The sequence below is a fragment of the Glandiceps talaboti genome, chromosome 13, assembly GCF_964340395.1.
Source record: "Glandiceps talaboti chromosome 13, keGlaTala1.1, whole genome shotgun sequence".
Classification (NCBI taxonomy): domain Eukaryota; kingdom Metazoa; phylum Hemichordata; class Enteropneusta; family Spengelidae; genus Glandiceps; species Glandiceps talaboti.
The window spans coordinates 19474245-19546333 of NC_135561.1; the positions used below are offsets into that span (position 1 = coordinate 19474245).

The following is a 72089-nucleotide window of genomic DNA, read 5'->3' on the forward strand; positions in this document are numbered from 1 at the left end:
GAAAAGTGTTTTATTCAAAGTACATGTTTCATTTAGTTGTTTGTACATTTTTTATGCAAAATTTAGAACTTTATTTTTGATTCCCAAACATACTACTATGCTTAAATTGTTGACAAATATGGGTTATTGAAGAAGTTATAAAATAAGAAACTTCCAAGCATACCAATCAGAGAGAATTGTGGGCAATATATTGTACAGTGCATCAGCCTCGTTTGAGTTGACCTCACTATCGGTATTTAGACAAACATAGGTAGTGAACGACAACATATTTCGTCAAAATGAGAGAGAGAGAGAGAGAGAGAGAGAGAGAGAGAGAGAGAGAGAGAGAGAGAGAGAGAGAGAGAGAGAGAGAGAGAGAGAGAGAGAGAGAGAGAGAGAGAGAGAGAGAGCGAGAGAGAGAGAGAAATGGAAGCTTTGATGTAATTCTTTTTAGGTGATCACAGGTTACTTTTGATTTGATTATTATTTAATTTGACAAATGGATATTTAGTTGTGTTGATAGTGATTTATTGTTACATAGATAGAAAGTTGAATTATTCTAGGACAGGTAGGCCATATACATATAAATTACAAGTAACTTGATCACTTGTCTGATGAAGGTGAAATTATCTATTTTGTAACTGAAAAGGCTTATATGTACATGTATATGTAAGTCTGTATTAATTTTAATCTGTCTGGCTGAGATATGACCCTCACTTCATTTACTACGTGTGTATTTGCCTACAAAGAAAAAGGAGTCTCATCATTACCTGAATATTCTCAGTGTACAAGTTGCATTGGCCCACCCACGGATTTCAGATGAGTTTGCAAGGAGTGTAAGAGAGTCTGTCTGTGTGTGTATGAGAGAGAGAGAAAGAGAGAGAAAGAAAGAGAGAGAGAGAGAGAGAGAAAGGGGAGAGAGAGAGAGGGGAGAGAGAGAGGGAGAGAGGGGGGAGGGGGAGCAAGGGAGAGAGGGGGGAGAAAGGGGGAGGGGGTATGGGGTGTGAATGTGTGTATGTGGGTGGGTATGCATGTGGGTGTGTGTATGTATGTGTACATTGTATTAATGTGTTTGTTTCATTTGTAAATTGTATGTCTACATGTATATTTTTGTACTACATGTACATGTATTTTGGAAATATACTGTTTATAGATATAAAGCTACACAGAATATTACAAAAACTACATGTACAGTTACTGTTATTCCTGAAAAGTGACTCTTAGTCTTACTAACTAGTTTTGTCTGCCCTGTTATTTATCCACCCTTTCATTTTGTTTTGAAACATGGTCCTGGGACTTCACTTGGCCATACATTATTGACAAAAAAATGAGACATTTGTAAATTAATATGTCTACTATATTGTATATGGTTTGTGATAAATGGATGAAATATTATACAATCCCAGTACAGACTTTTTATCATACAAGTTATACATGATGTGCATGTATAAATGTACATATGTAGGTGTACATGTACAGCCCAGAGGCTTGTCTATCTGGCATGTGACATAATGGCATGTATATAATTCTGGCAAATAGCAGTGTCAAGCCCAAAAGCTGAGTCTTTATGGGCTGAACTAGTACATGTATGCATACGTGTAGCCCCAGAGCCTTGGCTGACTGGCTTGACAATGATGTCAGTCAATCCAGATTGTACGTCGCAAACCACGGCCTGTTTTACGGCAACGTCCTTGTTGTTAATAACAAGCCTCTCACAGAAATAATAAACCTGGCTTGCGAGAATGGATTGTAAAATCTCTTGGATAGTGGGGATGTAGACCAAATAAAACATGAACACAGTCATTACCATAAATGATAGTTTGGAACTATTTATAATACCAATACCCATGATGCAATAGTCAAATATTTAGTCTATTCAAAATCTCATGTAGCTGTTTACAAGATGTATGTGTTATATATACCTTGCATGTTATTCTGGTTAGAAAGTCCTACATGTAGTACAATGTACATGTACATGTAAAGTGACTAGACAACACTACTAGATTCTCCCCTATCCATGTATGTACATGTATTCCCTTTGCAAAATGCTGAAACATTGACTTGTCACAATTTGCTAGAGAATGTCGATAGATTTTCCTCTACATATGTACATGTATACCCTTTACAAAATGTTGAAACATAGCCTTGTCAAGGTGACTCTGCATAGCAATGTGTAATAGGCATTATATGTATGTCATATACATGTACATGTATGTGTGATACTAGCTACAGGTAGTATCTAGGCAATCATGTCATACAACATAGATACATGTGTGATGTATGTGTGACAAAAGTATATGGCCTTGTTGTAAAGTGACAAGAATTTTGGTAGATTTTTACCTTCATGCATACATCTGTTTCTAAAAATCTGAGTTTAAGTAGCCAACATTAGATATTAATTGCAATGTGGAGGGACTAATAGATGTACAATGTATATGTTGTTTTTAGCTAATATAGGGCAGGCATGTCGACTCGCATAGCATAGACATAGAGACATGTACATGTATGACAAAGTATAAGGCCTTGGAAAGTGATTTGAGAATTTCAGTAGATTTTCACTGACTCACTAAATATGTACATGTATCACTGTTACATAAACTCAAAAGCCAAGATTTTATATTTATTACAATACTACATTTTGATTGGATGTAGATATTGCCATGTAAGGAAATTACGTCATGTGATGATCATGTAGATTAAGTGTGACAAAGTTAGAAGGCCTTGCCTACGTCAGTCCGACATCCAAATTACCAGCAATCATGAGTGCATGTACGTCAGGATTACCTTGAATTATTCACCTATCTCAATACAAAGGAATAAACCTGAGGTGACATTGTTTGGTAGTCACTGTGGTTTTCTACATGCTCTTTGGATGTGTACCGTACTTGTTGTTGTACAGGGGTCTAAATCATACTGGAAAACGGTTTCTAGTTATTAATGGTATCATAACACATGACATTGTATTGGATTTGGTGATATACAAATTCTTTTCATTGATTGATTGATTGATAGATTGATTGATTGATTGATTGATTGATTGATTGATATCAAAAAATCCCTTGAACAAAAAATCAGGAAATTGTGAACTTGTAGTATGTACGTTCAGCTGTTGATGTAGTACACAGTACATTGCACAGTACTGGTATTGGTTTCTACATAACACCGTACAGTGACAACAGATGTTATTGATGTCGATGTTGATCATGGTACATGGGCCAACTTCAGACACTGTCTTTATTGAGTAAGTACATATATGTACTTGTTTACATGTTGTCTAGTGTCGTATATATTGTCATTTGTGCCTTAAAATGATAATAAAATCTCCATACGTACAGCATTGACAGGTTTCTGTACATGTAACTATGTACATTTTGTTGACAAACTTGATGTCTGTGGTAATTTTAACATTGAGCCAGTATGTGCACATGCATAGCTGGTATATGTATTTGCACATGTACTGCAATACCGAAAACATTTCATACCTGTATGCAAATGATAGGAAAATAATAGCAATACGGTGATGAACTAATTACTGACAATTTATTGAGAAGTGTGCTGTTCTTCAAAGAACTCGTAAGTAAAATTAAAAACTTCATCAGTGTGTGTTTGTTTAATAATTGTATGTACTATTGTTATCCTCAAGAGCAATACTAAATTATTCATGGAAACGAGGACATGTTATCATTTTGATTATCGATTCCTTTATTAAAGTGAGTAATTCAAGACACACAATGTGAATGTGACTAGATATGTATATATATACAATGAGTAGCTAATTTAGCTAATGAATACTGCTACAATGTAGTAAAGTCATTGACAACAATAGCAGTGCAGTCATGTATGATGTGTTTATCAGATACTTATTTGTACACCTGTAATATGATACACCACCAATTTATAATTATCTGTACATACATCACAAAAATGGAACTGAGCAAATTAATAGTGATATATTCATTCATTTTTTTATTTAAAATATTTATGTATGTGTCCTAGAAATTCATTTATATTTATTCACTCATCTGCTAATGTGTCCTTCCCAGTCAGTCAGTCAGTCAGTCAGTTATTTGTTTGTTTGTTCGTTCGTTTGTTCATTCGTCCATCCGTTCATCCATCCATCCATCCATCTACCATTCCATCCATCCATTCATCCATCCATCCATCCATCCAACTATCCATCCATCCATCCGAATGGTAAAAATACGTAAAAAAAAAAAAAAAAAAAGTTTAGGGTCAGCAGTGAAAAACTAGGTTGGGTCGGGTAACCAGACCAAACAATTATTTTTTAGGCCTAATATCACTGATCTCATGTCTCATAAACTAGCTACTGGCCCAAAAATGTTCCATATCATTTAGTTACAATGTCCACATGAACATTAGCAGACTATGTACAATGTAGTCAGTTAGCATTTGAAATACATGTGTACATCATTGACCATAAAAAATATTATACATATTATTGATGTAACGTCCACATTTATATAAACAATAATACATTATAATGTTGTTAGCATAAACTAGGGATCATTAATTTAAATAAGCCATATAAACTATAAGCCTTAAACCCACATGTAATTTTGAATAGGTTTGAAATTGAATGGAAGTTAGTTTTCATGACCTCATATGCACTAAAACCCATTTGCTTGAATTGGTTCGAAACTACAAAATCTATCTTAGGATGATTTCAAACCAATTAAAAGTAAATCGGTTCGAAACAACACAAAAAAGAAACAATTCAAACCCATTGCTCAGTTTTGTAGTGAAGAAAGAAAACTGTGTCAAACCAATTTATCTTAATCAATTCAGTTTCAAATTAATTCAGGAATGGATGGAGCTATTAAAACTATTGGCTAGTCATCCGGAGGACAGGTCCCGTAGAAGTTGTTCACAATATGTCTCCATTGATGTCTGTCCTGCATACATGTATCTTTTTCAAGTTCAGCCATAGTTATCTCAAGTTCAGGGGCAACAATGTCGGGTACGTCAGATTTGGTCTTCCTGGCTTCCTCCTTCCGTGCTTTGGTTGCCAAGTAACCGGCTAGATCCTTGACTACTTCTTTGCTTCTACATGTATAACAGTGACTTAGCAAATTGGGCCTGCATCCGATTAATTGTCTCAGAGCTCTTTGGTGTTTCCATGTACAAGTCTATTGGCCATAAAAAATAGTGACATCAATTCATTGATATGAAATATAAATGATAATATCCATATTGAGATAAATAGACAAGTTTGTCTAGATTACAACATACTATACACAAACTATGAACATGTTGATATATGTAATGCCTGTATCGACATACACATGTAGTCTAGATAAACTACACTGGCCTGAAAATGAGCCATGTTATGGACATGCAATGACATCTACTGCATACAGTGATTGTACTCAAATATCCTTTTACTGTGGGCCCTCATCGACTACATAGGGCCAATCATTCAGTGACATGTTGTTACTGCGATGCCCCGAGGACTGTTAACACTTGAGGCATTGCAGTAACACGGAAAAGTAGCGTCACAGTAACACATCAACAAATTATTTAACCCTATGTAGTCCATGAGGGCACACACAGTACAAGGATCTTCGAGTACAATTATGTGGTAGATATTGGTACATACAAAACAGTTAATAGTGATGCTGTGAGGACTGTGAGGGAGAGTCTAGCAGAGATATGCAATGATCGACAGCTGATATTTTGTAAAGAAGCGAGCACCCACTGCTGGTATGTCATGCCACCCATATACAAATGTATACTATTACCATCCACATCAGGGTATGATATTAAAAGAAATAGGTGTAGGAATCTCAGTATATTGTATTATGTTGATTACTTTCTATTGTTTTCAAGCCATCACTAGATGGAATCATGCATACATGTACATGTAACATGGTATACAACAAGTACTTGATGTTACTCATGAGAAATGTTAAAAACATGTGTACTGTAGTAGGTTTCACCAGTGTAATGTATCAGAGTTGTCACCCAAAAATGAGAGGGACTGTGACAAGAACTATTTTACAGAGATTACAAACCTGTCAACTATGGTAAAATGCCAGCCACAAGTAGTATAAAAAAAAACACTCAAATTATTCAATATTTGTTCATAAAATTTAGATACGCATGTATGAGTAGGATATATATACATAAAATGATTGATGGGCCACCATGCTGAAATAAATACAAAAAATGATATTGCATCAGTGTCAAGTAAAGTATACAAGCTTTTATCAGTGATTCTCCATCTCTGAAAATGTGAACCAGCCAGCTGTGAATACTTTGTAACTTGTCTATCATTATGTGCACAATAGCCATACAATGTACGTGTTAAATAGAGAAAAATGGCAATTATTTCAATAAGCAATTATTATGAATGACAGTAAGAGTGGTAAACATTGGTATTTTATATCACAAAGCGAAGATTAATAGTAGTAAAATTGTTGACTGTCTCTGGAAGCAATTACAGTGAACTACAGAACAGTATGTGAATTTTGAGGTCTTGTATAATTGTACATGTACATGGATAAGGTTACTTTACTTGTAGTAAATTAAAGCTACAGAATTATATACAGGTATATGATTGTACATGTAGACAGTGATACAAATGTATAAATATTTAGGAGCAGTCTGAATCAAATGAAAAATGCCACAAATTACTAAACAACAAACTTTATTTGATTTTGTATTCACCACTTATATTACTGTACACAGCCCTTTCCATGGAAGCTGAATCAGTTCAAAATCCGTTTCAAGTCAGTTCACCTCCTTTCCCCACATGCAGTTAGACTGGCACCAGTCCCTTGGGAGACTTGTTTTATCTCGTCAAGGAGGTTTCCCTATATGGTTTCATAATCTTTAAATGTTTTAAATTTGTTGTTCATTTCAAATTTTGGGAAGGAAAATGTAGTCAACTCTTTTTTTTATTTTTCCCAGTTACTACATGTACATGTAGTAGCCTCCCAAGGGACTGGTGTCAGTTGCCAGGGCTCAAATGTTATCGACCTGAAATGTGGTCACTAAACAGTGAACAGAGAGAGAATGATAGACAGGTGCACAAACTACTCTAGCCAATCAAATGAGAGGGTAAAGACTAAAATTATGAGACAGAAAAAATTTGCCAAGGGACTGTTTCAGGCAGTCTAGTTCCTATACAGTATCGTTATGATTTATACCTTCACTCACAGTATAGTCAAAGTTGTTACTCTAGAACTGGAAGTCCTGAGATGCATGAGATGTAATTTAAAATTCATCCACAGCCACCCACAGTCATTAACATGTCTTTGTCAATCAATCACACAATTGTAACCAATAACACAGTCCCCGTATATGAACTAGATTTAAATGTATTTATTAAATTTGGTTGGGAACTCATTTAAGTTTTAACTACTTACCGCCCTTAAAAAAAATGCTGACAATATTCCCATAAGTCACTGTATATTACAAACCTGCAGTTTTAAAAAAAAAGTATTCCAGGTGCAGTTTTAAAGGCCAATGTTTGAATCCCAGGTTAGTGTTATTTTATCAGTGGAGCCATAAGGAATAAAATGATGTATTTGTTTGTTTTTTACCAACTTATCATATAGCAATGCCAGACAACTATTTTGCACACCTAAATTGTCATACTAATGTGATGTGAACAAGGTTGTTCAGACCTATATGTGTGAAAGGCTGTATTGAGTACCAAAAATCCAGCCAGCACATGAAAGTGATATAGTTGATGTAGGAGGAATGAGAGCTCTGTGAAACGAACATCTGATACAATGTAATCAGATTTATTTCCACATTGTAAAAAAAAGAAAGGAAAATGGCTCAGTTGCATGGAAATGAATGACAACCAGTTGCTAGGCAACCAAAGATGATGAGTTTGAATTTTCATTGATGTCATGGTGAATAATGTCAGGTTTCTTGTGGAGGACATATATTCTGCTAAATGGAAATAAAAAGTCCATTATGACAAGACCTGGCATAAAACAAGCATCTTTTGTGTCTTTATCGGGTGAATCTTCCAAGATTGTACAAACAGTGTAAAACAATGGTAGGTACAAAACCATGGTATACATACAGTTAGTCTAGTAAATCAGATATTTGAGAAGGATTTAGACATGTACCCTCAGTAACAGGAATGAGGGATGTGATCAAATATTTGCTGTGTTCATGTTTTAATCTTAAGTTTAATAATGGGACTTCACTGACACTATGAGATAGTAAGGGGTACAATGTAGTATCATAATGAAATTTTACATCCACACCACCCTTAGTTGCATGCTACATACATGGTATGTATATGTACAGTAAGTGAATGTTTTCCCTTCGGTGTAACAACCACAACAGAGAAAGAGGAGATGAACATTGGTCAAGCTAGTGTGTTTTCTCAATAGTTGTATCATATAATGTTATCAGGGAAGGGGACTCTGGTCAACTCAAGCTATAGCACATGTACATGTAATTTCAATATCAATATCAGAAAACAAACATATTTTGATGTACATGTACTGGTAACTGATTTTCAAAACATACAATGTACATGTACATGTATAATGTACTTTGTGGGTATTGAACCAAAGTTGTAATATCAGAATAAGCGATACATGTAAGTAGGTGAAATCTACCAATGTAAATTATTGCTATTTGGTAGTCCTCTAGCATTGGCTTGTTACAAGATCCATTTCTTTAACATTTAGCACACATACATTTATATACATGTACATGTATGCTGTTGTCCAATTATTCAGTGCTACAGTGTATTGAACAAAACAATGCTCTGGACTTTGGTGTTTTATGCATTACTTTCTTGATTGGTCGGTCGGTTGTTTAATCAGTTTGTTTGTTAATTGGTCGGGCAATCAATTGATCGGTTCAAGTATACTTGGTTAAATCAGACTACTGTAATCATTGACCTTAAAATTTGACTCCTGGTTAAAGTTCCTGAATGGTTGTGAATGTGTTTTACCAAGAAGTACCATTATCAAGAACTTATACTAACCTTGAGTAGTTATAGAGTACAGAAGTGCTTGTAGATGTATGTAGGTATTGTAAAACCTGATTTATTCAGTGCAATAAGTGTTACAGAAGTTTATGGTGGACTCTTCATGAATTTTAAACTTTACTTTATGAAGTGAAAATTCAGGAATGTCAAATCAAGAAGAAGTTAAAAAACAAACAAGTTAAACATACAATACGGCGTATTCCGGTTATCGAACTTCCGGTTGTTTCGCAGGAAAGTATCGCGAGAGGGCGCACCATATCTGACAAAGTGAGGGCCAGAATTTTCGTCATGGCATCTAATAGTATGGCGATGTATGAAGCTGTCAACAAAATGGGCGTAAAAGAACTCTGTGCATTCATAAAAGAGTGGAAAATTACTACTTCTAAATCTACTAGATATCGCCAGAAATGCTGTCAACCTTGGTCTTGAAACACTAGAAAATGATAATTTTCTGAGAGAACGGAAGAGGAGACGAATAGTGGATGTCAAGCATCAAAAGATAGAACTAATCGACAGCGGAAACATTGAAAGTTGGACGGAGGACCTTCGAAATATACCCGATGTAGACATGATAAACATATTTCTTTACCTTACTGGTGTCTGTTGCTTGACAAAAGAACGATTAGAAAATTACAAATCTGACAACAGCTTCCAATCTGATTAAAATCCGATGTAGATGTTGGCTGATCGTTCATTGCTATTTTACCTTCGTTATTTTGCCTGAATTGACCTTCTTGGTACATGTTTACATTTTTTAGCTTGCCTGATCGCCTCCTCTACGATCAGGCTAAAAAATGTAAACATGTACCAAGAAAAATAATATCAGGCAAAATAACGAAGGTAAAATAGCAATGAACGATTAGCCGACATCTACATCGGATTTTAATCAGATTGAACAGCTTCCAGCTACAGTCATTGCAATATTGAGAGTTCGGTCGACAATTACCAAGCCACATGTTTATATTGTAACTGATGTCGCCGCATACTTAGGCCTTTCTTGTTTATTAGAACAGTGGTGTAGTACCACGGGTGAAATCATAAAACTTTGTCCGGAAAAAAACATTTCATGTACTGGTTATAAGTTGGCATAAACATATTTGTATTGATATACTCATCTTTACTATCACACTTTGATTAGCTTGCTATTCTTTATTCAGGACCATCAGTGTATAAAAAAACCCATTGAAGTCGGCAACGAATCATAAATATTGTTATTATGATTGATGTACCACACCGCCCACCCCTTCAATGAATCGGCCTTCCATGTAACGTTTACGTGGTTCACTCATCATACCATGTCTTATACCGATCTGATTAAAATCCGATGTACATGTCGGCTGATCGTTCATTGCTATTTTACCTTCGTTATTTTGCCTGAATTGACCTTCGTGGTACATGTTTACGTTTTTGTCCTGATCGGTAGAGGAGGCGATCAAACATGTACCACGAAGGTCAATTCAGGCACAATAACGAAAGTAAAATAGCAATGAACGATTAGCCGACATCTACATCGGATTTTAATCAGATTGGTTTTATACAAGCTGCAATAACTGTAGCGTATATTGTGATTTTGAGGGTTCTTTCCTCTGTTTTTGTACCTTTTTCCGTTCCGATGTTTGACTGGAAGCAATCGCTACAATTTCTCCAACGGTAACGCAAATGGACGAGGTCACACTGAAAACGTGAGTGAGATGTCAGTGTACTACCCGTTTCAAAATGTTGCTACTTTTGGGTTTTCCTCACGGTCGAATTGTAGAGCCAAACTTACGCGAAATATTAGGAGAACAAGAGGTTAATTTGCTATTTCGTTATTTGATGGGCGATAATGCAATATTATAGCGTAATGTTACGGGGAATGACAGAAAATCTTTAGTCAGTGGTTACGATGCCTATAGACTCTATGCTCTACAATTCTGGCCCTCACTTCCGGTTCTAAAACAGCGCCCCTAGTGGCCAAACAATCATATCTTTTATCTTTTCGGGGCTTCTTCGATAACCGGAATACGGCGTATTGGATACAACAAGTCGGCATGCAACACACAAGTAGAATCTTGGAAAGGGTGCGTGTAATTAGATGTGATTTCCCAATACATGTACATTGTAGTTTTCCTCATTCAGCCAAGGAAAATACGAGTGACCTAAGGGGCTTTGTTACTACCAGTCACTAGACGAGTAGTGACAACCCTTAGGTCACCAGTATTTTCTGGCTGAATGAAGAAAAATATTGGAGAATAACAGTGTACCAGCGCCAGTAATAGCAAAGAACAATTGGGGAAAGTAATGGCAATTTTGAATGTTTTGATTCATATTTTGAACACAGCAGAACCAGTGAAATACAAACATGTAGGCATGTGTTGTCATGACATAGAATAGATATACACTGTATTATTCCATATTTTTTATTCAATTTGTCTGTGCATGGTATAAGTATTGCCTTTGTCATGTAGTCACCACACTACCGGTATTATTTTTAAAGGCCAATATCAGATAAGCATTCAAAATTAGGAAACAGTGATCTGGTAGACGTACATGTATAGAATTACTCTCATAATTGTCTGACTGCCAAGGTTATTGTGAAATTGTGATGTTTGGAAGTAAAAACTGTTATTTTGAGTTTATTATGCATATATAGTAAGTTTTTGGGTTCAACTTGTTCTGATTTGCTGCCATCTAAGAGCTCATAAGCCTTACCATGCATTTGCATGTGGAGTGCTCTGTGCAGTAGTCATCCAATTGATAGGTATGCCTTCAGGTTAACTGTATTGAAAATCTCGCCAGGTATTACTGTAAGGATGCTCAAACAAAACTTTGTTTTTGAGCGAAATTTACATGGTTTACAAAAGACTTTTTCCTCTGGCTTCATGCAAATAAGCCGAATTCAACAAAACTTGGGATGTGTACAACAATGTAAGAACTTGCTATGATGCGATACATCAAATCACATCCTGTTGTTAAAGCTACACTAGCTGTAACTCAGGTATCATTTTTTTCAGTCAGACAACCAACAATCGTGTATGTATACTTCATTCACAATAATTAGACATTATATCAATTAGAGGTCTGTTTTATCTATAATTAGATATTATTCTGCAGATCCTACACAACCCCTCCTGGTGTGACTTCACTAGCTGCCAATCACATCTCGCATACATGACAAAATTTCAACAATTTGTTATAATTCGATTACTGGTTCCGGACCTAAATATCTCAGTGAACTTCTTCCCCAGTATCGCCCTACAAGAAATCTCAGGTCCTCATCTGATACTCTTCATCTTAGAATACCCTGTGCAACCACAAAACTCTTTGGTGAAAGATCATTCTCATTCACCGGTCCATCCACTTGGAACAAACTCTCATCCAACCTCCGGTACTCCAACTCCTTATTACATGTATCTTTTCGCTCAACTCTCATCTCTTCAAGCAGTAAATCACTTTGTCATCATTACTTACTTCCTTTCTGCTTCTGTCCTTTGTGCCTAGAGCTTGGCGAGGTTAGGCGCACTACAAATCGTCTTTATTATTATTATTATTATTATGATTATTATTATTATTATGATTATTATTATTATTATTATTATTATTATTATTATTATTATGATTATTATTATTGTGATTATTATTATTATGATTATTATTATTATTATGATTATTATTATTATTATTATTATTATTATTATTATTATTATGATTATTATTATTATGATTATTATTATTATTATGATTATTATTATTGTGATTATTATTATTCCCCAATATTACAACCATGTATGTGTAAATTAATTCTACTTGAGATCAGTGAATATAAATAAGTATGGAACTAACTACCCAGGACTACATGTACCTTCTAAGATTAGAATTATCATCTTCAAAAACTCATTTTTACATTACCATGATCAATAAAACAAATGTAGACCTGAACAAGCTGGAAGATAGCATAGTTAAAACTGGAACTGTTGATGCCTGTAAGGTATCCATCCGGCACGACTCAGTGCTTTCTCTCTCCATTAAGCATACATGTATAATCAGTGATCAGGTCATTCAACATATTTATACAGATACAGTAGAGATCACTAAATTTTGTATGCATTTACCAAAAGGTTAATTAACCCCATATGAGATTTATTGTGGTTTTAGCATATATTATACCATTGGAAAAAAGTACATCAGAAGAAGGAATCATGTCCATACATTTGTATGTACATGTAGACACTGCTATCTTTATATAATGTATATATACGTGTATGATTGTATGTAATGATGGCGGCCCTATAATACAATTGTATATTTGGAACTCTTGTTGAAATCTGCTGTGTATCTTCTCTGAACTTTAAATATAAGAAGTCGTTGACAAGCAGTAACCTCACATTAGACAGGGAATGTACTTTGTCTGTGAATAGATATACACAAACAACGGGAGGACCAGATAGGAAGTCTTATCGTAAATGTACATGTACATTATTCATATATTGTTAAGTCCAAGCGACTTGTGTTTCTGTACCAATCGAATACAAATTATCATGAAAATAATAAGACAGAATATATAGGTTATAGAGTCCTAGCCAATCACCATCAACCTTGTATGTACTAGGTTTGTAGTGTCCTAACCAATCAACATCAACCTTACAGTGTATCTTGGCATTCTGATGCTGACATAAACTGATTCCTCCCTCTTCTTTCTGCCAAATAGACATGGATATAGATAGCCGGTATGTCTGAAATGTTTTTTGTTTCCTCACACAAGCTGACAAGGGTACATGTTGCGAACCACAGGTGTGTGTGTGTGTGTGTGTGTGTAATGTTTTCTACCTCCACATACACACTGACATAATTAATTTACATGTTGTTTGCAGCTCCAGATGTGTTTGTAATATTTTCTGCAGGCCACATTCACATTTATTGATTGACATCTTCTGAATGCATCTGTAATGTTTTCTGCCACCACATACTCATACTGACTTACTGCACACACACACACACACACACACACACACACACACACACACACACACACACACACACATACACACACATACTCAACTCACTCAAATCACTCACTGACACTCAGATATTCTCTCTCTCACATATGTCACCAGAAATTTAACACAAAAAGGCTAAGCAACCAGTGACACTTGTTTTTGCCTGTTGTAGATCAGGAATGGATAATCTTCTACATGTACAAATGTAGGTGTTCTGATACCATTGTACAAAATGAAATGATTTTTGGGCATGACTGTCATATCAATAGAACAGTGAAAAATTGCACAAAGACTTCAAACCATGTTACTTTTTTTTGTCAGAAGGAACACTCCATTATTCAACTCCTATTTATCAGATTATTTTGTTTTTATTTATTGCAGAAGGCTGACATACAAGCCAGTGGACATTAGTGACTGATCTATAGAAAAAAAAGAAGCTGGTACGCAGTAACCTTGTACATTTGCTAGGGCAATGAATACCGGCAATCAACAGTTAGCCAGGAGTAATACAAAGTCTGATAGTGATAAACTTCATAGGTAAGAATATTTACATCGAAATACTAAGTGTTACAAGCACTAACACTATCCAAGCCCACCCAGCAGCCATGCTTCAGAGGTTTCTGCCTTGTTTCAGAGGTGTTTACCATCCTTGAAGATTAGTTTTCTGTGAATGACACATGAGAATGGCTGAGCCAAATTTTCATGTGTATATGAATGAGTGTATAATCATCTCAGTGAATATTTCAGTATGAAAGACATGAATATATGTATATGTTATGTCAATACTTATGCAAATTTATATGTAAAATATTATGCAAATTGGCCTTATCCTTGTACCATGGGGAGAACAAGGATTTCTCCAATAGTCTTTTAGAATTGATTCACAACTTACAGACAGCAGTTTCTTGTGACACACTAAAATTTAGTGTTCTCCTATTCTTTGCAATGCAGAGATGCACTCGAAACCCCACTTTAATTGTTGACCCTCAGCAAAGAAATTTGTCTTTCACGAGAGGGCATAGTGTGCGATACTGTCAAAATATACTGTACATGTATGTGAGACCGTTCAACCAAATACTACCCTTAGTCTAGCACCATCGTAATGCTACAAATTCATTTCTTAAAATGAAAATTCACTGTACGAACTTCATAAACAATTATGTCAAAGTAAACTTTTGTTCTATTAAAACACCAACTTGAGAATAATTTGTTACCTGAAATTCTCAACTGTGCACTTCAGTCTTTGTCAACAGATTTCATGTCTTTTTTTATTTACAGTAATAAATCATTGAACGAGAAAAGACGTAGAGAGCAGGAGAACATTTACATTGAGGAACTAGCTGAACTAATTTCAGCTAGTATCACCAACATGGACAGTTGTAATGTCAAGCCCGACAAGTGTGCTATTCTACAAGAAACAGTCAATCAGATCAAGTCAATAAAGCAGCAACAAGGTCAGTCTTTATTGCTTCAGATATATAAGCAAGGGTATGGGATAATATAAACGTATTGAAACAGTAAATGGTGTGGAACAAGCCAGCTTGTAATCCTACATGTTTATTTTCTTAGCAACTTTGTCTCCTGTCTTCTATTTCTTAGCAACTTTGTCTCCAGTGTTCTATTTCTTTGCAACTTTGTCTCCAGTGTTCTATTTCTTTGCAACTTTGTCTCCAGTGTTCTATTTCTTTGCAACTTTGTCTCCAGTGTTCTATTTCTTAGCAACTTTGTCTCCAGTGTTCTATTTCTTTGCAACTTTGTCTCCAGTGTTCTGTTTCTTTGTGACTTAGTCTCCTGTCTTCTATTTCTTTGCAACTTTGTCTCCTGTCTTCTATTTCTTTGCAACTTTGTCTCCTGTCTTCTATTTCTTTGCAACTTTGTCTCCAGTGTTCTATTTCTTTGCAACTTTGTCTCCAGTGTTCTATTTCTTTGCAACTTTGTCTCCTGTCTTCTATTTCTTTGCAACTTTGTCTCTTGTCTTCTATTTCTTTGCAACTTTGTGGTGTTCACCTGAATAATGAGTGCTCATTTACATAATGACTTCATTTAAATCAAATAGTCTGATATAATGCTATCACTTCTCGTTGCAACCAATCATTTTGAGAATAGGTTTTCAAATCATGTTGATAGTATTACAAGCAGTTAGGTGTGAAGGTAGACAAAATCACAGATCATAATATAGACAGGTTAGGTTGGCATATAGCCACTACATATGAAGGCATGTATTTTTCATTTCATAGCTATCAACATGTTGACTAACCATAAATAAAACAAATTTTTCTTGAAAATGTCAATGACTGTAAGATAATTTATTGACAGAGTTGTACTATAAAAATTGTTTACCCTTCACAGAAGCAGAATCCAATGGTGCAGTGCAGCAGTGTCAAGTGTCATCCAGTAAACCGGCTCTTCTGGCAAATGATGTACTGGGACCATTGCTTCTTGAGGTAATTCATATGTATATTGTACAGATTACAGAGACAACCACAGACAGACAAGAGACTGTCACATAGCACACAGACTGTCACATACTACACAGGCGATTGCCATGTAAGATACACTGATATGTAAATTCTATACAAGTTTAATGCGCAAACCACAGTGATCCTAGTTGCTGACACGAATTCTTCAATGTTGTTATTTGCCCCTCCAAAGATCTCTGGTATATTCTGGTAGTGCACCCCAATAGTTTTCTTGATTCTTGTCTTTGACACCAAAAGAACATACTTCTTAGGTCACTCATATTTTCCTTGGCTTAACAAAGAAAAATGATTAGACATTATTCCCCAAGTAACCTGAGGGGGCTTTGTCACTAACCATCTAGCAACTCATAGTGACAAACCCATTAGGTCACAAATATTTGCTGGCTGAATGAAAAAAATATATCTATACTTCCTCAAACATGATTTATGAAAAACCAGGAAAGATAATGAAAATTGGGGGAATATAATGGCAATTTGGAGATTGGAATGTTTTGACTCGTATTTCAAGCGCCACACAAACAATTATGTAGGCACAAGTTGTCATGATGTACAACTACCAGTATACCAGGATATATAATCCATATTTTCTGTTCAATTCAATAAATTGGCATTGAAGATGGTATAGTACGTAATTGTGGATCACTATATTCTATTTCTTAATCTCAGACTTCAGCTTTTGAAAGACATCGTTTTATCTGTCTGACGTCACCAGTCACCCAGACATCATTTTATCTGACTGTCGTCATCAGTCACCAATCGTTCCCAGTCACTTAATACTTTGTCTAATTCCCAGATTTACAAATTGTCAAAAGTCACATGAATAATTTATATTTGTCAGATATCAAAATCATTCAAAAATTAATCTTGATATTGTTATTATTAAATGCACAACATATGTCTACAACTGCTAGTGTTTTAGCCAACACTTATCTGTGTCTACAAAACTCTCACCTACTAGTATTCTATGGAAAACCAAATTGATACGTGTCATTTTTCTTAGAAATAAAACTATGAAACCATAGGATGCCTTACCTGAAGGTCTTGCTAAATCTGCGGTATCTGAGGTGTTATCTTTGTAACTACACATAGGAACCCTGACTACAGTATATTATGTCTTTATCCATTTTTGTGCTTGAAAACCAAGTATACGCATAGAGCAGCTACTAGTATTTTGCCCTCAAGCAAACAATGACATGTACAGTGTAGGTCTTTTGTTGAGCTTCAGTAAAACGCATAAAATTCAAGAAAAGACATGCAGAGATAGTCTTTCTTACTCTCTATCACTGCGTGTATGTGTAAGTGGGATTTGAAACTCCATAATCTGGCTTCAGAATCAAACATTGTAAAGCAGGGCATTTTCACTAAAATTTATTTTCACTTTTTTTGCTGGAAAACATAAACGCAAAAATGAGTAGTGACTATAACATACCTTCTTGTATATAAACACAATGTACCAGTCTGGTAATTTGTAAGAATCCGTCTTTGAGAACTAGCTGGAGACTGCAATTAGGCAAACATTTCTAGTGGTGAAAAATATCTGGGTTTAGTGGGTATTAAATATGATGTCTAAATGTGTCTTTTTCTTTGACCGAGTAATCCCTCCAGTTCCTGTCACATACAACACCTACATGTACATTTTTTGTATAAGATGGGTTTCTACATTCACTGGGTAATGAAGATCTACAGTGACATGGAAAAACTGATTTTGTAGTTCTTCTGTCTTTTTTCAGGCTCTAGGTGGGTTCCTGTTTGTTGTAAACAGTCATGGAAGAATTGAATTTGTGACTAAAAATGTCTATTTCTGTCTTTTTTCAGGCTAGGTTCATGTTTGTTGTAAACAGTCAGGGAAAATTGAATTTGTGACTGAAAATGTCTACTTCTTTTGTCTCTTTTTTCAGGCTCTAGATGGGTTCCTGTTTGTTGTAAACAGTCAGGGAAGAATTGAATTTGTGACTGAAAATGTCACAACGTATTTGAAATATGGCAAGGTAAGTTGAAGAATGTTACAAGCTGCAATAAAGAATTATTATTGTGAAAAAAATAATAACATGCCCTCAGACATGCATGGACTGATTTCAACCAAACCTGGCACAGTTGCTACAGTCAGCATATGCACATTGCTTTGTTTATGACCTTTGTGATAATGGTGAAATATCAGCCATATTATTAGTTGTAATAATTCACAGTTTGACCACTAATTTTGAAAGCTTAAAAGATGGAGACCTCATTAGAGTGTCTACACCCACCTTATCTATTCAGTACACCTCTGAAATGCATGGACTGGTTTCAACCAAACCTGGCACAACTGTCATACTGTATAGTACAATATATGTGCATCACTTTGTTTCATGACGTTCATGATAGTTCAACCGTAAAAGCAGCCATAGTTTTCACAAAATTCAGAATATGACTTGGTAATTTTAGACATAGAGAGTATGTGTTTGACGAAGACTTATTCACATCACCTAGGTACAATATATCAACATATGGAACTGTCAGGCATGTTACTTATACTTTACTATCATTACAGCATAAGGTAGAGTTCCCTTTCATGATTTAGAAACATACTTAACAGGGGATTAAAGTCTTAGGTATCGCTTCAATATTTTTCTATGGGTATTTGTAAAAACCTGTGTAAGTCTCAATATGGGTTCTTTGATTTCACTCTCCAGTCTCATACAAAAGGACTGTATCTGAATGAGAAATACCTAAATATGAGTAATTTTTCCTCTGAAAATTACCTAAAAAAGGGATGATAAAAATGTGTACTTTTTTTTCAATGCAAGTAAATGTCTCAGTCTTTGTGTAAAAAGTCAATTTACCTTTAAAGAATGCAAGCTTTTTTCTCTTTTGTTAATTTTTTTTTTTTTTTTTTTTTTTTTTTTTTTTTTTTTTTTTTTTTTTTTTTTTTTGAGGGGGGATATGTCTGTGATAGTTTGGTGAGGTGTAAAACAAGTAAATGAAAAAGACACTCATATGTGAAGTAGACAAACACAATGTGCAGACTGTATTGTTTGAATTCAACCTACATTTCTGAAAGATTCGGTTACTCTGGAATGGGATTTTTTTTAAAGAATTGACTGAAGATACTTAAAGAAAGATTAAAACAAGAAAATTAAAACAGAAATTGAAGTAAATTCTCCATTTACCTTATTTGGACTGTAAAAAATGTTTTGAGCTGGCAGCTTAAACAAGGGTTGGTCGGATTACCGGAAACACAATTCTTTTATTTGGCCATATCATGGCCATAATAAGATACCCAAGTATATGGTTTGAACCAGGATGACACACCTCTGTCTGTGCACTACATCTTTTAAATACACAAGGAGAAACTTTATAACCAATTGACTATCTCCAGGCTGCCATGCCATAATAATAAATGGTTTTGACCTTGTTGAAAGGTAAGCAATTGCCAGTTTGCAGACTTAGTATCAGTGATTGCTTGTTTATCTAAAGCTATTACTGAACTCAATCTGTGGCTGTGAGACTAACCAACACTCATTTATTCTGACACTTGACTGGCACCAAGAGTTGGAGGTGTTTTCTCAAAACCAGAAAGATATATACTATAGTCTACAATGAAGGTTGTGATAATGTTTTGATTTTTTCTTTTTGTTTATCTCTTTCCAGGAGGAGTTGGTCGGAAGCAGTATTTACACATTGATTCATGTTGGTGATCATGCACAACTTGTTGAATGTTTGTTACCACTCAGTAAGTAGCACTCTGAAATCTATTGTTAGAAATCCTAACTGAAAGCCCATTGGTTAGTTCATGACTGTATTTGAGTTTCATTGGGAGCGGCATGTCATTACCAGGTGTTCAACTCTTGGATTCTAATTCATGTTGTGAGCATGCACAGTGTGTTGATAATGTTTGTTGCCACTCCGTAAGTAGCAGTTTGAAATATCTTGCTGGTCATTGGTTGGTTCATGACTCTGTTTGATTTTGATTGGGAGGGGCATCACATCGCCAGGTGTTTAACACTTGTATTCTAATTCATGTTGGTGACCATGCATATATTTGTTTGTTAAGTAGCAATTTGAAATCTATTAGACTGAAAGCCCATTGGTCAGTTCATGACTGTATTTCAGTTTCATTGGGTGGGTCATGTCATTACCAGGTGTTCATCTCTTGGACTATAATTCTTGTTGTGACCAGAGTGCCCTCTAATGATAGCCAAATTTTGTTGCGAGTCAAATGAGAAAAAAACAGGCATTTCTTGTGAATCACCACACAGTAAGAGATAGGAGAACACCAAATTTTGGTGTGTCACTAGAAATTGTCTGCATCAAATTGGTTTAGAGGGCAAACTGTTTGTGACCATGCATAGCTTGTTCAATGTTTGTTGCCACTCAGTAAGTAGAACTTTGAATATTTTGCTGGTCATTGGTTGATAAAAGCACATAATTCATGATAAAGAGAAAGTTTAAAGATAACTAAAAGCCGACTTAGTGGTCAGCTAGTTGTTGGATTCAATCTGTTACCTTCGTTTTTTGCTTGTTTAGTTTCATATCTTCACATTTTCATATCGGTCACACCTATATATAAACCTGAATCTCTTTACCAGTAATGTTCAAACAAGACCACATTATGCTCCCTGTAACCAATGAGAATGCAAGGCACCAGTGTTAACTGTTTTGATTGGCTATGCACACGGGTAGGATGTGAACATTACCAGTAATGAGAAATCAGTCAGATGTACAAATAAGACCAAAATCATAACATGACTTTGTAATACAATGCAACAAAAATATGAATGGATAGCCAACCACTACATCACATTTTAGAAGTCCACAAACTAGAAATAATATGCTACTAGCTTCTATTTCTTCAATCTGTGAAGGTCATTGTCAACATTAGAATCTTTCCAGCTTGCCCTTCACTGTGTACATGTACTTGCTATCAGCTTACAAGAATTTCGTTTTATAGACTTGGCCTTCTTTTCAATATTTACTCTTTTCTGTCTCATGGTCAGTCACTTCAAACAATACAGAATGACTAAAAGGCCCATAGGGGGTTTGTAGGGATGCCGAGTGAGTTGTTGTATAGTTATGAAAAGACAAGACTTGAGCAATACATAAACATATAGTAATTGGCATATCTGTCTGTCTGTCTGTCTGTCTGTCTGTCTGTCTGTCTGTCTGTCTAGTGTAAACAAAAAGTCTGAGGTACATTTGTATGTAGACTACTGAAAATCTTGAGACAAAAATTCATATCGACAATCTGAGTATATACTTCTGTTGTAAAATAGTAAATGATATAATTCAGTAGGCTTTAGATAAAGTTGATTATGTAAATAATTAGGGTATGCCATAGTTTCCACATCTTAACCAAGTATGCTTCTCAGAAATATAATTCTTAATTCTTTGTTCAGGACACATTTTTGGTCAGAAAGTCTCAGTTAGATTTCCATCGGCCCTGAGATAGTCTGGGGAATACAGTGCTGATGATTGGAATGTACATTGGCAATTGTCACTAGACTTGAACAGTTTGTCATTGGATGAAAATGATAGATAATTTTCATTTTCATTAACTCTGACAGAAATCATGGTTTACAATGTAAATGTTTCAAAACTCATCTTTGTTTCGGAGATTAAATAAAAAATTCTTAGCAAGAGATGCAACTGTATGATTTTTACTACAGAGGTCATGTTTTGGATCAACATCTCCACACAGCCCTCTTGTAACTCAGTCTGAGGCTGTATTCCCCAGACTGTCTGCTGGGGGTGGCTGCAATCAGGGGAGTCTGGGTAAACAAGACTAGTCGAAAAAATGCTTTCAAATAGTGCCCCTGATGGCCAAATTATATCATTCCTTTGTCTTAATAATATCTGAAATTTTGTGTATTTAGATCACACCTTGAAAACTTACTGAGATCGCCATATATGTATTTGTGTTCAAAAGTCCTGAATGTCCGAGTTGAACATTCACATGTACATGTAAGGTTCAAATTTAACTTTTAGGCTTAGGCTTAGTAGAAAGATTTAGTTAAAGGCTCTTTTCGGATTAGGATTAAAATCTAAGAATGATGCCATGTAATCCTTATTAAGGTATTACCATGCAGTGACCCAGGATTGCAACATAACCCTTCAAATGAACTGCTTAATCTAGCTACAAATTTTCTGTTGATTTCCATTGGTCTAACAGACAACCACCTTATAAATCTGGTAGTCTAGATACAATGTTTAGTCTTCTATGTGTTCTGGACTACTGCTAATCTGGTAGTCTAGATACAATGTTTAGTAGTCTCTATGTCCTGGACTACTGCTAATTGGGTAGTCTAGATACAATGTTTAGTAGTCTATGTGTCCTGGACTACTGCTAATTTGGTAGTCTAGATATGATGTGTAGTAGTCTATGTGTCCTGGACTACTTCTACCGGGGGTAGTTAGATTTATGTTGGTTGGACACTAGTAGAGGTGCTTGGCACCTGTTTATCCATTCCCTTCACAGGCTGTCTTTTGTAATTGTTTATTTGTCGCTAGTGTTTTGGGTATATCCATGGTCTCTCTGTCCTGTTGTTGTCTATTGATCATGTTGTCGCTAGTGTTTTGGGTATATCCATGGTCTCTCTGTCCTGTTGTTGTCTATTGATCATGTTACTTTAATTTTTATTATTGTTTAATCTTGACTTGCCTGATGAAGTGTAATAAATAAATAAATAAATAAATAAATAAAAATTAGCCAAGTGAAGTTTCAGCTACAGTTTTATATAGATTTCCATTGGTCTAACAGACTACCATCGTATAAATCTGATAGTCTAGATATTATGTTTGGTAGTGGATGCTCTGTGCTACTGCTAAATACCAAGCCTGAATTGTCAGTCTCATTGTTAATATACTTGTTTTGTTGTAACCACAGCAAATGGTATAGCCTGGCGGAGTGATAACACAAGTAAAATTACAAAGAGTAGAACATTCAACTGTCGAATGTACGTCAAACAGGCCAATGATGATGAGAATGGTGATGACGATGACTTACAAGAACATATACTAGAACACATGCAGTGTTCAGCTGTTTTACAACCTTACCCAGATGGCAAACAGTCCAAGACTGATGGATCCCACCAAGGTCAGTTTCCTGTCATTCCATGTGGAAAAAATAGACCTATAAACTGGGAAAGGGTACAGTGTGAAAGGAAAAAGCCAGCATTACTTATTTTTATTAAGGAAAGATGGACCTAATAAAGTGGGAAAGGGCCAGTGGTGAGAGGGAAATTCCAGAATCACCAGGCATAACCCCTTCGATCTGTAGTTTAATAGAATTGGTTTCAGTTGGGAAAGATGGCCCTATTAACTGAAAGGAAAATGCCAAACGATTTCTGTGAAACTTTTTATAGATGAAGATGAAAGGGAAATACCAACATTTAAGTCAATTCATTGAATTGAATTTTACACATTTGCTTTCAATGGCAAGAACGAACATGTGGGTAGAAAATCTATCTGCACATTTTCGCAAAAAATCTCCTCAACAATAATACTACATATTGAATTATTACTTGATTTATCAAAAATTATTTGGCATCCAAGAGAATGACACATTTCAGCTGTTTTGTCCTTACCACTTTCTTGAATGAAATAATAATGATATTCCAAAGCACCTCATTTCGTGCAAAAATGATACTAAAACATCCAACAGGCTCAAAATTTTCTATGCTGGTCTCGCTAACTGCCACACATACAACATGTTAGCAGTCTCAGAGCCTTCTTGTGAAAAGATTGTAGAGAGATAAGGGACAATCGTACAATGTCACACCAGCTCAATAAACAAAGCTAAAAACCCTTCCCCTCCCTCTCAGTGAAGTTTCACAAGTGTGACATCAACACATTTATATATACAATGTAAGTACTGTAATACCTGAAATCCAGCACTGTATATCACATTTATATTTACAATGTAAGTAATACCTGAAATCCAGCACTGTATATCACATTTATATATACAATGTAAGTAATACCTGAAATCCAGCACTGTATATCACATTTATATTTACAATGTAAGTAATACCTGAAATCCAGCACTGTATTAATCACATTAATTTCTAATCCAACATCTCAGTAGACGAAGTAAATACAAAACTTGTTATCATTGAAGGGGTGAAAGTTGTCAAAAATTTTGTTTGAAGTGTGAAAATGAAGTTCAGCAATCACATTGGTACCAGACTCCCTCCCCCTAAATCAACAAAGTTCATTTATTGAGTTTGTGTGATATCGTGCAATCGTCCTATACAGTAAGTAGCACTGTACTGCGATTTGAAAGCCTTCAGTTAATCTCTCTGTAAAATTGCCTACATGCACATTTTTATCAAAATACCACAGATGGCTTTGCGTATGCCCTCCTTTTAAAATTATAACCCTCAATCCTAATAAATACATGCTGGAAACTTCAAAACTATGATTGTTTGCCTGGAAGCTACCTGCCAAGCTGAGTTTATACGTTTCAGGACATAATTTTTGCTGCATATGTAAAAGATGTTGACAGTATTGTACTTACTGAAGCATACTTAACCATCACTTGCAACTGACTGAACTCATCCATGGTATTAAGGTAACACCTTAGGAATGATCCATTGAAGTAATTTATTATAACTATAAAAAAAAATGTGAAGGAAATCCCTACGTACAAATGCAACCAACTGTTCTAACAATGGCAGAAGACAATTGTAATGTCATCAAAAGGCAATTATCATTAAGAATAGTTTAATCAAAGTTTCGGAAGTATTTTCTTCCACTTAAATTTATTCATGCGTGTTGTTTTCTTTGTAGTTGAAGGACCTGCTTACTTGGTATGTGTTGCAAGACGAATGCCTCAGGAAGACAAGTCAGCCATCGAACAGTATATCACCAAACAAGACCTCAATGGTAAAATCATCTCAGCAGATACATCTTCACTGACGATGCCTTTTCACTCTCAGTCAGACCTGGTTGGACACACACTACAAGAATACTGCCATTCTACAGATATACAACACCTAGTTAAACATCATCAAGAAGGTATGTTGGTGTTACAGTGTATTTCAGTACAGCAGTGTTTTTGATAAATAGTGGACACTCTGTAACAGAGGGGGATATCAGGTAAAACTTGTGTACCAGTAGTTTGGCATGTCAGCTGTTTTTATACCATGTATATCAGTGCAGCTAGCTAGAAAAAGAATATTTTTGATGAAGTGTGGAACCCGTAAAGTAAAATTTGCATAGTTTCTCACACTACAGTGTAGGTAATCGAAAATCATGAAAATACTCTCCAAACCCATAGTTTACATAAATGTCTTTATTTCCTACTTTGGCATTCCCTTTAAATCACTTTTGTCACAGATAATATGCAATATTTTATTTGATATGGTTTCTCAAATATAATGAACACAACATCATGACTATGTCTCTGTCGAGGACAAAACACAATCTGTCATTTAGAAGTCTCTTAGTGATAGAAGATACTTGAAATGTTAATAACCATTAAAGCCCCAGGGCATGTTCTCCACTGTCAGTGAAATTTACCTTTTCTCATAAAAAAACAAAACAGTATCTGTATTTTTTAACTGGGGAAGGGTACAGTGACACCAAACAAGTATTGCTAAACAAAATAGGAATGCATTCTGAAAGATTACAGAACAGTTGGCCCAATATAGCAACATAGACAAACAGATCTAAATGGGAGAACGAGATACGAGTGTGTTTTTATAGCCAAGGTGATTCTGTAAACTGAGTTATTTTCTGATAGAAGAACACTTAGTGATGATTTCAACTAGTTCCCATAAAGACTAAATTTGCCATGTTATTGAGCCTTGTATATTATTGATAACAGAAAACATTTCAGAAACTACATATATTCATTCATGTAAACAAAATGTGTTGTTTTTAATTAGACTAGTTAAATAGTAGACAGATTGTAGCGTGTATACTCAGAACATGAATCAAACAAGTAGGAGCCCAGTTGTTGATTATTATACCATGCATAAACCATAAATATGGAATTTATACCCTTGTTGTTCTATGTCACGACAATGTGTGTCTCTATCACTTGTTCTGCTGTGTTCAAATTACAAGTTAAAACATTCAATATTGCTATTACTTTCCCCAATTTTTCTTTGATATTACTGGCACTGGTATAATTATGTTATTCTCCAATATTTTTCTTCATTCAGCCATAAAACACTTGTGACCTAAGGGTTTTGTCACTACGAGTTGCTAGACGAGTTGTGACAAAGGCCCTTTATGTCACTTGTATTTCCCTTAGCTGAACAAAGAAATGTGTTGGGAATAACGTCTAATGACATGATGTCATCTGTATTACTTGGTATAATCATGACCTCAAGCCAGTTATTCTAAATCTAAATGTCACTTCTCCTTCATTTTACTGGTCAGGAGTGTTTCACACACTTGGATAAATAATGTCTGTATTCTCAACTGTGTAAAGGAACAGTCCAAGTGCAGTGAAAACAAACTACTGTGGTCATGAAGTGTAGAAAATGATGTAAAACAGTCTTCAAAGATGTAAAAATTCACTTAAACACATCAAGCAATAACCCTTTATCAAAAACAGAGGTTTACTACTACTGTGGTGAAGTCCATAAAATTCCAAATCTACATTTTATTATAATTTGTATGCAGCAGTGCTCACAGAACATTGATCTTAAATTTGTCAAGACTGACCAATGGTACAGTCAACATTCAAACTTGTCGTTTCACAGGAGTCAATTATTGCTAGGTAATTGGCAAATGTATGTTTTATACTGAAGGCAATGAGCACCCAGGAGTCATGAATATTCATTGTATAACCCTATATTGTTTCTGCTGACTCCCATCAAGCAATAGCCATAGCAAAGACACCCTACAAAGACGCAAGATCAACTTCATGTTTCCCTGAAATTGCAAGTAATTGTAGGTGATGTAAAATCATGAAATCACTCTCTAGAACCCCAAGTTGATGAAAATGCCTTTATATCCTGGAGAGTCATTCTCCCTTTAACTTTTCAGCTGACTAATGACTTTTTCTTTTCTCTCCTTCAGTCCTAAGCAAAGGCTCAGGTACAAGTGGAATGTACAAGTTTCACACAAATGATCAGAAGTGGTACTCTGTACAAACCAGAAGTAAATTGTTTACTAATCCTTGCTCTGGACAGCCAGAATTTATCATGTCAACTCACAGTATATACAGGTGAGATATACCAAATACTTCTCTGGAGTGTCAGAATTTATCGTGTCAACTCACAGTATATACAGATGAGATATACCAAATACTTCTCTATATAAAAGGGAGAAGATACATTGTGCATTCATGATGTTGATTTTGAGAGCAATTTCTTGTCAAACAAGATAGATGTGTTGGATTCATTCATTTCATTTTCAGTATGAAGCTGGCATTGATCAGAATTTAGGTAGAAATGACATAGGGCCTTGGAGACAACTCCCGTTGTTGTTGTTGTTGTTGTTGTTGTTGTTGTTGTGTGTTTTTTTGGGGGGGGTTTGTTGTATTTTGGGGGGGGGAGGGGGTTGTTTGTTTGTTTGTTTTTTTGGGGGAGTTATGTTTTTTTAGTGCTAAAGTAGTGCTAAAGCCATGGTGAAATGTCGGTATGTGTATGTGTGTATATGTGTGTATGTATGTATGGATGGATGGATGGATGGATGTATGTATGTATGTATGTATGTATGTATGTATGTATGTATGTATGTATGTATGTATGTATGTATGTAGTTATGTATGTATGTATGTATGTATGTGTGTATGGATGTATGTATGTGTGTATGGATGTATGTATGTATGTATGTATGTGTGTATGTATGTATGTATGTGTGTATGTGTGTATGGATGTATGTATGTATGGATGGATGTATGTATATGTATGGATGGATGATGGATGTATGTATGTATGTATGTATGTATGTATGTATGTATATGTGGGTGTGGGTGGATGTGAATCACTTCATCAAAAATTACCAGACCGATTGTTTTGGTATTTGGAGACTTTATTTAGGACATGTAGATGGAAAATTGTTCAAGTGAAGGCGATCAGATCATTCAGTGGTTTTAAAGTTATATCCATATATAAGACCACGCCCATAGCAACAACCAAATAATCACGTATATTGCAAAGATAACAATAGGAATTGATAGACAAATGAATAACCATTCAAAAAATGTATGCAAATATGCCTAGCAACATGACCATGCCCATAGCAACAGCCAAATGATCACACATATTTTGCAAAGATAACACAGACAAATGAATGTATGGATAATCATTCAACAAATGAACACCTATACCTAGCATGGATCAGCATATGAGAAAACTTTTTTTAAAAACTGTACAGTTGTGCTACAACACCATTGGCGCTATTTCATTTTTTATTAACATCTGTTTTCAATTGATATCATTCCAGGGAAAGGCCGAGTAATGTTCCACAGGAACCTAGTACCAGTGTCTCACAGGTGTCCTTACCCAAGATAGCTAGTAATACAGTTAGTTATACAGCCACATCGGAGTCACCATCAGAGTCAGGGCCTGTACCATCACTTGGTACATTGCTACGATCTAACGCAGCAATGCTTACATCAGGGAATGAACTCTCCACTGTATCACCCATTGAAATGCTGCAGAACTCGTCTTTATCCTCGCTTCTCAAATCCACAAATCTTGTATCATATACCAGTATCCTACAGAGTAAGCTCCCCGTCACATTTGCAAACCCTGTCGGTGATACAGACAGGACGGCAACTGCTACAATGGGGAATCCACAACCAGGAGAAAAACCTTTTCCCAGCTTGAAACTAAACTTGCCTTTCCAAAACACGGTGACAAGTTCGGATCCAACATTAGCAGCCCTGAAAATGTCCCTTTCGGCACGACTCTCATCATCACCAGATTCAGCTCAGGGATCCAAGGATAACCCAAGTGGTAGTGGTAGTGGTAGTGGTGGTGGTGGCGGTGGTGGAGGTGGTGGTGGTAAGAAACGACTGTCTGAAGATGATAGCGAAGACCCCAAGTCAAAGAAGAATAAACTACTTCAGAAATTATTGATGGAAGATGGTAATGATCGTTCAGGTGACTTAATATTTATACCATGTTATGTATAGGCTTCATGGACTTAGCAAACCATATCATGCAAGCTTCTACATCATGGAACTAATAGGGAACTTGCAATCCAGACTGAGCATGCTCAGACGCAATGAACTATGGGATTATCTATGGTTATTGTAATACCTAATCTGGAGCTACCGATAAAATAAACCTCACACAATGGTCAGGGTGACTATGAATTGATTATTATTTGTGGTTACAAACAATGTAACATTATTGTGTACAATACCGTTTGATTAGGATTTATTATCACATTTCCCATAATGCAACATTCAACATGGCAAGTTTGCAAGTTCCCTATTGGTCAGACAGTACCCTCAACAACAGGTTGTGTACAATTCTTTGCTTCCATGCTTTCATTTATCATACAAAAAACAATAAACAAAACAAATTTAAAATAACATTGATTCGACTGAGCTTCGTTTGACGGGGAAAAGGCAAGACTTCCTTTTTAACCGTAGCTGCATTTCATTTATAATTAAAGTGGCCATACGGATAAGAATTTGGTATTTAGTTTGGATTTTTAATTCATAAAGCAATTTTGTCATGGCAATGTGACACACCATATGCTAAATACCATGTTTTATAACTCTATCAATTGCAAAAGATTAATAGATTTGTAAAGTTGGTATTTTACAATGTATTGGGTTAAAAACACAGACTTAGTCTATGTTGTTTCACATTCATTTTTCAAGTAGGACACTATGTGTTATAAATTAAAAAATCCAAAATAAATAGCCAATCCTCATCCATATGGCTGCTTTAAGCTTAGAGGACCAATAGAATAATCGCTGTCACTAATTGTACTTGGAGTAAATCATTAAAAACAAAATAAGCCTTGCCTTTTTCCCCTTTAAGGCACTCAGGATCTGAGAGTTTCATTTCTTCGTTCAGTGTATTAGGCTACTGACCAATTGTACGATATGTAAATCAAGATACTGAGATTTGGTTATTTTAACTACATATGAAAAACTGCCTAAATCATTTCCATCACCGTCATCAAGCATGTCTAATTTCGAACTCTTACTAATACAATGCACAATCTTAGGACTGCTAATATCCCATGTTATAATGAGATTATCATTAAATTTGAATGTCAAAACTAGTCTTGAGAGACACTGTGATTACTGAGTGTCAATGAACACTGTATTGTGTACATTTCATGATATCAGACACACTGTGATTACTGAGGTCTAATCTTGTCAGTGGATCCATTACATAGTATTATTCTTTTCTATATCTCTACCAGATTAAACTGTTTTTCACATCTGAATTTTAATCCTAGTTCGGCCTCAAAACCCAGCTTTGTTGTCCTGTAGGAGTATGTTAAATGTCTGTTATTTCTCCGTAATAACTGTTGTCTGTAATATTTCACTTTTCTAGATGACTCTGAGCTTAGTCCATGTTCTAGTATGGATATTGATGACCCTCATCCTGGTGATCAAGCAGCATCTATTGACCAAAGCCAGAACCAGACATTGTCTGCCTCGTCTCAAATGAAAGAAACCTTACAGAGAATGCTGCAGCAAAATCAAGAGAAACAAGAACACCAACTACAACTACAACAACAACAACAACAACAACAACAACAACAACAATGTGAGGACAAGGATGATGACAATAATAACGGTTGCGACTCAAAGGACCAGAACCAAGATGATGACAAGGGGGACAAAAAGGAGAAAATTCTTGACAAATTGTTAGATGGAGATCGCGGTGCCAGATTTGGTAGTGGTTTAGACCCACTAGAACAGTTAAAGTTAATGCAGGGAACACCTGAGGGTGAACTTCCCTATCCACCCAATGATGGTGGTAAAAAGATGATTGACCACAACAGGACACTGATTCCTACTCAGACTAGACGACCGTCTAAGAATGTCCTGCTACAGAAGTTATTGATGGAAGACGACCCTGTAGTTCCGGAGAGTTCAGCATTTAATAGACTTAGAAGACTGGAGTCATTGCAAAGCATGAGAGAAAGTGATAACAGTGTCAGCAGCACCAGTGTTACTTCATCACCGAACACTACTGCAGGCACACAGCAACAAGTTCAGTCAATATTCACCCAAATTCAGCAGCAGCAGCAGCAACAACAGCAACAACAGCAACAGGCATCAGTAGTAGTACCATCACCACAGCAACAACAACAAGTTCAGATTCCATTACTGCAAGAACAGCTGCTCCAACAACAACAACAACAACAACAACAACAACAACAACAACAACAACAGCAGCAGCAACAACAACAGCAGCAGCAACCACAACAACAACAACCACCTCAACAGCAGCTCCCACAAGGACTACCCACCCTTGACAATGTTAATCTTGACAATCTGAGTGAGGAGGAAACAAACACCCTTATTCAACAGTTATTTCAGGTGGCGTACAACTTGCCAGAGGAAATGCTAACAGGTAATGAGAACAGCCAAGACGTTGTTCAGGATATATTACAAGGTATGGATAACAATCAACTCACTTTAATGGACACCTCACAGCACACTCAAAGCGGTGACGGAGCTGGTAACAAGGGGGGAACCCCTGAAAATCCTCTATTACAGCAGTTACTGCTGCAGGGCAACCAAGCTGAAAAGCCTAACCAGGTACAAATGCCACCTGATAGCACTGTACAGAGTCCACCATTTGTATCAGGTACACCAAGTACAACTCCAAGATTTAATGCTGCGATGCGACAAGCAGGAAACATTCAACAAATGACACATCTCAGACGACTCAACAATACCTCCTTTGGAAGTATGCAGCAACCTTCACAGATTCCTGGTAGTTCAGGTTTGGCAAGGCTTGGAGGATTGCAGCGAAGGACAAACATTACTTCTGTTCCATCCATAACCAACCAAGTAATGGGTATGGCTGCAATCTCAAATGCCTCACAGTATAGCCTCCCATTGCAACAACTGCAGCAGTCAACATTACAACTGCAGCAACTGCAGCAGCAACAACAGCAGCAGCAACAACAACAACAACAGCAGCAGCAACAACAACAACAACAGCAGCAGCAGCAAAGGCAACAACAACAACAGCAACCTCCTCCTCCTCCTCAAAGGCAACAGTTGCAGCAAAGTGTATTTGTTGGAAGTGCCACTGGTCCATCAATTGGCCAATCGCAGGTAAGCAAGAATTACAACTTAAAAGTAACAATCAATTTCTAACCTTGAGTGTAAAGCTTTGTCTGACTTTGTTTGTTGAAGACCCATGATTTAATCCTAGGTTCTCGCAGTAGAAAATTATTTATCAGTCAATCCATAATGATTAGATAGGAAGAGTGACATACTAAACAGATTGAGATGTCAACATCACAACTATAGCCCTGTCCAGAACTCAACTGAATAGTTCAGAATTAGTTTCTGTCCCCTTGAGAGAACTGAACTGATAAACCGATTTCAAACTTATTTCCTTGAATTGGTTCAAAACCACACCCCTGAGGTGGTTTAAAACCAATTCAGGTAAATTGATTTGAAACCACTTTACTATAATGTGAGGTCAGGAAAACCGATATTGATTCAATTTTGAACTGATTTCACTACTACTTTATTTACCAGATTGATTGCATTAATAGCCACCACCACCAATCACTGTGCTCAAAATAAAACGCATTGGAAGAGTAAACTTTGATAGCTCATATGAACACTACAAATGATTGTGATACAGTGTAGAAATCACATAATGTATATAGTTTTATGATGATAGTATGTGATATAGAAGCCTTGAAATTTGTCTTCATTGCCTGATTTTCTTTAATCTGACAGGGTCCTACTAACCTGCCAAATATGAACACTGAAACACAGCAGCCTAACAGAGAACCACCATCTAATATCGTAGATGATTCTGCTACTGCACTGACTGATGACGCTATACTTCAACAATTGGAACAAGTACTCAACAACAGTAATTTATCTCTGAATGAAATTGACAATGCGTTGGGTATAGAACAGCTTCTAAGTACACCACACTCAGACGAACAGTTGGCATGTGATTTGCTGAATGCATCCCTGTCAGCAGACGTACCGACATCTGCCACTCCTGCCGCAGTGGCTCAGAGTTTATCAGCTTCAGCCGTAACTACTATGAACAGCTCTCTCTCATCTGCCGTGAAAAGCGGAAATACTAATAGTATGTCACAGTCACAGTCTATGGTTAACACCTTGACAAATACAATGGTTAGCTCTGCTTCAAGTCCAGTTACTGTATCTGTGCCAACATCCTTGCCAAATTCCATATCAGGTACTTTATCAAACACCCGTGGTAACTACACTCTGAGTAACAGTGTAAACACTCCAGCTGGTAATACTGTCAGTAATCCTGACCTGGCAAGTGCCAATAGCATGGCACGTTCTTTCATGGATTCAACACTTGCCCAGGCACGCCAACAGCAGCAGCAACAGCAGCAGCAGCAGCAACAACAGCAGCCACAACAACAACAGCAACAACAACAAAGCATGTTTCCAATGCAGCAAGATATGACAAGTATACTAGGCCAACGTTTAGCTGGAGGAGCAGGTGCCAAAGGATTTGGTATGAATGCTGGTCCTCGCTTTCCTTTGGGAACACAGATGTCCCCCTCACTTCAACAACAACAGATGCAGGCACGACTGCAACAGCAGCAGCAGTTACAAAAACAATTAGTACGTCAACAGAGGTCCCAACTCCGTCAGACTTTGCTATTGCGACAGCAACAGCAGGTTCAGAGACAACAACAACAACAGTTTCAACAACAGCAGCAGCAGCAGCAACAACAACAACAACAACAACAGCAGCAGCAACAACAACAACAACAGCTCCAAGAGATGCAGCAACAGAAACAAATACAACAGATGCTACAACAACAAATGCTTCAACATCAACAACAACAACAACAGCAAGCACCAAATAGCCAAATGCTGCAGAAGGATCTCATGATGCTGCAACAACAACAGCAACACCAGAGCTTCACTGGATCACAAGTTAAAGCACCGGTATATTTTTATAATTTTCATATATATAAATAGATCTATATAAATAGATCTACTTTTATCATGATAGTAGTGAAGTACCAGTACATGGGACATATTACAGTGGCAAATAAGGTTTTGGTGTACTAAGATAGACACAAACTAAAAGTATTGTTGTGCCATGTTGATGTAAGCTATTGAAAAACCATTCGTCTACCCAGTAATTATACTCATACATGTAGTAGGGTAACCTTTCTGATAACTTCCATAACCTTGCAGTGTTCAATTCAGGGCTTCCAGTGTTTACACACTATTTGGATTACTATGTGAATATATATGTATCTGCACAACAGATGTGCTGCTATCACCAACTTGTGTAACTTACCACATCAATAGCAATAGTTTTAGTTTCATGCTCACCTTAGTAAGTCAAAACACACCTAGATTGCTGCTGTAATGACAACTTGTAATGTTCTGGAGCGTAGACACATACATTTCAAGTACACCGAATGCAAGTAATTTCATTCTTCACTGCATCTGTAATTTAGAGTGACACTTTCATGCAGTACATTTTTAGGTTCAGTGTCACAAGCTAAGGTTATGTGAAGAATTTCAAAAGGTTAAGTCCAGTCAGAAAACTGTTAAAGTGACACCTGTTGTCTCTATTGGCAATGTTTATGATTTTAAAAAGTGTAGTTGCATGTGTTTAATGTCATAGGAACTGTTCCGAGGCCTTGCTATTGGCCCCTAAATCAGTAAATGTCAAAGATTTTCTCAAAATCTGTATGCATCCTAGATGTACAGATGATAACAATACAAAGCAAAGAACTTAACAGGTCTAATACAATTAGCTAGGGCAAAATAAAAAAAATTACCAATCCTAGTTTAAGCTGCTAACCCTAAATGTTTTTTAACATTTACAAAAAAAAATAATTTGTGTTCTTGACCTTCCCTTTTCGTCTACTTTCTTTCCACAGTGCTGTCTGTACATATTTCATTAAACTATCACAAAAGGGGTATTCTGACATTTCATTTGGTTTTGGGGCGAAGCAAAAATTTTCAAAAATAAAAACAATTAAAAAGATAAAATAAAATAAAGTCCCGACCTACCTACCCTATGCTCTGAGGTCATGTTATCGGAAGCCATTGATTTTATTTCGCCTGTTGTAAAGTCGTCACTGTTTATGTCTTCACAAACAAAGAAACAACAGTCATGTCAATGAAAATTGTTGATTGTATCAAGCACCTGTTGAGTTTAGTTTGTCTTTGATGTATTTCTATATGCAAGCACAGACTAGTCTTCTTACTTGTCTGTGATACAAGGCAAGTATTAAGAACTCTGTATTGATAGCATATCGGCGTAGGGTTTACATACTTTTACAATTTCTTAGGAATAAATGCACCAACATCAGTATGCCCTCTATGCCAATTTGATGCATCACTGATGCACACAATTTCTAGTGATTTGGTGTTCCCTTATCTCTTACTATGTGGTGACTCACAAGAAGTGCCAGTTGTCATCATACTGACCCACAACAAGAAAATTTGGCTATCATTAGAGGGCACACTGACCAACATCATATTATGCGTCAAGTGAATATTTCCAACCATTTCCTTTTCATCTTTGTCAATATCAGGTGAATACTCAACTGATGAGTTTACTAGAGCAGTCCTATCCAACCGACAGTATTGCTGATATGCTTGCCCAAACGTCTAGTATTACAGCACCCAATGTAGCTATACAGGTATGTATGCAGACCTATCAAATTAAACTGACCATATGGATGAGGATTGGCTATTCATTTTGGATTTTTAATTTATAAAACAATTTTATCATGGCTTTCTATTTGAAAAAAAAAATCAATATGAAACAAGATTGACCCAAGTCTGTGTTTGTAACTCAATACATTGCAAAAAGCTAAAGAAGTGTGTTAAAATGTTTGTTATTGTACATACAATAACAAACAATCTTTTACACATTTAGTAATCTTTTGCAAGTTATTGAGTTGCAAACAAAGACTTGCTATATGTTGTTTCACATTGATTTTTCAAGTAGGAAGCCATGATAAAATTGTTTTATTAATTAAATAACCAAAATAAATAGCCATTCCTCATCCATATGACCACTTTACAACTGAAAGTTGCAATCAGTTAAAACAGTTTTCAAGATTTTTGAACTATGACATTTTCACGTGAAGTTAAAAAAAAGGTCAAGGTGGTGGTGAGGTATTGTAACAAAATCAAACAAGATTATGGGAATACACTGTAGCAAATTTAAACAAAGGGTCAAAGTGGTGGGGATACATTGTAGCAAATTTACGCAAAGGGTCGGTAGGGATACATTGTAGCAAATCTAAGCAAATGGTCTGGGGTGGTTGGGATACATTGTAGCAAATCTAAACAATGGTCAGTGTGGTTGGGATACATTGTAGCAAATTTAAATGAAGGGTCAGGGTGGTTGGGATACATTGTAGCAAATTTAAACAAAGGATCAGGGTGGTTGGGATACATTGTAGCAAATCTAAACAAATGGTCAGGGTGGTTGGAATACATTGTAGCAAATTTAAACAGGATCAGGGTGGTTGGGATACATTGTAGCAAATCTAAACAAATGGTCAGGGTGGTTGGAATACATTGTAGCAAATTTAAACAAATGGTCAGTGTGGTTGGGATACATTGTAGCAAATTTAAACGAAGGGTCAGGGTGGTTGGGATACATTGTAGCAAATTTAAACAAAGGATCAGGGTGGTTGGGATACATTGTAGCAAATCTAAACAAATGGTCAGGGTGGTTGGAATACATTGTAGCAAATTTAAACAAAGGGTCAGTGTGGTTGGAATACATTGTAGCAAATCTAAACAAATGGTCAGGGTGGTTGGAATACATTGTAGCAAGTTTAAACAAATGGTCAGGGTGTTTGGGATACATTGTAGCAAATTTAAACAAATGGTCAGGGTGGTTGGGATACATTGTAGCAAATCTAAACAAATGGTCAGGGTGGTTGGAATACATTGTAGCAAATTTAAACAAATGGTCAGGGTGGTTGGGATACATTGTAGCAAATCTAAACAAATGGTCAGGGTGGTTGGAATACATTGTAGCAAATCTAAACAAATGGTCAGGGTGGTTGGAATACATTGTAGCAAATCTAAACAAATGGTCAGGGTGGTTGGAATACATTGTAGCAAATTTAAACAAAGGGTCAGTGTGGTTGGAATACATTGTAGCAAATCTAAACAAATGGTCAGGGTGGTTGGAATACATTGTAGCAAATTTAAACAAAGGGTCAGGGTGGTTGGGATACATTGTAGCAAATTTAAACAAAGGGTCAGGGTGGTTGGGATACATTGTAGCAAATCAAATAAAGTCAAGGTGTGATGGTGATTCATTGTAACAAATCAAAAAAATTGCCAAGATGGTGATATACAGTTTAGCAAATAAAGTAAAGGGCTGCGGTGGTGGTGGGGATACATTTTGGCAAATCAAAGTAAGGGTTGCTAACTTAAAGGTGATGGTGATACATTTTGGCTAAACAATCATTTCATCAACATGAGAACTCAGATGGCATGATTTTCAATGGTTTCTCCACAGAAGTCACCGTCACCATTCAGTACACAAATGTCTCCAAGGGCAGGACGACCTTTGACACCGGGTGGCATGATGGGTCCACGTGGATCGCAAACAAGCCCTCGGTCTATGACTGGTGCCAACAGAAGTAGTAGTGGACTAGACTTCAGGATGTCACCTACGTTTGGTCAACGACCACCTCAACACACGCCACCAACATCTCAATATTCCCAAACCCAAAACATATTTCAATTTCCTGACCCCAATACCACAATGCCGCCAAACAATACCGTCACTAGCTCTATGCGACAGGGTAACTTTTTAATTCAGAACAACAACAACTCTGGAAACAATCAAATGATGTCACAAAATACCATGAGACCTTTCACTCAGTCGCCGTCGCCATCTATAATGTCGCCCACTATGTCTACTAATCGTCAAACGATATCATGGGGACGTCAGCTGAGTGAGCCCACCCCAACTAGTAGTCAGGGTCAGAATTCTCTACTGATGGCACAACTGAATGCTAAAAGTAGTCTGGTGACTGATAGTGGACAGGATCTGTTTTCAAGCAGTAGTAGTCAACTTCAAAGTAGGAGTGGTGATTTACAACAGCAACTACTAGGACAGAAGAGACCCAACAGTAGAGACACAATAGTTCATACACCACAGGTAAGCTAGACTCAGTCTTAGTCTGTCAGCGCAGCTTCATAGCCTAGATGTTACCCGTGGTGTTGAATCATCTCTTCACCCTGTCCAGCTCAATGAGAACTCATGAACCAATAGTTGTGCATGTAAATGAGTAAACCTCCAACTGTTACAATGATGTAAACAATGTATAAGTAACATTCTGAGGTGACAAATGTACCATATATGGACATTATGTAAATGAGTAAACCAGAAACTGTTAGAACAATGTAAACAATGTATAAGTAGCATTCTGAGGTGAAAAATATACCATATTTAGACATAACTACCCCCAATAAACACTAACTTATCATTGGGTAGAATTCTGTGATTGATTAACAAAGACATGATGTTAATGACTGTCTGGGTGGGTTCGGTTGAATTTGAAATTACATATCAGGACCTCATTGACCTAGATGTAGAGAGAGGTGTTGAGACTCAGTGCCATGAATAGCACTAGTCTACTAGCTTGACTGAACTGTCATCATTTCACATTAATTTGGACCAAGTACATGTAGCTATATGAGTTCAGAATGAACACTAAGGTAGTTCAGTAGTGTTATAGGCATCAAAAACGTCTGTGTGTATGTGCGCAAAGATGACAACAGGGCTGGACAGGCGAATGGATACACATTTGGGAAACGAACACATATGCCTAGCAACTAGCCCATGCCCATAGCAACAGTGAAATGGTGATATATATTCCAAAAATAACAGCATCGATGGTTAGGCAAGTGGATAATAAACATTTTTTTAAAACAATTACACAAACTATACAGTTGTGCTACAGTGCCATTGGTGCTATTTTTATGATGTATGATTACATCATAAGACTAACTTATTTTATTGTGAAAGAGAGGAGGACAAATAACAAGGACACTGTCTGAAGACTTACTAGCTATAAAGCTAATTGACCCAAGTTAAGTGTCAAATAATGACAATTGAGCATAGCCAGTAGACAGATAGTGAATCTACAGTTGAGTCTAAGAAAACAGAATGAAGGCTATGGCTTTAATATTTGTGACATTTTTTTCGATGTTGGAGTCAAGAAAAATTGATGTTTCAATAACCTGGAAATAATGGGTACTGAAGATCATCCACTTATGTATTAAAATGCTCTATATTGCATATACCTTGTCACTCCTGCTGAAAAGATAATGTGCTACCATGCCAAACCATTGGTCACCATGTTAAATAAGGTGTTACCATGACAACCTGTTAGTCACGAATGTGTGTTTCCATGTATGAAAAGATAATGGTACCATAGCAAGCTGATAAATTGCACTCTCACAGTTTCCATTCTAAAGAGAGCATCATCAGCATAAAGTTTTCCACACCAAAACACAAACACATCTAACGCCATTGTGTACAGTGATTGACAATACATATTACTTTCATTTATCTATACTCTAGATGCTTGCAACAAAACAAGCTCCTCCACCACCTCCTCCTCTTCCTCCACCTCCTCCTGTGAGCTCATCAGCGATCGTCTCCTCTACGCCTGCAGTCAGCTCGCCTAGTACCATGCTGACTACCACTGCGACCAGCTCAGTAGTGACACCCAAGAAGGAACCGGACAAAAGCATGAAAGCACTGCCATGTACACAACAGAACAACACTGAAGCAGAGAATTACAGAGTCCGTGTGGATGTAGTAGACCAAGGTAATGTAAAGCCTCCTACCACCTACCACCAGTCATTCGTTGATGCCAGTAACTTATCACTGCAGTTTAATTTAGACGATAACGATGACAATGATGACAATCTAATGACAGGTAGGTGGCATTAAAGATGTATACCAGTCAGTCGTCAAAGGTCCCGTATGACTTGAGTCTGTCACTCTCACAATTCATGTGTATGTGTGTATGTTGTGTGATTTGTACACTACACACTACATACACTGCTTCACTTAAAGTTAAAACCAGCTTTATACAGGTAAGACTATAACCTTGCAACATAATCAAGCTAGCATGTTAACTTTTTGGTAAGCGGAAAGCCTGCAGTGTAACACCTAATGTGTGCTGGGAGGACTTTTGTGTATAATCTACTGGTCTTTTCTTTGTCCATATCTGTTTAGCTTAATTTCGTTTCTTCTTCCAACCATCCCTACTCACAAAACCAACCCACCTACCCCTACCTCCCACCTTGTAGTTTTTCGGGTATTCTCTGGTACAATGAAATGTAGCTATCTTTGCACGTAAGATAAAATACTCTGTAAGAATAAAGGTAAGCCATAAAGCTACATGCATAAACAGTAACTGTGTATGTACACACTGTGTAGCTATATATCCCAATCTCTTTATATAAGGGTTTATACATTGGGTTCCGTCCATGCACCTGTCCATTCGTTCATTCATTGGTGTGTGCGAGCATGCGTGTGAGCATGCATGCATGCATTCATCCATATATCTGGCATGCACAACTGATTTCAACCAAACCTTACACAAAGGTAACATACTATGTGAGACATATGCATGTAACTTTGTTTTGTGACTGAATCAAATATGGCCGAATGGCAGCCATGTTTGTTGGTACATTTCACAATATACATCATAACTTTTGGAGGTATAATGTGTGCTAATGACTCCATTCACGTGCATACACACATATTATCAAATATGAGCTTTCTTTTAAGACCCTGACCTCAAATAGTCAAATTTGCATTATTTTCCTAAGTTTTTTAATCAAACATTTCATAGGATATTATTTTAGTCATGACTTGGGTTACACTACCTTGACCTTTATTGCAAAATAGCAGCTACATTTGTGATTTTAAAAAAAGGACATTTTGATCATTAAAAAACGCACACATCGACACCATTCATATGTCTACCCTAACATTATCAATGATGAGCTTTCTAGTGAAACATTGAGCTTTGACCTTGACAAACATTTTCATGGTGAAATTACAAAAAAAATTCTTTCCTTGTTAACTCAAGAAGTCATTACACAAAGACTCCATTTAAATGTCTATAGTGCAAAGATAAAGCTTTTGTATTTATACTTTGACCTTTGACTTTGACCTCCATAATCAGGGTCAAATAGGAAATATGTCAATAAATTATGAATTTTTGTATCTAGAGACACCATTCAAATTTGCACAATAACTTTGCCATACAACACACCATTAGGGGGACTATGTCTTCAATGAAGGTTTGTTACATAATACATAATACTGGGCTATTAAAAGAACAATGAACTATAAAAGATAAACATGTTAAAAGATGAAGTGTAGTCTGTTGACATTCCTTGAAAATCCTCTGACAATGGACAGTGTCAGAAAACAATGTTACACCAGACAAAAATGACAACTTGTTACAGGCAGTCGAGTAGTTAATTTCCAGAACAAAAATGTTTGCACAGAAGTTGATAGATTACCAGTATTGGTAGCCCACAATCCAGTCATGTGGACATTTCTTGGCTCTTGCCTTCCCTTACTGTATCAGTCTTAATTAGCCTTAATGAACAGACAAAGAGTTTTCTGCTTTTCCCTGGCTTTGTTTTTTCATACACCCCTGTTTTGCATTTATATGTGTCCATGTTAATATATGCAAATTTTTGGTATGACCGACTGCACATGTACAAGTAGAACTACTATTATAGCAGCCATATTATTCAAAGATATAAATATTCTGGACTACTATGTCCACACAATGTAGTTTCTAAATGTATACAACTTGGTTTTAACATCATCGTAAACTGCAGCCTCTTTTACAGCACTGTCCGAGACACACCATCAAGAGGTTATTTTGCAATGTCGCGGAAGAAATAACAGCTCAGGTTTGCAAGAACAGATGTTTATAGCTGACAAAGTTGTATAGAATCTGAACATATCAACCTGTACATTGGTACTTTCTGTATTCTGACATTGTATGCCGTTCTTTTTCATTTCTACTTCTCAGTAGGTGAACCGCTACCTGGTAGTAAAGAAAACCCAGGAAAGCAACAGTATTCTAGTGATAATGAATCAAGTAATGATGATGACGATAATGGTGACGAAGCGATGGTACCTGGTCAGTTGTCAACGGTTGTTGAAAGTCAGACACGTCAGGAAGCACACAAACGATATCAAGACTTTTGTAGTGTGGCTGCCGTGCCACAGATGATGGAGCCGGCACTCAAAGCTACAAGTTTGTTTCGTAATCAGCTGTTAAGGAAACAGCAAGAAGGTCAATCTGGTGACGGTGATTTAGCTGCACTTCAGAATAACCCACCTTGTGTTGTGATGAGTAATTCAACCCAAGATGAGGTAAGTCAAATGTGATCATGATGTTGTTGGGGGGTGGGGGGTGTATGTGGGGGCAAGTCTGATGGAGTCATGGTGGTGTTTTAGATTGGGGGCTGGAGGTAAGTTTAAGTGGAATTGTGATGTTTTTAGATGGGGGGAGGATGCCTGAGATGTTAAGTCTAATGGAATTATGGTATTTTGTAGTCAGGGTAGTGGATCTTGTCAAATGTAATCAAGATGTTTGTAGGTTCGGAGGGGGGAATCTGGAGGTAAATCTAATGGAATTATGGTGGTTTACAGCAGGCAGGAGACAAAATGTGTGTTTTTTTTGTGCACGTTTGTATTTAAACATTGACTGCCTTGCTCCACCTCGAGTGAAATAGTCATTGTTGTTGGTGCTCCTGTTCACCAGCAGCTAAATCTGTTAATTTACTGGTCATGTTACAACCAGCCAGATTTAAGTTTATTGACAGCTAGGTCATGTATGAATAAAGTTAACACCCACACTGTCTGAGAAGTGTGTGTGATTCAATTGACCATACAACTCCACCTATAGTCTGTAAGGTATGCCATGACGAGGCGCCCTCACACATCGGTCAACCCCTCTCTGAGAGAGGAGGCCAGTGAGGGCGGAACGACATGACAGTCTACTCCACCTACTGTTTATAGTTATACTAGTATAGAAACAATGACTGGATTTGTATAAAACTGCATACCTAATGATTTACATTTGTCTACGCTATGTACATGTGTATTCATAAATTGCCACAGGGACAAGAATTCTCATGTTCCTCACATCAATATACAGCACATAAATTGCCACAGCGCCAAGAATTTGCATGTACCCTCATATCAATATACAGCACTGCATTGAGTCATTTAAAAGAATGTACATAGCGTTTCAAAACTTAAGGTTAGCTCATAATCTCCAGGTTCCTTTAAGGAATGTCCTGCACTCCCCTGGGTTTGGATAGCTATCAAGATCTTTCCATTATGTTGGAAAAGATGGGTGGTTGTCAAGGAAATATGGGAATAACTGATTTTACCACCACAGTCAAATGAGAAATTGTGTCACATGACTCACTAAGTAAGCTAGGAGAAAAAAAAATATATACCCTTCAGTAAATAAAGTATGATCTGTGTGCCTCGAATAAGCCAAGCAAGTGAAACTATTCCCCTAGAAGTCCAAGTATCCTCTGTATTAAAACACTCTCTGTCTTCTTTTTTTCAGGCACCCCCTCCTAATGATAAGAAGCAACAAAAGAAGACAACCCAGAGTCTACTTCAAAAGTTGTTACTTGAATAGAAACTGACAATACAGAGTAGGGACTACAAGTTACAGTAGAAACTGAATCAGGGCAATACGGGTAAAATTGGATGATCATTTTTTTGTGTTTTGTTATTCAGAATTGTATACCTTTGTACTTTTGCATCCCCTTATCCCTGCAAAAGCTGGACGTGCATATCACTCAGTTGTCAATATTGGGGAATTACAGGTCCTCAAATGCAGGGAAGATGGGACGGAAAAGGAGAAAAAGACAGGGTGTGTTGATTCATTAACTGTTTGTGATCATTTATACACAAAACACTTGAAACCTTTGACAGCCAAAATATGTATAGTTGAAAAAAACATAATGAACTGAAATTATCACAGGTTTTGTACAGAATGTGTTTATAGCATAAACTCTTGTAATATCGATAATGTAGTCATTTTGTTAGAGTATTTTTTTGTCAATACTGAATGATTCTTGAAACGTTTTTTTCTCTCAAGAACACAAATTTTCAACATGAAGTAAATTTTGACTAGGGTTTAGCATAGCTACTCCAAGTAGCAACGAGACATGGGAGTTTGAGTTTGTTGGGATTTTTTTTGTACAGATTGCGTCATTTGTTCTATAGTTGTACTGATTTTGAAAGGGGGTGCATATTTTGATGCGTGTTTTGTTGGCAAACAACAGACACTTACTAAGGTTCAACACATGGTCAAGTGTAGCCGGGATGCTTGTTAAACTATTTCCCCTCCCTAGAAAGAAAAAAAGAAAATAATGAAAAAAAAGTATAGGAAAAGTATGTGGAAAATGAAGAAGTCAGCTCTCTAAATTTGTGAAAGGACTTATTACTGATGAGTTTTATCAGTAAAAAAAAATATGATGAAACTAATATATATTATTTTGAGATTCTCCTAAGCAATTCTAAATTGTAAAGGTCATAATATTACTTTAGACTGGAAAAAAAAGACATTTTCTTTATGTTTTGTCTGCTGCAAATGTTATTTTGTTGATCTTTTCTGACTTGTAGCTGATTGTATCATATAAGGCTTTGTCATCGTATCATTTTTTATGTAAGTTGGTCTGTGTCTGTGTGTGTGTCTGTGTATGTGTGTGTGTGTCAAGCTTACAAATTGTTATTTCACAAGAGACAACTAAATATTGGTTTCAAAGGTCAATTTTGGCATGTTGTGTAACTGTGGATGTGTGTTGTAGTGTATCTGTCAAGTGAATTTGTACTGGTGTGTGAGGCCCAAAGGTTGGATAGCTGTCATCAATATTCTGTGTACACTGTGGTTTGGGATAGCTGTCATCAATATTCTGTGTACACTGGTTTGGGATAGCTGTCATCAATATTCTGTGTACACTGTGGTTTGGGATGAAATTCTGTTGATTTTGATAGCTAGAGGTGGATCTGCAACATTTGAGTTTATCAGCTACAGAGAAGAGCCTTATACAGTAGTTAACCTCAATGGCTGTCCACACTTTCTGTGCCCATGTAAATGATTCAAACAATACACCATATTCCAGTTGTCCACCAATCAGACATTTTTGAAAGATATGTGCCACAAGAGGGCACTATTCATGAGAAGAACTGAAGGTTAAAACACATGGTAGTACATGAAGGAGTCAACAAAATGCAGCTAAAAGAACTCCTTGAGTTCCTTAAGAGTATGTCATCTGAAACAAAGCTAGCAGGGTGTTTTTGACTTGCGTAAAATACCACCATGTTGTTATGAAATACTGGGAAATGATTTATTTTTCAAGGGAGGTCACAACTATCATGGCTCTCACTTCTGGTCCAAAAGCTGCTCCTGAGCAGTGCCCCCTAGTGGTCATTTTATACAATCTTTTGTCTTTCTGATGATTGGAATATGGCATATTGCCTTTACTTTTACTGAGTAACAACAAAGACAGTGGTTAAGAAATGAAAATGTCAGTATTGAGATTATATAACTGGTTGTGTATACCATGTTTGATTTGTTGTAATCACAGACTTGTAATTTCAGTTATACAGACCTCTTCCATTTCGTTGCTGAGCCAGGGGTAGTAAAATAATGTGAAGTACTTTGAGCACCACTTTGAAAACCACTCCATATATACAGTGTGTGTAATTGGCATCGTCACCATTATTGTATTATGCCAACTTTCACTCAAAAAAGATTAGGTTTCTCGCAGTTATAATTACATGCGTATGTGTGAAAGAGGCAAATGTTTAAAGCAAAGAAGTTGCCCAAGAAGAAGTTGTAGTTTATTTAGCTGTAAATATGGTAATAGGTAATGTGACGATCAATCTTTTTTAGACACAACAAAAGCATAGCGTATGAAGTATTTCTGACAATAAAACCCACAAAAATCCTCTTTTTCCAAAAAATGAAAGATGCATTAAGAAAGATTCCTGATTAGTGTTTCATTTGAGATTTACTCTTTAAAGTTGAACACAACTCCAGAAAATAAAAGGATTTTCTGAAACTAAGGATCGTGGAGGTGTTCATTTTATGATTTCACATCACCTGCAATTATATCCGATTTCGGAGAAACATAAAAGTTAATCTTGTGCCTTTATAGGGTATCTTTGCTGTGGGCCACACTGCATCACGGGAGTCAGCAGAAATTATTGTTCATGGATAAACACTGAATATTCATGACTTACTGCTCATTCCCATCAGTGTAAAATATCTCTCATGAAGCCATAGTTTATGAAATGTCTCTATTTCCTGGAGTGTTGTTCCCCTTTAACCTGAAGGCATTGTTGGCAGATGGGCTTGAAGAAAGAGATGTTTTTATTCGTCAATTCTGAAAAAAGCACCTGAATCAGCTGGTTAACCAGCCAATCAGCAGCTGTCATTTAGTCCCAGGACATTTCTACCAGCAGACTCAATCTGTCTGTCTCTCTGTTTGTATGCTTGTGATAATATATGCTGCAACTCTTGATAATGTAATGTTCCAGTGATAAACTGTCTTCCTAAATAAGTGTATGTGATGTTCTTCTCGCCATGATTCAGCTGAAGCCCTGTGAAAACCATTCTCAAAAGCCAGCGCATATTTTTCTGCTGATGTGAACGATGCCATAATGAGACATATTGTTTTACAAAATGATGGTAAAAACATGCATCTTGACCAGTGTTGTACACTGGAGAACAATGTCTTGTTTTCTTCTCGTCTTTTTTTGTACGTGCTTATTTCTTATTTCAGTTATAGTCTTGTAGTTTTGTATATAGTAGCCATTTGGAAGGTATGGCGGTGTGTGTGTGTGTGTGGCTTTCTTGGGTAGCCGTCACACACTTTTACTGTCAGTTTCTTATAAAATTGCTCCACTAGTTGGTCGTTTTTTGGCATAATTATATAATGCACATGATGTACAGTATTCATTAATACAGGTTGCACCTTCCATTCCTTAATACCCAAAAAAAATGGATATTAGATATACAAAAACATATCCATGGAAATTGAAAGCAGTTATGAGTATATACTTGTTGATGTATTAAGTATCTGTGTCACTGTATTAAATCTACAGTGATGTGGTTATGAAAAGAGACTGTCAATGACATGCTTATACTTCAGTCTGCATGTATTGAACCAATTGCAGTAGTTGTACAAGTGAAAATACACTTGTTACACGTTTTGAAATCACTTTAATATGAAGAGCTTGTGGAGATCTCAGTACATGATATCTCATTCGCTATAACCATGCCACATGAATAGAAGTGATCACACTACAGCCAATAAAAGCTTTTGTTAGTGAAATCACCCAAATATTGTAGAGCATGTGAAGATTTCAGTACATGATATCTGATTCGCTATACCATGCTGCCTGAATAGAAATGACCATACTACAGCCAATCAAGGCTATTGTTGTCAAGCAAATTAGGATGAATCTTGTGAGAACCCCATTGCTATACAGACCATGATATTGGGTGTTTGTTTTTCAAATGACATTTGGTTAAATGTGTGATCCAAATCATTGTTGTCAGAGATGTATAAGAACAGAGTGTAAGACAAATGGAAATTTCTACAAGGAAATAAACCTGACCAAGACAAGCTATTATCTTTAAATTCAAATTTAATCTGATATTTTGTGTTCTTTTTGTGTATTTAGTCAGTCCTATGTTTGTTTGTTTTTATGATATTCCCCTGGTCTCAAACATTCTTCCTGGGAAATATACCCCTCTTGATATCTTTTGTAACAAAATTTGATCAAATATGTGTGTCATTTTAAATAAAATGTATACGATTATGAACCAACAGTATTCTTGCAGTGAACCAGAATCAGTCTGTACGTGTGACCTTTCACCTTTTATTGTGACCTTTGACCTCATGTGAAATATTTTACTTAATTAGTATAATAGTTTCAGTGCAAAATAACTAGAAATGTCAATTTTGTCCTATTATACCTGTCATTGTCAAAGATTTAGACAGAATGTGTATAAATACATCAAATGTTCTAATTTGTGCTGCTTTTTCTAACATATTGATTCTTTGTAGTCATAAAATGATCAAATTTCAAGCTTTTAATATACAACATGATTTTCTTAGTTCAAAAATATATAGCTTAATTTCACATACACATGGATGTAAAAATGGTTTCAAGTGATATATGTCTGTGTCTTTGCATACAGTCTGCTTTACATAATGTAATTTTTCAAGCAAGTTAAGAACATACGGCTGAAATTTTCACAATTTTTTCTTCAAAAAAGTTCATGCATAACCTAAGATACTACTCAAGTAAATTTTGAGTAATGTCCATTAAATAGAGTGACATGACAATCATGGAGCCATCCAAGTGATAAAATTTGGGGTTATAAATTGAAAACTTGCTCAAAATAGTGTATTCACAGTGTGCTCCAAAAACGCTGCAAATAGTGTTATTGATTTTTCTGATGGAGCATCACGTAGTCAGGGATAGAAGAATACCAAAGTTTGGTGCATCAAAAGAAATTGCTGTGCCTCGGTGGTAGTCAAATTGGTGCAGAGATCACGCTGGTAGTTGTGCCACATACGTCAACCCAGCCAACCAACAAAAGCAAACTGAAAAGGTAACAAGCCTTATTGCCCTACACAGATATGCTCCATCTGGAAATGATGTGAGCAGGATCGAGATCTATTTAGTATTCACTAATTGATTTAGCTAATTATGAGAACAGGCATGACCTGATTACACATTTGTCCTGCCTGCTTTTATTTGCCCCATTCAGCTTGCCCTTTCATACCACAAAAGTGCTGAAAATCTGTTAAGAAAAATATTGCAGATTCTATTAATACTGAAATGTTAATTTGATGTATATGTTATAAGTTGCCTTTCCAAACAGAATTTACTGCATTTCAGTCAGTGCAGTGGATAGTTTTAGTTGAAATAATAGATAATTATATGAATTGATAGAATTATTACAATTCCTATTCCTGTTTTATAGCTATAATAACAAAAAATTAACCAGTAATGGGCTTAAAATTTTTCAAAATACTGACAAGAAGCAAGTGAAAAAAAATCAGGCTACTTTCACAAAAAATTTATGGGGGGGGGGATATTTTACGTTTTGACCCCATATTTTTTTCAAATATCTGCCTGTATTTCATTACACATCAACTGTTATACTATGTATTCATGGTTTCAAGTCAGCACCATCAAAGAACATCTCAAAAGCCAGCTACCAATAAACTTGTACAGATAAAAGCAGACCGAAATTAAAAACTTTAATAGTTTTAAAAGGACACTTTATACAAGCATATGATGATCAATTTTATAGTTGAAATGGAATTCCAATCTTGTTAATTTGTCAGATGTTTGTGATTCAACCAAGAATATTTCACAGCAGTGGGTCAATTTTACATTCTTTTCTTTGCAAATAATACTTGGTAAAAATGAACAATTAACAGGAAGCCTGTATATGGTTTCAGAGACTACACTGAATCCAATCAAATAGGATTTTGATTTTTGTGATGGGTGAAATAATGAATTCAAAACCTCCATTTGCATGAAATCCAAGCTAATGGCTTCGTAACGTCATGCACAAAGGCAGTATTGCAAATAGATTATTGCCTCGCTATAATTTCTGTGGTTTGTATACTTGCTATAAGAAATAGCAAGTTAGTTATTTTTGTGGGTGATGTAGAACATGTTATTCCAAGAAAAGCAATGTTCAACATGAAATGGACTGAATATAACAAGCTGTGTGATATACAAGATTGTTCGTGTGATGACGATACATATGGAATGATTTCTGAAAAAAAAAGTTTCTTGGAGAGTAGAAAGAATCTCGTTCAAAATAAATGTATGGGGAAAAAATAGGAATGTGTATTTTGATTTTTTGTGGCATAATTATTAGACTTTCTGTGTACATTCATGTTAGAAATATACTCTTCATTATTTTCCGTGAGAGAGAGAGCTCACTTGTGTATTTTACTTCTTTTTCAGTCTGTAATCTTTAAACAAGACAAAAAAAAACCTTGTTTTATGTACTCGATTCCGAATTCCGTGTATCAGGTTAAATCTTGTTGTAATACTGGTTGGGTTAAACATTGATCCAGTTTAAAAAAGTCTATTTTTACCCTTGAATGTATCAATGTATGTACATTCAGTGTTCAAATAAATTTGTGAACAGAGATATATAGCATTCTCGTCTTGATGGTATGAGTGTATTCATTGACAAGGAAAATATCTAAACCTTATCTTTGATATAGTGGATGATGTGAAGTGTGTCTGCATACTAAAAATTTGGTATAGTGGATTCTGTAAGGTGTTATTTTTACTTGACAATACCGACAGTATTTTCATGAATTTAGAAGACAAACATGCAGACCTTTGGCCTAAGTACCCTTGGCTATTACTTTAGCAGGAATAGTCACAAAACTATACCAACCAAGATAACTATATTGTGATATGACACAATAACAGACATCTTGTTGACTATTCCTGCTAAAGCAATAGCCACGGGTATTTAGGCCAGAGGTCTACGTGTTTGTCTTCTAAATCTATGAACATACTGTTGGTATTGATGTATAAGTTAGTCACCTGTATTTTGGACTGGGCACAGACATTTAATGCTGTACGTCATCACCATGCATGCTATGAGCATTTGGCGCAGCGTTCATTGAACATGGTGAGGAATTTGCCACAAGCTCAGACCAGTAGATTCATTTTGAATTCGTTTAGTGGTCTGAACCACAAGTAAAAAATTACCAAAAATGGTAGATGTTTGGCTCACGGCCACAAATAACAAAAATCTTCCTAAAGTTACCCCGCATACAAGAGGAATAGGTGTGAGGAAATTGTCACAAGTGAAATTTTATTCAGCTGATGATTCTTGTGATGTCAGGCTGTAGACAAGTGGATGTGTTTTCTACCTCATTATCATGCACTTCCTGATCACGTGAGATAGTGTTGTGGTGACGCAATCTTCTTCAGTGTGTTGCGAATTTTCGACGCGTGAACACGTAAGCGTGTTGGGCTCTGTAAGACTGATAATTCATCTTCGGAGCCGTCTCAGCATGGCGGAAGACAAAGACGAATTTGACCTACTTGAGTTGAGTGGTCCTAACCCTCTTCCCGAAAAAAGGACAAACTCGGGTAAACAGCACAAGGTTAAGACCTCGTCGTCTTCAAAATCTACGGACAAGAACTCAAACCCTAACCCGACTCCAAGTACAAGTTCAGGCAAACAGACACAGCGGGTAAGTCAGCGTTCAAGCGAAACCGTAGAAATGCCTATGCTCAAAGAAATGAGAACTCTAACTGACCTCATGACACAGTCAATGATGAGTATGCAAGAGACAATGGCAAACTCATTTGCTCAAATTAACGATACAATTACGAACGTAACATGTGGTCAATATGGGGGCTTTGAGGATAACCCTAATGGGTATACACCTCCTGATGAGCCAAGACGAAAACATTCCAAGACGTCTAATAGTAATGACACTGATACAGCAGTTGAACAACTGCTTGCCCCGGCAGATGTCCAAGTTTCCGATAATTCGGAGGACATTGACAAAGATGGTTTATTAACTGGTATCGCTCAAGACTTGCAACTGCAAGACCAATGCGCGGGTGCAATAAATTCACAGCTTGCGGACATTGTTAATACAGTGTTCAAGGAAGGAATCACAAATGACGATAAACTGGCGGAGAAATACGAAGCAAACGTAAGGCCAGAGAACTGTGAAATACTTCAAACCACCAGAGTTAATCAGCTGATATGGGACCAGTTGACTTCAGAAACTCGGTCTGGTGACATACGTCTACAAAAAATACAAACGGCAATAGTGAAGTCCATAATTGGGACTTTGTCGATAGTGAACACTGTGTTAGAAGCAAGAAATGCTGGCACAATTGACGGCATCAACACATCTGAGCTAATAACAAAAGGTATTGACAGTATTGCATTGTCAGCTCATGCAAATTTCATGCTGAATATGAGAAGGAGAGACTATATCAAGCCAGAACTGAATGACAGTTACAGGCACCTGTGTTCACCAACTGTTAGCTTTACCACACATTTGTTTGGAGATGACATCTCTAAACATTTAAAGGACATTTCAGAAGCCAACAAAGTTGGTAAAAGAATTGCTAACTTCAGAGGACGTAGCAGAGGAAATTACAGAGGTGGTGGAAGATACACAAGTAGAGGAAGGGGCTATGGAAACAGAGGTTTCAAGCCTTTTTCCCAGTGGCGCTCATACTCCAACCCCAAGAAGAAAGGGGAGGGGAGAGGACAGTCACAGAAATAGACCAGGTGAGAAATACAACAATACCCATAGGTGGTAGATTGAAACATTTTGTCTCTCAATGGGAAGATATTACTTCTGATGCTATAATTCTGGATATTGTTTCTCATTGTCATATTGAATTTTATGACGACAAACCACCATCACAGACATATATTCCAAGGGAAATTAAGTTTAATCAAATAGAGAGAGAAATAATCAATGGTGAAATAGACCAATTGATATCAAAAGGAGTGCTTAAAGAAGCACAAGAAACAAGTCATGATGGTTATATCTCTAATATATTTGTAAGGCGTAAGAAAACTGGAAAGTACAGATTAATACTGAACTTGCGACCATTAAATCAATCAGTAGAGTACCATCATTTTAAGATGGACACATTGAAATCTGCTGTACGGTTGATGAGACCTAACTGCTATATGGCATCAATCGATTTAAAAGATGCATATTATATGGTACCTATTGCAAGGGAGCACCAGAAGTTTTTGAAATTCAGATGGAGAGACAAATGTATCAATATACATGTCTTCCTAATGGGTTAACATCTGCACCCAGATTGTTTACTAAATTGTTAAAACCAGTGTATGCAACATTACGTGAAATGGGACACCTAAATGTAGGTTACATTGATGACTCCTACTTACAAGGAGACACATATAATGAATGTAAGACTAATGTCTCAGACACAAATGAATTATTTCTAAAACTTGGCTTTTTAGTCAATTTGGAGAAATCAGTATTTGAACCATCACAAACAGTGACTTTCTTGGGGTTCAAACTAAACTCTGTTCTTATGCTTGTGACACCCACAGCAGAAAAGACAGTAAAGTTAAAACAAGCATGCACATCTCTTATGGCAAAACACTGGCCAACTATTAGAGATGTTGCTGAAGTCATAGGGCTTATAGTCTCAAATTTTCCAGGAGCTCAATATGGCCCACTCCACTATCGATCATTAGAAATAGATAAAACAGAGGCATTAAAAGCAAAGGCTGGAAATTTTGATGCTAGAATGGCATTATCTGATTTATCTAAGAAAGACCTTCAATGGTGGATTGAAAATATAGACACTGCTAATTGCCCAGTGTCTCATCGACTGCCAAACATAGTCATGCAATCTGATGCATCTCTAAAAGGTTGGGGTGCATGTAGATCTCACAAGTCAACAGGTGGTCGATGGACTTTAGAAGAAAGTCGACACCATATCAATTACCTAGAAATATTGGCAGCATTATATGCACTGCAATCCCTTTGTTCTAAAGAACAGAATATTCATATACAGTTGCAAATGGATAATACTACAGCTGTTGCTTATGTAAATGCAATGGGAGGTACTAAGTCAACAGCATGCAATAATATAGTTGTCAAAATGTGGGAATGGTGTATTGCTAGACAAATTTGGATAAGTGCAACATACTTACCTGGTGCTGAAAACATAGAGGCAGATACAGCATCACGGCAGTTTAATGACAATATAGAATGGATGTTGCAGCCAACTATATTCAACAAGATAGTTGATATTTGGGGGAATCCCGACATTGACTTATTTGCATCAAGGCTAAACAAACAGCTGCCTACATATATTGCATGGAAGCCAGACCCAGGGGCAGAACATATTGATGCAATGTCTCTAGACTGGGCTAATTATTTCTTCTATGCATTTCCCCCCTTCAGTATGCTGATGCAGTGTGTACAGAAAATAGAGGAAGACAAAGCACATGGAATACTGATAGCCCCTCTATGGCCAACCCAGGCATGGTACTCCAAGATGTTACAGTTGTTGGTAGACAAACCCAAGCTGTTACCAGTGACAAACAGAACTCTTCAACTTGTACACAAGCCAACAGCACTGCATCCACTTCGACAGAAATTACAACTGATAGCCTGCAAGTTGTCAGGCAATCTCTCAGACAGCAACACATTTCTGACAAGGCAGCCGACATTATCATGTTATCATGGCGGAAAGGGACAAAGAAACAATATGCAACATATATTAAAAAATGGCAAATATTCTGTTGTAAGACAGAGACTGATGTTTTTCGACCGCCTGTAAATGTGGTATTAGACTTTCTAACAGAACTATATGAGAATGGACTTGGCTATAGTGCAATGAATACAGCTCAATGTGCACTAGCTACAGTAGTCACAATTGATGGATACAATACACTATCATCACATCCTTTAGTGAGTCGGTTTCTTAGAGGAGTATTCCAAGTCCGTCCAACACAACCAAGATACACCAAAATATGGGATGTTAGAATGGTGTTGAAGTACCTACAGTCACTGTCACCAGTTAAAAACTTAACATTAAAAGATCTGACATTGAAGACTATAATGTTAATTGCTTTAGTTTCTGCACAAAGAGGACAGTCTTTGTACTTATTGAACTTAAATGATATGTCCAATGGCAAATCATCATATACATTTCAAATAGCAGCACTCTTGAAACAAAGCCGACCAAGCTACAAAGTGCCACTTGTCAAACTATCTGCATATCCACCTGATAGGAGGCTTTGTGTAGTGACAACTCTAAGAGAGTACTTGAGTAGAACCTCCGAGTTGAGAGGAAATGATAAACAATTATTTATCAGTTACATTCACCCATTCAATGCAGTTTCAAGAGATACCATCAGTCGATGGCTTAAAATTGTATTAATAAAGGCGGGTATAGATATAACAACTTTTAAGCCGCATAGTACAAGAGCAGCTTCAGTGTCTGCAGCAAAGAGAAATGGTGTGCCTATTCATGAAATCATGAATGTTGTGGGCTGTAATTCTAGTTGTACTTTTGCTAGGTTTTATGACAAACCTGTAACTAATGATGACAAGTTTCCACATGGAGTGTTAAAATGTTGATGTTATGAACCAGATAAACCTTTGATGACTATTAGGTAGATTGGGTCACTGAGTTAAATAAAAGAATTTGACTTGATAAATGGTGTTTTCATTCTGTGCCCATCAGTTGGCTTTGAAATCTCACGTGATCAGGAAGTGCATGATAATGAGGTAGAATAGAAAAATTAAACGAGACTTACCTGGAAGTTGAAGTTTGATTGAAATTCTACCGAATTATCTCGAGCACTGAGTGATTACGTGCCCAAAGCCCGGATGGAAATAACCCACCCATAATTATCATGTACATCAATCCTGATGTGCACAGAATATACTTTGAAGGCTGAAGATTGCGTCACCACAACACTATCTCACGTAATCACTCAGTGCTCGAGATAATTCGGTAGAATTTCAATCAAACTTCAACTTCCAGGTAAGTCTCGTTTAATTTTTCTATTTTCACTTATCCCCCTAGCAATAAGACCATGCCCATAGTTACAATCAAATGATGGTGTATGTGACAAAACTAACAGTAAGTCATGACAAATCTGTCCAACTAACCCCAAAGTTAAAACTATGTTTTTCCATCCCCACACCTCAGCCAGTTAAAAATAGCCCTCCTCTTAACAGCCATAACCAGGTGACGGTATTTCAAAAGATCTGTTGTTTTTTGAAAGCAATATTGTCATATCTCAAAGTAGGCTCTATAGAATGTTGACCTCAAAAATATATGAATAATGTATCTGTATACGTCATCCAATCACCATGGCAACAACAACAAGTACGAATGTTTATAACTTTCTTTTATTCGGAACATGAACACGTTTTGTATATACATTTCGGGAAAATCTCAGCACCAAGTTTAAAATAAGGTAACTAATAAAACATTGTCCCTTGAAGATTTCATAATATTATACAGCATCATGGTGAACTACATCCACTAAAAAAAACAAATGTCTTATGTACAGTTCTTCATCTCGATAGCACGTTTTTCATTTTAAAAACTCCAACTTCTTTCTACATTTGTATATAATCTCTGTCACACTCCAAGTAACTTGTCTCTTTACTCATCGTACATGTGTTAATTCTCTTGAGTTCCCCCCCCCCCCCAATCTAAAGTGATATATTACAAATACTTAGTACATACAAGTTGTGCTCCTCTCTGAAAGTCCAATTACAGGGGATTCAGAATGAGCATGCAGTTAGATAAGACGAGATATCAAGTTGAGAGAGACTGGCCACACAGTTTTATGTTTAAGGTAAGTGCAAGAAAGATACACACACTCATTACTTCCTAAAGTGTCTGCTCTATATTTTACTATGATGTAAACAGTAGCTGTATGAACACTACTACAATACATGCATGGTAGACGTGATAGGTTGTACCAGTTTTAACAGTCACATATCCCTCTTTAAAGTGACCACACAGACCAGACACTCCATGAAACACTTTTAAAGTGAGAGGTCAATCTCAATCTATACTGTCTTCGTTGCAATCTCATCTCATCAAAAGTGCATGCTCATGCTGAATCCCCTGTAATTCAACATACACTTCAATACCATAACAAATAATATAGCTTTCTAATACAAGACAGTAGGTCTTAATCCAAGATTTGTAAACTAATATATGACACATTGTGATATATTTTGTCAAATCACTGTTCTGTATATATGTTCCAGAGTCAAGTCTATGTTGTTTGATACAACAGAGTAAAAAATCATATCTTAACAGAAGCTACCACTGCAAGTAGTTTCAATCAGCTTTTAAAATCACTTGCCATATAATAATGAAACACATTGCTTTTATTTGATTATGGTCATTCAGAAATTACATACAAATACTTTTGGAGCCGTTAGTGATTCTCCTCTTGACCTGATTACAGCTGATGACATGAATACTAGAACTACACACCTGTGACCGTTCGTGAGAACTTTGACGATACACCACAGGGAGCCCAGGAACCGTGTTACAAACAAATAATAAACAAACAAACAAACAAACATATGCATGAGTAATAATATATTATATGTTTCTATTTGATCATACATACAAACCATATGAGTACATATGGAAATGTATTACCCATGCATTTGTTTGTGTGTTTGTTTGTTTGTTTATAACACGGTTCCTGGGCTCCCTGTGGAAACACATGGTACATTCTTCATAAATTATAACATGCACAAGCCGAGTTGTGGTCATTCTACGTCACAACAACCCATGTCTACGTCACTGGTTTTGCGGTTCTCGAAGTATGAGTCAAAACATTCCAAAATTAAAATGTCATTCTTTTTCACGATATTTCAGAAATTCTGCTCGGGGAGGTATAATTATATTATTCCCCAACATTAAAAATTCGCAAGTTGGAAAATACTCACGCTACCCGTCTAGCGACTCGTAGTGACAAGGCTCCAGGTCACCTAGTCCCTTGGCTGAACGAAAAAAAAAATAAGGTGAGACCACAGAGGGCTCAGGTTTAGTTAGTTGTGTTTACGAAAAACAAAATTAACAAGCAAACAAACGAAAAACAACCACAAAACATATACACTGACACACATTAAGGACAGAGTAATTACAAATAAATATCAACAAAGTTTCTATGCAACGAGAATTACAATATGTTTATGCTTTAATTTCCTATATGTGAAATGGTCACAACTGTGGATAATTCTAATGACAACCATTTCATATGGGGTGATTACACAGGTCGACTCTATTGTAATTCTAGTAATTATTCTGCCGTACATGTCTGTCACTTTTGTCAGTGTTGACATGTTTGTTGTCGTTGTTGTCTGTTTGTTTGTTATTGTTTTGTCGTAAATATAACTAATAAAGCCTGACTTCCTGTGGTGAGACCTTATTAGAATAAAACTCTATATACTCCGAATTGAATTTTTCTTTCCAAATTTCGAACCGGAATCGTAAAAATTGGAGCACTAAATCTGAATACTGAAAGAAATTTGTGAGAATAAAAAATGCCTTCCTGTGATTATTTGTAAAAAGGTTAACTCCGCAACTGCAACTAGGACATTTTTTTTCAACCAAACATATGTATATTGGGGGAAAATTGCTCAGTTCCTTATAAAAAAGACTGTGGTTGATTTTATCCGTAGATAGTGAAGTGACCGGTTTCAATCCTCTTGAGCGAAAGCTTGGTTTTGACTCCATGTTAGATTGACTTGCCTCGATGCCTATATATGGTAGTGCTAATTAAATATTCAACACTAAAGCATAAGCTCGGTCACACACTTTTAGTCTCAGCGATCGCCACTTAGTTTCTCACGACGTGTCTCGCGAATGATTACGGTTTAGGGAGCCATCATTAATTAAGACCGGGGGTATTCAAAAACTTGGGAGCGAAAGGGGGGGGGCTGCTCAAAATTTGACATGTTAAAAAAGCACCAGAAAGCAGTCTTTTAGTCCTTAAATTGAAAAAATCTCCGGGAACGGGAGGGGGACCCCCCCCCCCTCCCTCATGTACCCACCCCTCTTGGCTCCCTCAAACTAAACTTTGATTCGACTAATACCACCTAATTTCAAATTTTACCAGCTACTTTGGGAATAAACTGCATTCATTGTTACCCCCTCCTCTTGAAATATGCTACATCCATCATGTTATAAAGGAAATTCAAATTCAAAATTCATGTATGTATGTATGTATGTATGTATGTATGTATGTATGTATGTATGTATGTATGTACGTATGTATGTACGTACGTACGTACGTACGCACGCACGCCCGTGTGTGTGTGTATGTATGTATGTATGTATGTACGTATGTATGTACGTACGTACGTACGTACGCACGCACGCCCGTGTGTGTGTGTATGTATGTATGTATGTATGTATGTATGTATGTACGTACATATGTACGTACGTACGTACACGTACGTACATGTGTATGCATATGTATACGTGTGTGTGTGTGTGTGTGTGCGCGCGCATGTGGTGTTTCAATGGAACACTCATCCTCAATGTGTATAATGTTTGTAGCGCCATTAACAGTTAATTAGTTATGTATGATTGTAAAATGGTGAGGGGGGTTATTAAAAAAAGTTTGTGTCAAGGGGGGGGGGGGGTTACGAAAATATTTCAAGCCAGATAGGGTGGGGGTCACTCAAATTTTGTGGATATTCAAAGCAATTCCTCCGACCCACCTCCCCCCCCCGGTCGTAAATATTGACGGCTCCCTTATGTGCAAATTCAACATGTTCTGGGCGATGTATGCACTGATTTTAGAGCACGTGCCGTACCTTACAAATTCACCACGTATTCCGAAGTTATCGTATTCTGTGTACAGCTATACACACAAGTTTAACTAGAGATGACTCAAATATAGGTTAGAGTTTACAAAGTTGATAAATAAGTCATCATATCAAATATAATTGTTGCAAAAAAGTGGTCCAGTCACAGCTAGTCCAGCTTTAAATCTTCGAACGACATAAAAAAAAAAAAACATCCATTTTCGAGTAAATTATGTGTTTCATTTGCCAAGATGCTATACTTCGGTGCAAAAAAAACGTTAATCTTTTTAATGTAACAAAATACTTCACGTACAGGAGTATTAAAATGATAAAACAAAAAGGTGTCAAAAGGTGACATTAACAAGAACGAACTTTTAACAAAAAATAAATATGTTTACGTTATTGCATTTTCCCCATAACAAATTGTCTCTCCACTTGTTCCTTTTTGATAGATGGCTCACCTCATGTTCTCGAGTCAAATTAAATATTCTGTTGTCGTCGCCCTGGGACGATGCGTTTATTGTTGCCGCAATAGTAATTCTTTGAGGAATTTTGGATACAATCAGCGAGTCTGCCACCGTAGAGTCATGTCTGATGACGATTTTCAATTTATTGTAGTTATAGAATCTAACAGAGTCAATTTTATTTCGAAACCTGCTAAAAGTGTTTTAGCAACTTACACCCTTAGCAAAAACGCTGTTGTATTTCCATAGGCGTTTTCTCCCAAACATCGATTCTTATCAATGCACCCTTTAATGTACTTGTGCGTACGGACATGATGAAGGTGATGTGGGTACATAGCATGGCAAAGACTTGTCCACAATTGTAGTCTGCAAAACGTCCGTGGCTTTTCAAATATTGCGTTCTAGCGTCGTTCTTTAACTCTGTTATTTCGCCTATCATATTTTTCTCAACTTCCCGCCACTATCTGAATTACACCATATGTACATCTCCATGTGAAACTCTCAGTGCAAATCCTAATTCCCGCCTTAGGGCCTCAATTTGACGACGAAGGGCGGCAACTTCCAAAGCGGTAGCGCCATCAATACCACCTCCACAGGCTCCGAGATTGGAATCCATGTCAGGATTTGTTGGACACCCAAGTCGTTGACGGGATAGTTCTTCTTTTAATTCGTACCGAAGGCTTGAAATGTCTTGCTTTATTTCTTCTAATTCACCTGTAAGAATACAAAGGAATACGTACAATTAAATTTGAATAAAAAGTTGTTTGCAAATAATTCTTAATTATAATTATACATTCCATTTTTTACATGTCACCTATCAATCTTGTGACTGCTGTTGTATACACTCAAACCCCCCCCCCCATCCCCCCACCCCCATCCTCACCCCCGGCACCCTCCTTCGGTGTTTCGCTTTTACTAGACAAATGAGATTATTGGTCAAACCATGATCACCTGGTCGAATAGCGCAAATTACATTCCTGAAATATTGCCTCCAAACTTTCCTTAAAACCTGGCGAAAAGGGTGGAGGAGTATTTCATTATGTTTTCAGAAGAATTGGACGCAATCTGTCATGGATTTGATTAATCATACGTCCAACTGCTTCTTGCATATACGTAGTGTAGGGCATTACCAACACATCTTGATGATCTTGAGAACGAAACAAAATACTAGTATATAAATAAAACGACTGTTTTCCATGATAATGATCACAATAATCAACTTTCGAGCTTTTGTACACTATACTCAATAACAATAGTTTTATCAATAAAGAAAAAAATTAACCCCAATTCAAATGTTCAATACACAATGATAAATATAACGGGTTGGTAAGGTACGCCATGACAGGGCGCCCTCACACATCGGTCAACCTCTCGGAGAGATGAGGCCGGTGAGGGCGGAACGACATGACGTATCTTACAGTCTAGGGTTGTTACGAAACACTCAAAACACATTTCAGTTAGAAATAATCAGACCTACCTTCACTTATTTCGTCGTTTTCTTTGTCACGTTGTAATTTGAATATATATCTTTTAACCAGTCTTCGCATTATGGCCTGTGTGGTGAAGAAGAGAAAAATGCATACAAAACTTTACTTTGACAGTACTGGTGTCAATTTCACCTATAACAGTTACTGGTCAGTTTAACACTGACGATAAAACCAGATCGTGGTCTGAGGTAAAACTAAGCACCACAGAAACGGTGTTGATCCAGGGTGTTGTTGCGAGTTTGAGACCACGCATATTAAGTACATAACTGTCAACCCTGCAGCCGGTGGTTGCTCGGCGAGCGCTGGGTCATGGGTACAGGGTACGTGTACCCTGCTACACAAATTAAAAAACTATGGCGAATGGTCCACATTTAAGCCAGAAACTATGGGTCAAATGTCTACATTCAGCCACAAAATAGGACTCAGAAGTCTCGGAAAAATGTGAAATTTAAAATCGACAACTTGTTAACACTGTTGTTGGAAAAAGTCTCCGAAAACTTTGAAAATCGGCAACTTAGAAACTAAGTTGTCCAAAATATGGAGTCTAAACTTAAAGGTGTGCGTGCATTCAAAGAGGTGGGGGTGTTGAGGTGTTGGGTGAGGGGTCATGTCTTATAAAACAAAGAGTCAAAACTCTACATGAGGCGGAAGAGAGAGTCAAAACCGCGTGAGCTTGGTACCCGTGGATTTGATTAATCAGACATGCTTACTGTTTGAGTAACACAACCAACCACCCCCCACCAACCAACCCACCCCACCCCCACCCCCTAGCTAGCCGGGGGATCCTGCATGAGGGAAGCAACATAATGGTAATATGAAGCTAGCTATCACTTTGTAAACGCACAATAGTAGCGTTCTGTCGGTAACTTGTCTCCATTCATTCCCCCTCTTTCGTGTGCCTGATTAGCTTTAAGCTAAAACCAATAGCATTAATGCCATGACATCAGAACAGCAAATATGGAATGTATACCCTGGTCTCGACAACGCGCGTCTAGTACGTTATTGGTTCAAAATATGAGTCAACACCTCCAAAGTCACAATTTCCCCCAGTTTTTGTGAACGTATAATTATTTTCCAACTCGTTCAGCTGGAAATTACTCGTTGCATAAGACCACTTGAGCTCGTATTTACCTCAGCTGGTTAGATGAACAATACATATTCATAACCCCTAAATACTTATTACCATTCAGATAAATAGTCATGAATATTTTTGTTCATCTAATTCATATACATATCTGCTAAGACCCATGATTCAACGCTCTATCACTGCTAAAAGGTGGAAAATAGTTTCAATTTGCTGTTTCTGTGGCAATCGAGTGGAATTTGCGTGAAGCGAAATCAAGAAGTGATTGACAAGAACCCAAGGTACATGAAAATACTTTCATTTCGTGGAGTGGCATTCCTAGTTAACAAGTTTTTACTTACACAATGTCCGTTTTCATTTTCTTGGAGCTTAAATTCTGTTGAATTCATGATATTATAAATTCCATTCCTCTGTTTCCATGGAAAAAGAATAGAAAGAATATAGTAGCGCCGTTTTGATCAGGTTCTCAAGGTTTTAGTTGAAAATAAAGGATACTTTATAAAGGGCAATGTTTGTCTTTTGTCTTTACTCAAAGTTTATTTATTTTTCTGTGCAAAGAACATGATAAGGCATATTGGTGGTGTTGGTGAAAACATAAATGCTGGCGAGTAGCTTTCCTCAAAACCAAAAGAGATAAACACATTTTCTTGGATGTTTTTTTTCATCGTATTTATTTCAATTTTATTGGATTGAATGTCAAAATATCAATTTCGAGAAATGAGAGAAATGAATGAACTCAACAAAATAAACATTCACAAGGTGGCTCTCTACTCACCCTGTCTGTTAAGTTGGCATGTGCATGGTTAATATCTTTCTCCTCTTTCTTGCATAGTTTCTTCCCCAACCACTGAAATGCATATATTATAGACTTTGGGCTTGGTACCGAGTTGAGAGGAATTGGCAGGGTAGTGCCTCTTTCAAAATACGATATCCATAACTTGGCACGGGCGAACTTCCATTCAACATCCTCGTCATTCTACGAATGGGGAAAACAATATAAATGTGATTTCTAGGGTCACACTAGACTGAAAGTTCTGCCGTTGTTGGCGCTCTTATCATCCCTTTGTAAGGGGAGGTGGGCTGGAGTAAATAAAAACGACGCTCCCGGCGATGCATTTTACTGTCTTAGGTTACATTCACATAACAGTGTGTGTGTGTGTGTGTGTGTGTGTGTGTGTGTGTGTGTGTGTGTGTGTGTGTGTGTGTGTGTGTGTGTGTGTGTGTGTGTGTGTGTGTGTGTGTGTGTGTGTGTGTGTGTGTGTGTGTGTGTGTGTGTGTGTGTGTGTGTGTGTGTCTATACTTTTTCTATGGGTAAATTTACGGTGCTCTGCGCGCGCAATTCAAATGCCATAAATGTTGGCTCTGCCTCTTGAAATATGCACTCCGAGGACCCCCGAGTGTCGTGTCAGAGTTATCAGAATGCATATTTTCAGAGCAGCAAAAATGTTCACTTATATTTGAAAAATTCACACAGCGCTAACGTTATAATTTGGCACCGGGGGAGTCTTCCTATGATTATAATTAATCTATTGCAATTGTTTGATGTACCCTATTTTCAATCTAGTGGCATTTGTTACAACAGTTATTGGTGGGTGTTTTTTTTCGAAATAAAGATAACAGCAATAAGTATGTATATAATCGTGGTACATTTCAGAAAATGGCTGTATGTGAAATCTCACACAGCCAGTTTAGGAATCTTCATTCTTCACCAATTTTCAACAGACTAGGAATTCTAGATGTGTATACGTTACATAGGATTTTTAGTGACTACTTTCGTTGTAGAAAACAATTTCCCACATTCTATTTCTGATTACTTCAAGGTGTTTGATTACAACTACAATACACGATAAATACTATGTTCAGACTACAAGTGTGAGTTTCACTCTGAGGCCACACAAAGTAGTAAATCTAATAAGCTGGATTTGGGACCCATTCACACTGAATTTTTGTACCTGGCACAGATCACATATCACAGTCATCCAATATTAACATAGCCTTAATTTGTTCCAATCACTTAACAGCAACCCTGAACTTTAACCCTGGAACCCTAGGAAACTAAATACACAAGTATTACATAATCAAATGGAATTTGTGTCAGACACTAAAGATAACTCTCCTCTAACCCCCCCCCCCCCCCCCCATCCCATTGTTCCTGACCTAAATGTAACTGTTCATATTAGGATTGTTTATGTTAGGTATGACTAAAGTCGACTCAACTGGCTAACTGAGAACCCCTATAAAAGACCAGAATGATTTATGTATACTTTCTGTAAACAGCGTTATAAAAAAAAACCAATGACATAGACAGGTGCTATTATATCAAATACATTAATTAATCCACTACATAAGAAATGAACCGACAAAACAGAGTTTCATAAGATCACTACGAAAACAATTACTTAAAGAGTATGATGTTGTATAGCATTGTATTTATATAAAACATTTTCTTGTTTTGCTTTCTTTCTGCCGAAAAACTGGTTTTTTTCTTATATGGGGGGGGGACTACTAAAGGAGCTAAAGCTATATCTATTTCAACTATATTTTCATCCAACATACACTATCACCTATTGTTATCTAGGGATCAGACGCGATTAGCTAATTAGTTAAAACTATTTTCTAACTTCTGTTATCCTATTTACTTTCCCTTCGATATAATCATTTTTGTGATGTGTATTTTTCTTTCGGGTGATAAACATCATTCAATTCAAATCAATTCAATTCAACATTTGTGACGTTATTAAGCGATCACACGAACATTCAGGTATAGAATTCGCATGCGACTATTTAGGTATAGAATTCGCATGTATGTATTTGTATTACTGACGTCATGGAGGTAGGCAAGTCTCCCTTATATACCTCCATGCTGACGTCAGCTGTTAATAGCAACATTCCACACAGACAATTTTCAGCTTTGATTTGACTTTAAAATGCCCAGTGTCAGCAAATGTCAATTTTGTAGGCCTAGGGGTATTGTGTTGATATATCAGTGATGTAAAATGTATACATCTACGCAAAGTGTTGAGTAAGATTACGCCCTCTGTCGGAAATTCGCGTCGGTGGAAATCAGTTGAAAGAATAAATTCTTTATGTTGCCTGATATCTGCTAGAACTCCGTCTGAAGCACAGACAGGCTAGATACAGATTACGTGGTCGTATGTAACAGACAAGCAGGGGGAACAAGCAGAACTCGATACAAAGAGGAAAAGTGAACAATGAATTCAATTTAATAACACTTGGGCACAATATGTTGGCACTTGGAGCAGTGTATTACATTTCATGTTTGATGAGAACTGTTTTATGGCCTCTTTATGTGTACATGAAATGACAGGAAACTTGAAATTCGTTTGTAAATGTGAACTGTTATAATCATGTACAAAGACCTTAAAAGTGTTTTTATCAAACGATGGAATGTAATACACATTCTTTGTATACTGCCGACATTGACAAGCGTTATTAATATCGACTTCGTCTAGTTCATTTTGTTTACTTTCCCTAGGTTTCTCACAAGTTCAACTTGTTAACGTTCATGCTAGCCTGTCACGGGGTTGTATTAGTAATTACGTAAAGTATAAATAGTAGCTGTACATGAGAAGCATTGTGAGTCCGAGGCAATAAAAATTCGGTTGATTGGAAAAAAGAAAACCTTTTAGCCTGTTATATTGCTTTTAAAAACGCCCAGTCAGACAATTTCACTTTTTCTCTATTCGCCAGCTACGGTAAATGCCCCAAAAATTAACAATCATGTCTTTTTTAACAAGCGGACAAAAACACATGTCGTTCTGCATCTGATGATTTGTACAGACTCCGTTTTTGAGACTATACGCTCGCTATCCAAACTTCGTTCGACAACAAATCTCCAAAGACATGCATTCAGGTCGCTCGTTTGAAATTGTACGAATCATGATTTCGATGGTATATACTCTCATATCTCATCAAAAAGCAAATCTCCATAATTGCCTACGGAACTGAACAGTCTCAAATGACAAGATTACACAACAAAAATCAAAACTACGTAACATCTGCTCGTCAGAATAATTTTGGCGGGAAATAATGATGTCAAATTTTAATATGCATGTTTTACATTTTGCATCTCATCTTGTCGTCAGATTTTTAGGCGACAAACAATGCATGGATCACTATGTATGTTTAACAATTACAGCGGAGTGTGTCGTCAAAATGTATTGACAACAAAGGGTAGAAGGGTCATTCTATACATGACTTTGTTTTACAAATTACGTTTATTTTGAAATCTTGGTGGCAAACGATAGATGGAATATCCTGTATATGTTATGCACATTACAGCTGATCTTGACGTCAGAAATGTTGGGCGGGAAACACTTTATTCAGGTGGAAGAAAATACGTACTGGATAATTTAGATGTAGAGCCGAGCGATAGTCGTATATTATTGATAACCATGGTGATAAAGGATCGTTTATTATTGAGAGGCTATGGAAAAAACAGACGACTTTTTAATCTCGAAGGATCTCAACAGAATAACAACACTCATGTGTACAATTCACCTCGAATCTCAGCCTGGATCTCAGTTCCAGGTTTTTGAAAAGAATAAGTTGGTAATAAACCAACGATTAGGGCGCCTTCAGTAATTATAAGGCGGGGGAGCCAGGGAAAATCGGGTATGTATGTATGTATGTATGTATGTATGTATGTATGTATGTATGTATGTATGTATGTATGTATGGATGGATGGATGGATGGATGGATGTATGTATGGATGGATGGATGGATGGATGGATGGATGGATGGAAGGATGTACAGACAGACATAGTCTGTATAGACATAGTCTGTATATGACTATAAAATTCATGATGATTGACAACTGACCCGTCAGTGAGGAGCAGCCGATATCACAATACACAGACGTTATGACAAATCACAATACACAGTCAGTCGTTGAAGGCATAACTCATTTGAGTACAATAATAGTATTTCTCACTAACCTCAATCTCCTGGTAAGAGTTACTCATCATAGCTATTAGCATATTAAGGAGTACTATAACCATGATGGCATTGTAGATAGCAAATAACATAGTTCCAACAGCCTCGGTTAACCAGTGTTCTAAGTTCGGGTTTATGATTGGATCATTTCTCGATGCCATACCGAACAATGTCCAAAAAAGTGTCATGAACGTATCACTCAGTCTAAGACGAGAAGAGATCATATCGTTAGTCAGGTCAAATTATGTGACATGTTTTAGGCGTACAAGTAACAGAAGGAATAATAGGGTATTGAACCAATGAGCTACCGTGATATGCTAAAGTAAGAGATAGGCAATTTATAATATGGAATCCATTGTTCACCATTAACGATAATCATGTAAACGTCAATGGAGACAACGAATGACGAAGAGACGCCTAAAATGTAAGTTCGTACTGTTATCTTGTCATGCATATATCAATTTATTTCATCTGTTGTGGATTGTTCAGAAACATGATTAAGCAACGTACAGCTCATTTTCAAAACATCAAATTACCTAGATATACACATATATATTCAGATATACACCATTATGTTATGTGTTACCGTGCAAATTACTTTCCCTCTCTCATGTTATTGTCCCGAAGGCTCGTCTCTCTGTACCTCAGATTATCTCCATATCTCCATCTCTATTTTACCATACAATCCTCTCTCTCTCTCTCTCTCTCTCTCTCTCTCTCTCTCTCTCTCTCTCTCTCTCTCTCTCTCTCTCTCTCTCTCTCTCTCTCTCTCTCTCTCTCTCTCTCTCTCTCTCTCTCTCTCTCTCTCTCTCTCTCTCTCTCCTTAGAGCACTCATTACTATTCTATACCAAATCAAAGGATGACGAGGAAAGTGACAGAAAACGAAACTAGTAACTTACGTGTGAAATCTGTTCTGGCAACTTGATGGTATATGGATGTATGCCCAATATAGATTATACAGTGCGCAGAAAAACGCTAAAAATACAACCACAAAGACAACCAAGAATCTAATAATGTCATAGACCATTCTTCCCAATGATATTTGTAGAGGTCCTAGTAATTCACTGGCGGGAAGAACGTAAGCCATCCTTGTAAAACTTAGAACATTAGCTAATGCATAAAAACTTTCTGATAGCATAATAGGATCCCATGTATCCCACTTCGTCCGATCTGTAAGGAGAAAGCACAGGAAATAGAATATAATATAACGTAGTGAGTTAGCAAATGTATGTATTTCTGTGTTACGATTTCGAATAAAAGGTGTACTCTTACAGGAGAGTTGTCAAGTAAACAACTCACATCTTTTCCCTTATCTGTCTCTGTAGAGCTGTCTGTCTGAATGTGTCTCTTTCTGTCTGTCTGTCTGTCTGTCTGTCTGTCTGTCTGTCTGTCTGCCTCTCTTTGTCTATCTCTATCTCTCTGTGTCTCTATATGTCTCTTTCTTTCTCTGTCTGTCTGTCTGTCTGTCTGTCTGTCTGTCTGTCTGTCTGTCTGTTTGTCTCTGTCTATCTCTGTCTCTATCTCTGTCTGTCTGTCTGTCTGTCTGTCTGTCTGTCTGTCTGTCTCTGTCTATCTGTCTGTCTGTCTGTCTGTCTGTCTGTCTCTCTCTCTCTCTCGCTCACACACACACACACCTACACACACACACACACACACACACACACACACACACACACACACACACACACACATATGAAAACAGCTCACCATGATTGATGTAGTAGAAATGGCCCAATGTTTCTGTCGTATTTCTTGGTACATCTTCACCGTGTAATTTAAAATAGTCTAGGGCTAACTCTGTATTTCTGTAGGACACGTTTCGTACTGTAAATGATGCTATGTATAGATTTAACATTCCTATATCAAGAATATTCCAAAAAGATGCAAAGTATCTACAAAATCCTTCTGCCCAAATTTGTTTGATTTCACCCCAGAGAATACCTGTAAAAAGTGAAATAAAGATTGTCACAGAATAGTAATGGTTAATGTAATACATACATACATACATACATACATACATACATACATACATACATGCATACATGCATACATGCATACATGCATACATACATACATACATACATACATACATGCATGCATGCATTGCACGCACACACGCACGCACACGCGCAAGCACACACACACACACACACACACACACACACACACACACACACACACACACACACACACACACACGTACGTACGTACGTACGTACATACATCACAGATGACTGTGTATTTGTTAGTTTGCTTCAAGATCATGAAAGCGATCATGGACCTGTAGTTGATGACTTTGTTAATTGGTGTAATACTTGCTTTCTCAAACCGAACATTGATAAGACCACCAAAGACATGTGCATAGATTTCAGAACAGAGGCAACAGTCATCAAAGGGTAAAGAAGTGGAGGTAGTAGTGCTGTATAAATATTTGGGTTCATTGTTAGATAAATTGAGATGGGAGAATAACACTGATAGGATTTTATGTAAAGGTCAACAGCGCTTATTTTTCTTAAGGAAATTTCTTCAAAGTTGACCCCCCAAAAAATGTTAATTCTCTTTTATAGATCGATCATTCATTGAGAGTACTTTAAGTTTTTTCTATAATTTGCTGGTTTGGAAATTTAAATGTACAAAAACAAAAACAGGCTTAGTAGAATTGTTAACATCTGATAGTAAAATCATTGGTGTACAACAAACTAGCTTTGCCAAGTTGTACGAAAAACAAGTTCTGAGCAAAGCTGAGACCATACTAAGCAATGAGCAGCATCCCCTTCAAGTTTTACCATCCCGTCGACGTCGGCTATAGAGTTCCAAAGACAAAAACTAACAGAGCTAAATATTCATTCATTCCGACAGCAATATCTTTATTGAACCATGTGGGGAATGATCAGTAACTCATTGTTCCATTGTTTTAATGTGTCTGTCTGTGTTTTCATTTGTGACTGTCCCTTCATATTTTTAAAACTGTATTTGTTGTACGCATTTTAATGTATTTGTGACCTAGTTTTAATTTTTTTTTCATGTATGGTTTTTATTTTTCGACTGTCGCACAAAGAATTGCCCACGTTTGGATAATAATGTATTGTACATACATGTATTACACTAAATTGAACAGAAAGTTATCTCGTAGATGTCTAACATTTACTGCGATGTCTTGTAATGTTATGTTAATATAACCAATATCATAGCTACAGTAGTTTTTGGGAGGGGTCGGGAGGGGAATGTGTGATTACATAGACTCAACTAAATGTTGTTGGATACACTTCAATCTGCTTACCTATAATCCACAGCAATATTATAATTTCTAAAGCGGACATTGAACTTTGACGGATTAATCCATTAGTCAACCAGATAAGATCATCATCCTTATGGTAGTAATCGATTAGCGATGATTGCAGAAACAGTAGGATAAGAAAGAATATGTGGGATGAAGCCTGAGTGAAAAATTTTACCATTGGACTTGAAATTATTGTTCCAATCTGTACGAAGGAGAGAAAGATATTAAAATTCCATTGAAAGTTATTGATGACTGTGAATGAAGCAAAGACTGCATTATCGTAAAACCACAGGTTTGCAGCAACGATGCAACGTTAGCCTAGAATCCAACCGTGTGGCGATTTTTGGCTCTCGTCTTCCTCGACCACCTGACATGTCGCTACCATTCGTTTACTTAATTAAGCTTTGGTCAGAAAGAAGGCGTTCGGCTACTCTTTTTGTCAGAGAGAAAATAAAGTCTTGCTTTAATACGGGCAGACTACAAAGAGACTGCATGCGCATGTCTGTGAGTTAAATACACTACTACGCATGCGGAGTTGAGGAATTGGGTTAAACATCTAATATGATATAAGATTAAGGTACGTGTTCGTCCCATTCCTCATTTCTGTGAGATTAACATTTAAATCATATGAAGTAGGAATGATATAAGGTCAGTATGGTTTGGTCTATCGTTATCATGAGTTGATTGATAGATTATTGAATGTGTCTGCTTATAATCTGTGACATCAGGAGTCCTTCTGAAATTTGGAATGTATTAATAGCATCGTGAATCCGTGATGACAATTCTCAATGGGTGAATAAACTATGAAGACGAATTTGGGGCAATGGT

The 72089-nt window shown here is 36.7% G+C and overlaps 3 protein-coding genes across 3 annotated transcripts in view; 2 read left to right on the plus strand and 1 right to left on the minus strand.

Annotated features, from left to right (window-relative positions):
• Positions 1-5585: 5585 nt before the first annotated feature.
• LOC144444385 (uncharacterized) lies at positions 5586-50789 on the plus strand. The gene is made up of 18 exons (XM_078133799.1): positions 5586-5700; positions 14320-14475; positions 15217-15392; positions 16288-16382; positions 18317-18406; positions 20049-20130; positions 23281-23490; positions 25185-25412; positions 27429-27576; positions 28800-29461; positions 30881-31647; positions 31876-32622; positions 33262-34467; positions 36081-36188; positions 38036-38683; positions 40112-40472; positions 42600-42946; positions 44157-50789. Exons 2-18 carry the CDS (start codon positions 14411-14413, stop codon positions 44229-44231), a joined length of 6015 nt encoding a protein of 2004 aa, XP_077989925.1. The 5' UTR covers positions 5586-5700; positions 14320-14410; the 3' UTR covers positions 44232-50789.
• A 2621-nt stretch (positions 50790-53410) lies between these two features.
• Positions 53411-54967, plus strand: LOC144444386 (uncharacterized). The gene has a single exon (XM_078133800.1). The coding sequence runs from the start codon at positions 53411-53413 to the stop codon at positions 54965-54967; it is 1557 nt and encodes a 518-aa protein (XP_077989926.1).
• A 5883-nt stretch (positions 54968-60850) lies between these two features.
• LOC144444387 (short transient receptor potential channel 7-like) overlaps positions 60851-72089 on the minus strand; it is a 17922-nt gene continuing 6683 nt past the window's right edge. The window contains 8 exon segments of the mRNA XM_078133801.1: positions 60851-61166; positions 61930-62071; positions 63365-63433; positions 63799-63999; positions 67983-68184; positions 68881-69151; positions 69689-69922; positions 71262-71463. Coding sequence (XP_077989927.1) covers positions 60922-61166; positions 61930-62071; positions 63365-63433; positions 63799-63999; positions 67983-68184; positions 68881-69151; positions 69689-69922; positions 71262-71463 — 1566 coding nt within the window. The 3' untranslated portion in view covers positions 60851-60921.

Coding starts and splice junctions, on each gene's coding strand:
- LOC144444385 (XM_078133799.1), top strand. CDS start 14,411: ATGAATACCGGCAATCAACAGTTAGCCAGGAGTAATACAAAGTCTGAT. Junction 25,413..27,428: donor AGTTAAACATCATCAAGAAG/GTATGTTGGTGT, acceptor TCTCTCCTTCAG/TCCTAAGCAAAGGCTCAGGT. Junction 40,473..42,599: donor TGATGACAATCTAATGACAG/GTAGGTGGCATT, acceptor TCTACTTCTCAG/TAGGTGAACCGCTACCTGGT.
- LOC144444386 (XM_078133800.1), top strand. CDS start 53,411: ATGGAGAGACAAATGTATCAATATACATGTCTTCCTAATGGGTTAACA.